General features: G+C 45.8%; 1 protein-coding gene across 4 annotated transcripts; it reads left to right on the top strand.

Annotated features, from left to right (window-relative positions):
• The first annotated feature begins 5,951 nt into the window (after positions 1-5,951).
• Positions 5,952-53,883, top strand: LOC133350745 (bone morphogenetic protein receptor type-1B-like). 4 transcript variants are annotated; one of them, XM_061565462.1, is made up of 12 exons: positions 5,952-6,191; positions 40,492-40,710; positions 41,471-41,639; positions 42,667-42,769; positions 43,318-43,423; positions 44,122-44,218; positions 44,746-44,884; positions 45,159-45,351; positions 46,168-46,465; positions 46,830-47,005; positions 47,405-47,535; positions 48,167-53,883. In XM_061565462.1, the coding sequence occupies exons 2-12, from the start codon at positions 40,641-40,643 to the stop codon at positions 48,290-48,292; spliced, it is 1,608 nt and encodes a 535-aa protein (XP_061421446.1). In that variant the 5' UTR covers positions 5,952-6,191; positions 40,492-40,640; the 3' UTR covers positions 48,293-53,883. The 4 variants fall into 4 exon arrangements, with proteins under 4 accessions (XP_061421446.1, XP_061421448.1, XP_061421445.1 ...); XM_061565464.1 differs by having other exon boundaries at positions 5,952-6,338; positions 44,752-44,884; XM_061565461.1 differs by having other exon boundaries at positions 5,952-6,338.
• The last annotated feature ends 7,065 nt before the right edge of the window (positions 53,884-60,948 follow it).

The raw sequence follows: 60,948 nt of genomic DNA, 5'->3' as shown, positions 1-60,948 counted from the left end.
CTCCAATGTGTGCACTTACTATTATAGGGTCGGTAGATAATAAAATTATAGCGATTATACAGTATTTTTGTCGCGTGGGGGGGGGGGGTAGCGGCCCAGCCCCTAGTCTCAGCCGGGTGGCCCATCTAGGCGAGGCCGGAGGCTCTGCACGGTACTAGGCCTCCACACCCCACACGTGTCAGGAGAAGACTTTTTGTGCTATAAATTTGATATACCCAGCGTTGCCCGGGGAGGAAATACATTTAAAATCTTCTGAAAACTTTAAAATATTACATACCAATGAAAATACAACTGTGTAATTACTTTTAAACCCGACGCGCCAAGAATCGATTTTCTGAATCGCGCAGAGGAATCGATGGTTGTTGTATTCATTTAAAATATGTTGATTATAGAGTCGATATAAACTGCTACGAATGGGAAATATCCGGCGTTGACCGGGGCCAAAATATTATTTAAAACTCCTGAAAACTTTCAAACATAACATACCAATGGAAATAAAACTCTGTAATTAAACATGTAGCCCAAGCGCGAAAATAAACGATTCTTTGCTATCGTTGCGAAGGATTCAAGGGTTGTAGATTACTTTAAAATCGCCCTATTCCCTTTTTAACAAACTGCGTGTCGCAGACACACATTCACACATTTTGCTTTTACATTTAACATACAAAACGTCCGCATGTACTGCTGTCATCATAGACACAAATATATACACCCTCACCACTCTCCCTCACCACTCTCCCTCACTCACCCTATGTGATGATGGTGAGTGGTGAGGGTGAGTGGTGAGAGAGTGGTGAGGGAGAGTGGTGAGTAGTGGTGGTGAGGGTGAGTAGTGAGGGTGAGTGAGTGGTGAGGGTGAGTGGTGAGGGTGAGTGGTGACGGTGAGTGGTGAGGGAGAGTGGTGAGGGAGAGGGGTGAGGGTGAGTGTTGAGGGTGAATGGTGAGGGTGAGTGGTGAGGGTGAGTGGTGAGGTTGATTGGTGAGGTTAAGTGGTGAGGGTGAGTGGGGAGGGTGAGTGCTGAGGGTGTGGTGAGAGTGAGTGGTGAGGATGATTGGTGAGGGTGAGCGTGAGTGTTGAGGGAGAAGGGTGAGTGGTGAGGGTGAGTGGTGAGGGTGAGTGGTGAGAGAGTGGTGAGGGAGAGTGGTGAGTTTGAGTAGTGGTGGTGAGGGTGAGTGGTGAGGGTGAGTGGTGAGGGTGAGTGAGGGTGAGTGGTAAGGGTGAGTGGTGAAGGTTAGTGGTGAGGGTGAGTGGTCAGGGTGAGTGGTGAGGGTGAGTGCTGAGGGTGAGCGGTGAGCGGTGAGGGTGAGTGGTTGTTGTGACGGTGAGTGGCAGTTGTCAGTGGTGATGGGTGAGTGGTGAGTGGTGAGCGTGAGTGGTGAGGGTGAGTGCTGAGTGCTGAGTGGTGAGGGTGAGTGGTGAGAGAGTCGTTAGTTTTGAGGGTGAGTGGTGATGTTGAGTGGTGAGGGTTAGTGGAGAGTGGTGAGTGCTGATTGGTCAGTGGTGATTGGTCAGGATGAATGGTCAGTAGTGAGGGTGAGGTTGAGTGGTGAGGTTGAGTGGTGAGGGTGAGTGGTGAGGGTGAGTGGTGAGGCTGAATGGTGAGGGTGAATGGTGAGAGTGAGTGGTGAGTGGTGAGGGAGAGTGGTGAGGGTGAGTGGTGATGGTGAGGGGTGAGTGGTGAGGGTGAGTGGTGAGGGTGAGTGATGACGAAGAGTGGTGAGGTTGAGTGGTGAGTAGTAAGGGTGAGTGGTGATGGTGAGGGTTAGTGGTGAGGGTGAGTGGTCAGTGGTGAGGGGTCAGGGTTAGTGGTGAGGGTGAGTGGTGAGGGGTGAGTGGTGAGTGGTGAGGGTGAGTGGTGAGTGGTGACGGTGAGTGGTGAGGGAGAGTGGTGAGGGAGAGGGGTGAGGATGAGTGTTGAGGGTGAATGGTGAGGGTGAGTGGTGAGGGTGAATGGTGAGGTTGAGTGGTGAGGTTAAGTGGTGAGGGTGAGTGGGGAGGGTGAGTGCTGAGGGTGTGGTGAGAGTGAGTGGTGAGGGTGAGTGGTGAGGGTGAGTGGTTAGGATTTATGATGATGGTGAGTGCTGAGGGTCAGTGTTGATGTTGAGGGTGAGTGGTGAGGGTGTGTGGTGAATAGTAAGGGTGAGTGGTGAGAGTGAGTGGTGAGGGTAAGGGTGAGTGGTGAGTGGTCAGTGGTGAGGTTGAGTGGTGAGTAGGAAGGGTGAGTGGTGAGGGTGAGTGGTGGGTGGTGAGGGTGAGTGGTGAGGGTTAGTGGAGAGTGGTGAGTGGTGATTGGTCAGTGGTGATTGGTCAGGATGAATGGTGAGTAGTGAGGGTGAGGTTGAGTGGTGAGGTTGAGTGGTGAGGGTGAGTGGTGAGGGTGAGTGGTGGTTGTGACGGAGAGTGGTGAGTGGTGAGGGTGAGTGGTGAGGGTGAGTGGTGAGGCTGAATGGTGAGGGTGAATGGTGCCAGTGAGTGGTGAGTGGTGAGGGAGAGTAGTGAGGGTGAGTGGTGATGGTGAGGGGTGCGTGGTGAGGGTGAGTGGTGAGGGTGAGTGGTGAGGGGTGAGTGGTGAGGGTGAGTGATGACGAAGAGTGGTGAGGTTGAGTGGTGAGTAGTAAGGGTGAGTGGTGATGGTGAGGGTTAGTGGTGAGGGTGAGTGGTCAATGGTGAGCGGTCAGGGTTAGTGGTGAGGGTGAGTGGTGATGGTGAGGGGTGAGTGGTGAGTGGTGAGTGCTGACGGTGAGTGGTGAGGGAGAGTGGTGAGGGAGAGGGGTGAGGGTGAGTGTTGAGGGTGAATGGTGAGGGTGAGTGGTGAGGTTGAGTGGTGAGGTTAAGTGGTGAGGGTGAGTGGGGAGGGTGAGTGCTGAGGGTGTGGTGAGAGTGAGTGGTGAGGGTGAGTGGTTAGGATTTGTGATGATGGTGAGGGTGAGTGTTGATGTTGAGGGTGAGTGGTGAGGGTGTGTGGTGAATAGTAAGGGTGAGTGGTGAGAGTGAGTGGTGAGGGTAAGGGTGAGTGGTGAGTGGTCAGTGGTGAGGTTGAGTGGTGAGCAGGAAGGGTGAGTGGTGAGGGTGAGTGGTGGGTGGTGAGGGGGAGTGGTGAGGTTGAGTGGTGAGGGTTAGTGGAGAGTGGTGAGTGGTGATTGGTCAGTGGTGATTGGTCAGGATGAATGGTGAGTAGTGAGGGTCAGGTTGAGTGGTGAGGTTGAGTGGTGAGGGTGAGTGGTGGTTGTGACGGTGAGTGGTGAGGGTGAGTGGTGAGGCTGAATGGTAAGGGTGAATGGTGAGAGTGAGTGGTGAGTGGTGAGGGAGAGTGGTGAGGGTGAGTGGTGAGGGGTGAGTGGTGAGGGTCAGTGGTGAGGGTGAGTGGTGAGGGGTGAGTGGTGAGGGTGAGTGATGACGAAGAGTGGTGAGGTTGAGTGGTCAGTAGTAAGGGTGAGTGGTGATGGTTAGTGGTGAGGGTGAGTGGTGAGTGGTCAGTGGTGAGGGGTCAGGGTTAGTGGTTTGGGTGAGTTGTGATGGTGAGGGGTGAGTGGTGAGGGTGAGTGGTGACGGTGAGTGGTGAGGGAGAGTGGTGAGGGAGAGGGGTGAGGGTGAGTGTTGAGGGTAAGTGGTGATGGTGAGTGGTGAGGGTGAGTGGTGATGTTGAGGGGTGAGTGGTGACGAACAGTGGTGACGTTGAGTGGTGAGTAGTAAGGGTGAGTCGTGAGGGTGAGGGTTAGTGGTGAGGGTTAGTGGTGAGGGTGAGTGGTTAGGGTTTATGGTGATGGTGAGTGGTGAGGATGAGTGGTGAGGGTCAGTGGTGAGGGTGAGTAGTGAATGGTGAGGGTAGGTGGTGATGGTGAGTAGTGAGGGTGAGTGGTTAGGGGTGAGTTGTGCGGATGAGTGGTGAGGGTGAGGGGCAGTGGTGAAGGTGAGTAGTGAAGGTGAGTAGTAAGTAGTGAGGATGAGTGGTGAGTGGTGAGGGTGATTAGTGAGGGTGAGTGGTGAGGGTGATTAGTGTGTAGTGAGGGTGAGTGGAGAGAGTGAGTGGTGAGCGTGAGTGGTGAGGGTGAGTGGTGGTGGTGAGGGTGAGTGGTAAGCGTGAGTGGTGAGGCAGAGGGTGAGTGGTCAGGGTGAGTGGTGAGGCTGAATGGTCAGGGTGAATGGTGAGAGTGGTGAGTGGTGAGGCTGAATGGTCAGGGTGAATGGTGCGAGTGAGTGGTGAGGGTTAGTGGTGAGAGTGAGTGGTGAGGGTGTGTGGTGATTGGTGAGTGGTGAGGGTGAGTGGTGAGGGTGAGGGAGATCCGTGAGGGAGATTGGTGAGTGGTGAGTTGTGATGGTGAATGGTGAGGGTGAGTAGTGAGTGGGAGTGGTGACGATGAGTGGTGAGGGTGAGTTGTGAGTGGTGAAAGGTATTGTCAAAGCCCACCGGGCTTTGACAATACCTTAGTATCTGTGTATATATGTAAGGGTAGTAAGAAATATATTTTTCACCCGGGCAACGCCGGGTACTTCTGCTAGTATTAAATAAATAAATAATTTTGATAAATAACTAAAGAGAAATCGCACTAAATCGATAATCGGTCCGATTTAAAGTTTAGAGACGAAAAATCGGAAATGCCTAAGTTTACCGCGGGGCCGGGGGCGTGCCCACCTGCAAAATTTAATCTCGCCGAACCCCACGGTCCGAGAGCTAAATCCCCCAGTAGGGAGCGTACGCAGACGGACGGACAGACAAACAGACAAAAAATGAATTATATAGGTTAGATTGAACTCTAATGACCTGGTTCCAGTGCGATGCAAGAATGGTTTATCGGGCATTACAGATTCTCGCTCTTGCCTCAGTAGCTCCATTGTGGATATACTCTGTTGAAGTGGGTAACGTCTTTGCCTAATCCCTGGCCAGCTGGCACACCACGTAATATGTGCATTAAAACGAATCCACTGCTGGATAAGGGGCTTGCCACACCGTGCAGGCTGTGGGGCTCTCGGGGGTTATTTGAACCTCATGGCGGGACCCTGGGGTCCCGAATAAACTGAAGTAAAAAATGTATTTATTTTTATTTTTTTGGCACAGATCGTTCTGTTGTCACGTCATGTCCAAGGACGAATGCGCAGACGAAACACAACTTTGATTAGCGTATCGTGTCGAGTTCGTCAAGAGGAATAGATCGCCGTTATCATTTGCCTTCGACAGACATAAAATGACGTCGCAACGTGGTTTATGTGAGAGAACCGGGGGCTTATGTGACCTCGGGTTTCCGCCACGACGTTCTTTTGAACGTTCTTCACCACGCCGCTCAGTGCGCGTTGAAGCCAGGGGAGGCATAGACGTGGGGGCAAAGGAGTACAGTAGAACAATGTTGTTGTTGTTGTTTTTCTTCTGCACTGCACATAACGTCGCACAACTCCACAGCCGCCTATGACAACCCGGGGCGCGTTGTGTCCGCACGCCCAAGCGCTATCCAGGATCAGCCCCGTTCAGTCCGAGACGTGGACTTCTTTCGCACCGTACGTAGCCACCGACCGTGCTAATCGGGAGGTGCGGGGGTAGTTTAGTCACAGGCTGGTCCATTCGTAGCTTCGCTGAATATATTTTGATTTGGTTCTTTCAAAAAAAGTCACGTAGGTAAAATAAAAGAAATTAAATCACGACGTTTCGGGCGCAACACAAATGCCCGTCACGCAGATAGCATATTCTTAGCAATCACGACGGAAATATCAATGATGCGGAGAACGATTCAAGGGTTTTACGGCAATACAGGCGGTCCTAACCTGCACTATTCATATGATTCATGATAATTTTCGTAAATAATCGATTAGGCGCACGACTTTTGTGACGCTCCCGACTCGGCGACCCCATTACGACTAACGAATGACGTCATGTCGCGCCATGTACCTCGGTGCAGCCTCGCGACTGGTGACATGACGTCTCGGGCTCTTAGAGCGTCACGCACAAGCGTAGCGACGTCATCGCGGCGCAGAGCCGCGGACTCGATCGAAACGAACAAATTGAAGGGACGCGGATTTACATTTGCCACGTCGCCCAATTATCCTTTAACGTCCATAAACACGGCACCTCGTGTGTTCTCGGCTATCACTTCGACAACTCGATGCATTCCAGTAACTTTCGGCGCTTCATCCTGGCGGCGACACAAACGAGAACGTGATGCGTCGAAACGGCTGATTTGCATACGGAGGGCGCAGTGTGGTGAGTGGGTGATCGCAGAGGCCCATGTGGCAGGAGAGAGAGAAGAGAGGGGGGAGGTAGCGTTCGACGTGAGTCTCGGGCCCTGCCCTTCTGTGGAGGTTCCTCAAAATCCCCGTCCCCTCGATGTTCGTGTCCGCGCCGTCGTAGGTAAGTCCTGGCGGTGGTCAGGTCGAGATTGTCCCCTGTGCGAGCCTCAGACGCCTCCTCTCTCTCTGGCTGTCGTGTTTCTCTCGCTCTGTGTAGTTGATGTGCGCTGCACGCACGATAGTGGTGGACGGAGATGAGAGTCAAACACAGTACTGGCGGTTCATTGCCCCTCGGGGGTGTTGGACGTGGGGACGGGGGGGGGGTCCGTGGCGTGATTGCCCTTAAATAACATTAACAATGTTGGCCTAGGAGTGGAGGTAATGGTGAGAGGGTTTGGGTGTTGCTGTTTGTGTCAGGGTTATGGCTGGGGTTCGTGTTGTGGCGAAATCCACGAATTCCAGTGATTGGGTTCGTTACGATTAAAGCCAAATGATGTTCGGATTACGGTTAAGTTATTGGTATGGTCAAGCCTTTGATACTAGAGATGCAGTTAAGGTTAGTGCTGTGGGTAAAGGTGAGTTTTATACTCGAAGCCAGGTCACGTTCGCGTCTTGTTCAGGGATAGAATCAGGGCTAAGTATTGTATAAGTTTCAAGTTATAGTTAGGGTTATTAGTACATCTTTAGAGCTAGAGACAGTGGTAATGTTTGTGGTTACTCAAACCAGTAGGGCTGCTGCTGTTAGTGTTTGGTTAATGCCAGGTAATGGTTCGACTGAGGCTTAGGGTTGGTGGTGCGTCTGTAATACAGCCGTGATGTTAGAGCTGTGTGTCGTTTTATGCTCGTATGTAAACCCAATATTCGTGTGTATCCACGTGGGTCACATACGCACGCTAATACCGGTACGTGGGATTGTATACACCGCATCATTCAAGAACAGGCACGGCTTATACTGTACAGCAATATATATTCAGAATACAGGACATATACACTGCTACCAAACCACTCATGCACAAATGTATGCAGTAATCCTCACATTAACATGCTAATTTCTCACGTTAACATCACTAGCCCCGGTCACTTCTTGATAACCCTTGAGCGACACCCATTTCACACCTTTTTAAAACAGTCTGCCTCAGCAGCAGGCCACGCTTTCCCACCTGATTATGGATGCTTGTGTTGCGCCCGAAACGTCGTGATTTATTTTATTTTATACCTACCGAAAGAACCAAAGAGTATGGATTCCTGCAGTCACGAAAGCTTGTATGCAGTAGTTTCTAAAGGGCATTGTTTAATGATCGTTGTACACGTGTTGGTACGTGTTTATCTGCACGTACAATAGCGCATGTAAGAATACCTGTGCAATGTGTTAGATGTGCAGTCGTTTTCATATCAATGCAGTCTGTGTGGGTCACATGGAGCGACAGCTGAGTTGGTAGCCACGTGTCTGGCTCACCTTGCAGAAACATCGTGCTGGGGCCGTGGTCTAACAACAAATATCTGCTGCTCAAATCGACTACCCAGTCTCCTATTTATTTTACAAAGTTGCCGAGCACAGGCTCAAAACGCCAAGCGGTCACCAACAAAACACAGACAGCGCCTGCCGAAAGTTGTCCTGGATAAAGAGTCAACGCTTGGGTTGAGCAGGGTTATTCCGAGCTTGAGAAAAGAGACGATGAGGAGGAGGGAATTCGAAAATGAAACGGCGCGAGAGAAGAAGCGAAGAGAGAAGTGCTGTTGTGACTTCAGGTGGAGTGGTTGGACCGGCATTGCGGCTCTTAAAATGTAGATTTTTTTTATTTTTTACCGAATTCTAAAAACATTACCGAAAGAACCAAGAATATGAATCTCTGCAGTCACGAAAGCTTTAAATCGAAATGTATACAGCATTGTATGTAGAACTTATTTCGCACCGTGCGTATCCAACCGTACTAATACTCAAAATGCATATGCACTGCTACTGTAACACGGGATATACTACCTAAATACTCATGAACACATTTAATCCAGTACTTTATAAAGTGCTTGTTTGATGGCCTCTGTGTACGGTGTTGGTCTGTGTTTGAGACGAAACGGTGCCTGGTAGATCCGAGTCCTCAACATGGGTGGAGGAATAATACATCGGTGAAGTTAATGGGGCGGTATATATCCATGGTAGTAGCGATATAAAAGTGATAAGTAGGTAGCTAACCACGAGTGAGCGAGTGAATTAATTAGTGCTGGATCATCGATAAATCTGACTGCTTTAGGGAATCAATGAAGTGTATCATTACAGTGAGTGAGACGGGAACTCAGTGCTCCGCATCAGATATGAAAACAGTATTCAGCCGAATTTTTGCTTTCTATTGCAGTAATGATTGTTTTCAACCAGCCAGTCACAGTACATTGTGGCAAGATGATCGGATCGTTGTGGTGCTTTGCAGAACGGGTGGTTAGATTGACAAGTTCTGTGCAAGTCGGGTAAACTAGACAATGTCTGCCTACTTACCCTACCCTGGAAAATTGTTGGTCAGGATGTAATCTTTAACTTGGTCATTAATTGTGCATTTGCGCATTATTCTGAGTGCTTTGCAAATATTTCTGCTGCTGTATTATGTTTTTTTGCCTGATGTGTATGATGTATGAAATTCCTATGTTTACGTTTTATTTTACGTAACGTACTGCCTTTACTATCATAAAGATTCATTCAAAGGGACTGGCCAAGCATACCAATGAAAGTGTTGAGTCTAATTTGGGCCGTGTTTGATAATATATTGTTATGACATGGATTGTGAATGGTATACAGTATAAGACAGACCATCCCTTTTCGTTTTCTGTTCAATGTGCAGAGCGGCGCTATGAAGGTAGAATTGTCCAGGTTTTTTAATGAGCAAAACTGCACAAGACAAACACGTTATATACTTTTTCTCTGCAGCCATTTTAACTCAGAATCATATTTTTTATTTAGACTGGAAGAATCTGATGAACTATGAAGCTCCGTTTCACAAATGTCCAATAGGGGTGGATCAGCAAGTTAGCACAACAAACAATAGGAGTGCAAAATCGAGGAAAGGTATGCGAATCACGAAAAATAAAGTATAAAAGTATACATTTTGATTTAAAGCTTTCGTGACTGCAGGGATTCATATTCTTGGTTCTTTCGGTTTTATTATTTCCCTTCTACGTGACTTTATCGAAAGAACCAAGAATATTAAAGTATAGTTGTCTATGTTAATGAAACTCTCACTTTTTGCCCCGGCCACTTAATCATGTACCTTGTGCTGCTCATTTTGTGCAGAATGAGCTTAACATTTGAATATGTATGGGTGTTAAATATCCATCAGAGACAGGAGAATACGATTGTGCTGTGCCATAAACGGTGGACACACTGGCCATGTGAGACATCTCGTGAGCTGCGGTTGGCTAGAAAACATATACCGTGCAGTGTTTGAGAAACCATTTGAGGGCTCCATGGTATGGACTATCTTGAGAATCTGCTCTTCAAGAGCACCCATTAACAAAGCGGTTGGGGCCTCCGTGTTTGATCTTGCCGGCATTGCATTGTCACTTCTGTTTATATCGTCCATGGAAAGTACTGTCCCTGGCCCATGTTTGTGGTAAAGATCCCCCGTTTCAACGTTTGGACTTTTGGGACAAGGGCTGTTGGAAATTGCCTATTAACGCCAGTACTACACACGAGGGAGTGCTGTGGCCATCACCACTCCTAGCTGGCTTAGTTTCACCAGAGCTGATGTTTACACTTTTAACTAGGTACTTTTTTTGGGCTGAGTGGTCCTCAGGGAATCCCAAGACGAGTTCTGATGGCACTTGCCTTGGCTGGCTGCCATGGATGGGAATCAAACATCGGGTTGCTGGATCCGTTGTGCAGTGCAGTAACCACTGGACCACTGCCTCCTAACAGAAGGCAGGCATGGTCACGTTACTAACGTTGGCTCTTTAAGAGCAATGTAACATTACATCAATTCCTTTATTCAAACGGATTCAAATGTTCGTGATACATCATACTGTGTGTAGAATAGGTTATAACTTCTGACGTTAATATATTTTAATGTCACGTTTAGGCTTTTGGAGCAAATACTACTGTACAAGTGAGGTTATAAAAGAAGGAATAGTACAAACGCGTAGATAAAGCATGACAAAAATGATAGATTTTTTACATGGAATCTCGGCATCGGTTTGTGACAATTCATTGAGTTGGTGGTGCTGAATCGACGCATGGCTACTGTTGATGCTGGCGTGGTCACTGAAGGGCACGCCGGCGTATTTTTGTTCAATTTTCTGTGGTTTACCTCATCGAGGCTCGTCATTGTTGAGTGCGTCGTCGGCTGTATCGCTTGTGATTTGTTTGTGATGCTCTGGTTTTGCAGGGGAGCCTTAAGGAATTTCCACTGAACCCCAAGAAGCCCCAGTGAACGATTGATTGTGGCGTCTGTGCCCTGCAGTAATGGGCTTCGTGTCTCGTGTTACATCAAGACCCCCCCCCCCCACACGGCCGCATTGCACCACTGTACCCCTGGCATTTCGGCATTTGCCGCAACCCGCCAGCCGGCGGCTTGCTGGGGCCCAGAAAATGCCTCACCCACTTTGCTGTGTGGGAATAATTTGCTGGGACAAACGTGGCAACTGTTTTCCCCGTTCAAAACAATATCCGAAATGGGTAAATGGAGAGGTGGTTACCGCACGATAGTAGTGCTTTTGTCATCGAAACGCGTTGTTGTGCTTAAGTTTAACACAATCTGCATAGTTACATTAAACATCTTTGGATATACAAATCCTGAAGTCGTACATTCAGTGGTCTTCCTTATCATTTTTAAATGATAACTGCACCGGTTTATAGCCTTTGAGAAGGCCCCATCTGGGCTGCGTTGAATGGAATTGAATCCTTGTTTTTTTATTTGATAAGAGCACAGTGCAGAGGTCCTTATGTGTAAACAGTACCAGATTTGATCCTCTGTGTTTGGCTGGTGCCACGCAGTTACACACTGGAGGCCTGGTTAAGACCTGAGCGTGACGTGTGATAAACTCGGCATGTAAACACCCAGGGCCCCCCCGCTATGTTTTGTGTTCAAGCGATACCACACGGAAGAGGTGGCAGTGTGCTTTGCCGCTTTTTTTTGTCAGTGATGGCCACTTTATGATGTGGTACCTAGACATTCATCAGACCTTTTAAGTGCTTCTGCGGTAGTTTCGAGTTGTTGTTTGACTTTAAGTATGTTTTTGACACTAATTTGGTGGAAACCGATGCTAAGTTCTGCACTTGTTTGTGTTGTGTAAATGGTGAACATTGTGCAGTCCTTAGCACTCTGCCTTGAAACCCAAGTTTACATTAAGCATGGTGGTGTCCGTCACCAATCATGGCTAACATTGCGTGATGTATTCACACCGTTAATGTATGCCTCGTAAAAGAGTGCTTTTGATGGTCTGCTCTTTTGGTGAAAATGTCAGTTTCGCTTCTGTAGTATGCAGTCTTCGGGTACAGTAATTTGAAACTCAATGACAGTGTGAGGTCTTAAGTACCATTAATAACCCGTGTTGTCTTTACTACAGGTTAACGTTGCACAAAGAATTGCAAATCACAATTTTTTTGCAAGATATTTTATGTTTATTTAATTAAAATATTTCATCTGGAATATCCCTTGATATATAACATTTCGTTCACAAGGGTGTCAGTTGCCAAATACATAGCAAACACGTACTGACACTGATTCAATATTTTACATTTTATGGTACAACTATGTCAAATTTAGAAAGCTTCACCAGTTAAGATATATTTATTATAATATAGCAACAAAAGTGAGTGGATTAACAATCGCCTCTGAACTTTCACCTGTAAGGAAAGCCACTTCACATTCGTGTGGAATGGGGTGCTAGCATTGTGATAAGATTGGGGTCCTTTCCCATTGACTGTCCTAAGCAGTTAAGGCCCTCCATGAGGGTAAGGGGGGTAGTGGGGAGAGGGGGCTGTGGAGTAGTGGCACGGTGATAACAGCAGCCCATTGCTCTTTACGCGGTAATTCTCTTGTGCTTGCCCATTACCAGTAGTAATAATTGGCTTCTCTCAGCGATGAGTCTCCAACGTGCAATTAATGCATCACTTAGGCACCAGGGGTTGCATTCTTGGTGGAGGGAAGCAGAACTAAGGCACGCACCTTCAGAAATGTTATTAAACCACAAAAGCAAATGAAGAAAACATTTGTCCTAATATTTGCACATTTTCGTTGCAGGATATAGTACAGTATTTTTAATGTATATTCTTTGGGTCTTTCGGTAAAGTCACATAGATAGGTTCAAAGAAAAGAACAAAAAAATAACAAACTACGACGTTTCGAACACAACACAAGCGATCGTCATCAGGAGGAAAGAGGAAAGCTGCTAAATGCAGACTGTTTTATCGGGTGTAGTCCTAGGGTCATAAACGACGTGGGCCGGGCTAGTGATGTTAATGTGAGAGGTTGGCATGTTAATGGCAGATCGCTGAGCAGCAACGGCGAGCGAGGTGGCTGTGTTAGTGTGGGGAATTTAACCTGTTAATGTAAAATCAAAGAGCCGAAAATAACACCCCAACCATTGGGAAAGAGCCATCTGAGGACCCAATCAAAACCATCACCTTGCCATACATAGCAGGGATCACCAAAAATATCTCCAATATCATGAGCAAACACAAGATCCAGGTTCGAGTTAACACAGTCCATTAAATTTGTGATCTGATCCCATTTGTGAAGGATATGATCCCTGACATGCAATAACCCGGCGTCTACAAACTAAGCTGTGTCTGTGGCAGTAGTTACATTGGGGAAACTAAGCGACATGTCTCGGACCGTGTTCGTGAACATAAGGCAGATCTGAAACACGGTAGGACCAACACCTCGGCCGTGGCTGATAATTGTTTTAGTGCGGCTGGCTCACACGAAATTGATTTCTCTAAGACGAAGGTACGTTGCAACCCCACTGGCTATCAACAAAGATTTGTTCATGAAGCCATCCACATACATATACAGACACAACTTCAATCGAGAAGATGGGTATAAACTGAGCAATCATTGGAAGGACGTTATCAACCAGTTTAAGTCATAACTGGCTGTGATGTTCACATCCTACCACCTTCCGATGTTAGTTGTTATTTTCGGCTCTTTGATTTTACATTAACAGGTTAAAATTTCCACACTAACAGAGCCACCAAGCTCGCCGTGCTCGACGTTGCTGCTCTGCGAACTGCCATTAACATGCTAATTTTTCACATTAACATCACTAGCTCTGCCCACTTCGTGTATGACCCTTGGACTATACACCCTAAAACAGTCTGCATTCAACAGCTTTCCTCCTCTTTCCTCCTGTTGACGATCGCTTGTGTTGTGATCGAAACGTCGTAGTTTTTGTTCTTTTCTTTGAACCTATCTACGTGACTACCGAAAGACCCAAAGAATATGAATTCCTGCAGTCACGAAAGCTTTAAGTCATTATTTTTAATCTGCTAATTATAGAATAACTGTCAAGTCACAGTCACCCTGTCCTACTGAGTTCCTTATGCCACACCAGCCATTGGTTTCGCAGCAGCGGTAAAAGAAAACACCTAATGGATTCTACATTAATCCAGTCTTCGTTCCTATAGAAATGCGATCCATATTGAGTATTTTTGCTGCCATGGTCTATAGCAGGGGTCGGCAACCTACGGCTCCGGAGCCGCATGCGGCTCTTTACGGGCTGCTTCTTGACGATATGTACGTGAGTACGGTATGTACTCAGATGCATTGCGGCTCTTGAAATACTGAATTTTGTACCGAATTGGAAAGAAATGGCTCTTCTTGTTATTTTGGTTGCCGACCCCTGGTATAGAGGAACCATTATTACGCATTTAAAGAACACAAATTGGACCCCATCTTTGATGGTGGACCCAGCGTCATATTCGTATGTTCTTTGTACGTACTTTTAATGTTTTACCAAACCCTCTTGTTGCTATCTTCCTACAAATGGTAGTTCAGAGGGTTAGATGATTTTGTGGAAACATAATGATCTCGTCTTTACCTGTGGCCTTTGCATAATCATAGTCAATTTTGTAATTGTGCGCAAACAAACGTAGGCTTTGCCGTGAAAAATATATTAAATCTGCGACTTGAAATAAGATGTGCCGGAGTGTACGAGCGGTGTGTTTTTTTTCCTTTGACTTCTTCCTGTTCTGTTGGGTTCGATGTTTTCGAGGGGCCAGTATGTATGAGGGAGTGGGGTGTCTGTAACCTTATCTGGCCAGATTCTATGGCCTAGACGTTCTGCTGATTTTCTGTCTTGGCGCCTGCTTTGCTAAATCTGTGAGTAATTAGTAAGAAGCCCAAGTCATTCTGCTCAGCTGTGCTGGAATGTGTGTGCAGTTAGAAACCAAGGTGCGCAGTTTTAAAGAGTAAATGCAGCCCCATTTCCTTCTGACAGACTACGTACTTTTAATGCGTTTTGCTTAAATTGTAGGTAATTTTTTTTACAACTAGATTCGTTTACCAATTGTTAGCAAAGTAAAACAATCGCTTGATTGTGCTAAGAATGGGCCAGCGGTTCGTTGCGTTGCGTATGTGCCGTTGTGAGGCTTTCGCTGGGTTTTCTTGATGTGTTCAGGATGCGTGTCGGCTGGCATGTCTTCCACTAAATCAGACAGCACCCAACGTGTTTAATATCAGCATCATTGTTTTTTCCACATTAATGGCAAAACACATATATACCGCCTGAAAGCGGAGTTTCAGTTTTTTTTTATAGAGAAACTATTTTATTTTTTGGAGAAAAATGCTCTTTGTAAAGAAACGATATCCATGGAATGCTTCGATAATGGCAGCTGTGGATCTGCTTGAAGGCTTTTGTTGGGAACAAAATGACCAAAGTCGTGTTTAAACATTTTAGTAAATCACTGAGTAATGTAACATAATAATTTCAAGGTGACATATTCATATGGTTAACCCTCATTAATAAAGAAAACGCAATAACAGAACATTGAGCATGAATGTTTGTGGAGAGTGACTTGTGAATCGGACATCATTTCCCCTTCATAAAATTAAACACACGTATGTTGACTTTATAATTCATAACTGTAGTGGTTATTCTTCTATAGGAAACCTCTACTCATACAATACTATGGTTTTAATGAATAACTTTTACTACTATTATCTGTTAACAATTTCACAGGCCTTGGATATTTATTTTTAATGGTGCATTATATTCAATACTGTCTTCACATTACATTGCCCGTAATGTACTACGTATGTAAACAACGTGTCTTCACGCCATCATTCTTATGAAACAACATTTGTAAAACTTCAGAAACCACGTCATGTGACCACTCCATGCACTTTAATTATTTCTCAGAGCAAGGCTGGCTGTTGGTTTAATTATTAATGGACGTGTTCTGTTCAATTATTTATTCTACATGGTTTTTGTTACTCTCCCTCAGCTGAAGGTTTTAATTGACCTCCTTAGACTCTTATTGTTGTGTTTCAGTTTTATGCATTTGTGATCCACTAGCTTTGGGCACTTTTTCAACAATGATTACGCGTGTATGTGTGTGTGTGTGGGGTGTGTGTGCCCTCCATTGTGGAAGTAAGTGTTGTTTTTGTTGCTGGCTAACACACTGCCAAGGCTTCACTTTCCACCTTGTCCAGCTCCTCAGGTCGTGAAATTTACTCTCCATAACCAGGCGCTCGTTCGTTGACGTTGGGACTGCTTCATTTTTCAGACACTCCGAAATATGCGTTATGCACGCCACCGCCGTTATGTTACCGTTTTCCATAGCACCGCAGTGATTTGATTTTAAATACGTGTTTGCGTCAAGTTTTCCCTTCTTGATTCTTTGTTGTGGACACCAGGACGTATTATGGACATCTGCCGACATGGGCATGTGTGTGTGTGAAATGGCGGTTTTGCTTCCCGGCAGTTTCTCTCCCCCCCCCCACTCTTCCAGCCATCGTGACCTCACCGCTTGGGCGTGTGCACACACACACACATGTTTGCACTTTTTGGTGAATTTCACCGCCCCACTCACAAAACACCACGTTTATTTTCCCCCTTGCATGGGCCTGGGAGTTGAGAGGTGGGTGGGGGGTGGCAATGAAAAAGCCATCCTTGCGTTCAACACAGATTTCAAAATGATTAATGCACAGATAACGCAGCCCTTTTACCCCGTGCTTATAAAACATTCCACCGTTGGGTACAGGAGACGTTTATATTTTTGGCCAGCATGTTTGGCTTTTGCTTTTTTGGCTCTGATATTTAGGAAAAAAATGTTCACAAATATTTTTGTTTAATTACGTGTGGATAAGGCCATATTTGGTGTCTCTGGAGCTTGTGTGGTGTCAAGTTCACAGTTTCTATATCTTATTCTGGTGTGCATGCTGGGTTATGGGGTTTTGAACGTGATACGGTGACTAGTTGAACATCCTGTCCAGTGTTAATCATGACACTGCAATGCATCACACTTTCGGATGCGCTTCTGTGGCCGTCTGGAATGAATAAGCCACTGGAGCTATGCACTTTAAAATCTAGATTGAAAACTCTTTTTTTAACTGCTTGTGTTTAGTTTGTTGTCCTTCCACTGTACCTCTGATTAGCATGTTTGGCTACGTAAGGTGCGAAAGAAGTTTAACATACATATTATTTCTTATTTACCGTTTAAGAGTTTACATTCATTCCATCCTTGAGGAGCCAATTCCTGCCTTTGTGTTTCCCAGAATTTTGGCTCGGTGAGCTTTCAGTGTTAGAGGCCGGACAGTCGCAAATAAGCGTTTGCGCTTCACGTTTGCCTGCATGTCGGTGAACGTGCTTGAATCACAACGCCGTCTCAGTCAACTCCCGGAAGCCAAGTGTGTGCTCCAGTTTTGTTTACCGTGACAATATAGAGAGACTGTATGAGGGAGAGAGGATAACAACCGTTATTGGCTATGCCCTCCTTTATGGAAAGAGGCATGCAATGGCCACGGTAATATGAAGTGGGTTTTGGCAGGGACACATTGATACAAGGGGATGATGGCCAATGGATATGGGTAGAACGATGCATTAATTAATTGGTCAATATAGATTCTTAAGCTCGTGATACTTGTATTAAATCACTTGAATGAAAATCAATGGTTTTTTTACGTGTATTTTGTACGTATTGGGTTCATGTGAATCCTATAGCCACCAGAGCTTCTACCGTTCTTAGAACTGTTAAAAAAGTTGCTTCTGGATCGAATCATGACCCTGAATCACGACAATTAATCGAATTTATGTGGGAGGAACACAAATGGTTCCCACCCCAAACAAAGGGAGAGCATGACCACCACCACAGAGAAAGCAGTTCATGTGCATGAGCGAGATGTATTGTGGCACCGCAGGTACTATGGAGAGATAGAGTGACAGCATGGGGAAGCATTCATCCAGCAATAGATCGACCGTGGCTCACGATGATGATGATGCTGTTTTGTTTGAAACTTTCCATGCATGGGGCGTTGGGCGGATGGGCTAAGAATGTACGGGGAGGGCGTTTGAAGAATCTTCTGTTTGCATTCTCTGCGGGCCTATTTCTCTACGTTTTGCAGATTTGGTTGCCTACTGTTTAACACGTGGTCAATTGGGATGGAATGTTGGCTTAAGTAGTATTGCTAGGCACTTGTTAGAATTTCCTAAGCATCGCCAAAAATATGAAAAAAACAGTTATTGGTAATTTGATAGAGAAAGAAAAATATCAAGTTTGTAAACAGCTTATCCCCTGGGCCTTCCTAAGGCCCCATTTTAGCGTCTAATCATAGTTGTTGTGCCCCGAAAATGCATTCTCTGTTAAGTGAAGAGTGCAAAGACGCCAAAAGAGACGCGTGGAATTTGGAGCGTACGGTCGTGATGCAGTCAGGGTCTGCATGTATATTATGGTTTGTTGTTTTGTAGTTCCAGAGGATACAAAAAATGTCTATCCATGAATTAAATCCGATAGAGGTCTATCCAACAAAAGTATGCTGTTAAAATCCAGCGGAAGAGATTAATCGGATGCTATGCATGTAATTTACACGTTATTTCATCAATGAAAAACGGATTATTATGCTCATGATGCATCTATTAAATTATTATTGTGTAAAATGAATTACATTTTAACGGTTTGCTGAAGTAAAATTGACGATAATGATTTCAACAAAACTGCAAAACAGAACAAAGGAGAAACAATACAAAGAAGATGCTCAAATGTAATAATATATTATTTGAATAAAGAACTTAGCTGGGTGGGAGAGGGAGTAGAATAACGTTGTTACATTGGTATTTAAATACACAGCAGAAATGTGTGCACATCTATAGGTAATTCCTCTGACATGGCACCCATCGTTTTATCCTCGTCATCTGCACACGGGGAAACCCAGCGACAGCTGTCAAACTGCAGTGTTGGCATGCAGCTCGCCGTGAGAGAGCACCACCGAGATTGGTTTTGCTCGTTTTCTGCAGGGGTTACAGTGGTGGTTAGATGGGTTGCAGTGCTCTCGGTAACGGTGTCAAATTTGGGTTGAAGGTACAAACTCCAGACTTGCCGTCCGGTGGGGATCCTTGCAACAATCCCACACCTGTTTACGCACAAGACATCGGCGTGCCCCTGTCGGCTTGGCAGGCTTCCCGGCCGCCTTGGCTGCAAACCGCGCCGTGCCGACGGAGGGGAGGGCGCATTGGCGGCGAGATGGGGGTGGGGGGAGTCATCGAGAGAGGCCGGGGAGTGCAGGGGAAGTTGTACAAGTCGAACCGGCGTTCCAAACGATAAACCGGGGCCTCATTCAGGATGTGCGGTCGTCTTCCGGTGCTTGACAGTTTCTCTCCCGAGTTTCCCCACAACAATCGCCGCGGGCCACTTTGTGGCTTATGGGTGCGCGGCATGGGCCGCTCTCGTGATTCGTCCGTGCCTCCTGCGTGCTGAGCTCTTGAGAGTTATTCCATTGTTATTTTTCGTTATTTTCTTTGAACCTATCTACGTGACTTTACCGAAAGACCCAAAGAATATCAATTCCACGTCTTGCTCAGCAGATGAGCATTCAACTGCAGTTTCTCTTAAATGGTGAGTCTCAACATTACTGTTTTTTAGTACATCACTTCTTAACGGTACTTTATGGTAAAGAAAGAATAACAAAATGCTCATACAAATTAAGGTGTCTTGACTCTGTGCAGAGGTGGATGATAGTGTGATTATTGGAGTTTAAACAGTGGCCTCGCTTTCAGTGTAACAGACTTGAGTGTGCGCCAGTCTGAGGCTCTGCTTGGTTGGCCTGGGAATGGTTGTGCCGGCTGTGGTGTAGGGGTTACTTGGAGTTAGGAATCTGACAGTGCAACCTGCACCATCAATCAGATGGAGCTGTCAAGTAGGGTTTGAAGTGCCAGCGAACAGCTTTACAAATACAGTACATGTACGCTTCAGTCCTAATATAATAAAAAAAATAGATATAAATACCTTATCATATATCCAGGACAGTCTCCAAACTCTAAATAATATTTCTGTACTGGTATGTTTGATGAATTCCATTAAAAGTATTTAATGTGTCGGAAGTAACCTAAATACCTGGAAATACAATCCATATAGGTACACAACAGTGCAATGATATCATTTTGGTGTACCCAGGCAGCCTCCCTTTGAAGTAATAACCAGGCTCAAACATGCTTCGCATTCGAGACCTTATGAGATCTGGCACATTCTGGTTGGTTTGGTCAAAGGCGATGGGGGGTGGAGATGCTCGAGTCTCTATGGTAAAGTATGTCTTGATGTTGAACTTCTTTTCCACCGTATGTAGCCAACCATGCTCATCGAAGTTGTGCCGGTAGGACAACAAACTAAACACAAAAAGCAGTTCTAAAGAAATGAGTTTTCAATCTAGATGATTTAAAAGTGCATAGGCATGCTAATAGCAGAAGGCAGAGTATTCCAGACGGCCACAGAAGTGCATCAAACGCGCGATGCAGTGGCCGTCTTTGTTCGATGTCCAGCCAAAAGCCGCTACGAGGATGACCAGAGTTCGCGTGATGGTTTCTGCTCCTTGAGGAGATCAGAGAGGTATTGTGGTTCATTTGTGGCAAGCACTTTGTAAGGAGTGCAGGCTTTTAATATATTTGTTCAGCAACCGGAAGCCAATGCAACCCAGCGAGCACTGGACGGACACGGTCGGATCTTGCAGTACCTGTTACGACACGTGCCAACGAATGTTATACATGCTACATCTTGGTCATGTTTTTTCCAGACGTCCCTTCGAGTTGTGAGCTGCAATAATCGAGCCTTGTCGATACTATGCTACTACACCACCATGTTGGCTATGTCACGACTTAATATTGTTCAAATGTGTCCTAGCGCCTTGATATGAAAATTGCAGGACCTGAATATATTTTGCACGTGGTGATGAAATGAAATAGTCTGGTCGAGTATGGTGGCAAGGCTATTTTAGATGAGTAGAAAACTGATTCCTGGAGTCTGTGACTGCCACACCTGATCCTCCCACAAATGTTTTCGCCTGAACCCGAGTGCCAGCCAGCAGAACAATCCGAATTTTCCTGGATTAAGTAGCTGCTTGTTTCATGCAAACCACACCTGCACCGCTCGCATGCAATCTTCCAGGTGACCGAGGCTCTTCATATCTAACTATGACTTCACTGTGGTGTACAATTGTGTATCATCAGCATATTGATGAAACTTGATGTCATGTGATGATATGAGACTGGTACTGTGATTATATAAATATTTAAGCAACTCATCAAAGTGAAGAGGCATTTTATTATCCTAGACAGCGGGCTGTCTCAGAAGTAATGGCTCCATTTTTGTTCAAACTTTCTATTGAAAGAATATATAGAATATTAGATATTTATGGGAATGGCATAATGTAGCTATATATATTTTTCGATGCACTTGCACAAACGCTTGGGCCACAGCTAGCAATCGATCATGGTAAATATAATCGGTATCGCACAACTATCTGTGAACAGTATCGTGTACAGCAGCGGCATTTTCAAAGGTTCCCCATGTAGAACTACCTTCAGAGGGCTGCCAAATGTGGCAGCCCATCACAGTCCACCGAGACAGCAATGGCCTCTGATGTTCGCGGTCTGGTATTGTCGCAATGCAGAAATTCTGCCACATGAATGTGTGGACACATTGTCTAAATTATTTTCAAGTCTACTTCTGCATGTTTAACATTTAATGATTAAGCAATACAAGTGAATGACAAAACACAAGTTATTACCTTTAGGATAATGCTTATATTTTGAGTGCAGTGATCCTCTGCTGAAAAAAGTGGTAGTAATATTATCAACCCATAAGTGATGATGGGCTGAGTGAACCCCCAACCAGGATTTGAACTCGCAATCTTCCGACTGAGCCATTTGCTCTCCCTCTGAGCCACCTAGCCGGATGCTGTACAAACTATTTTACCTCTTACCGCATTACTGTTAATGTTAGATTGTATCATAAGGTCCTGTGTTTGGAAATATATAATTTCTCTTAACTGCAAGTTCACCTAGGTATGGACATTCTCTGCTGCATGCTCCACTGAGTATATCCGGCCCGTTATATTGAGGTCACGACCCCGGAAAGCCTCTTGTTATATTGGCCGCAGAGTCATAAATGACAGTTGTTGTGGAGCAATAGATTAACAATTGGTTCTTTCAGGACACTGATGCTGTGTTTCCACATTGCCCAACAGTGATAACATTGTTGAACCGAGCAAGTGTGTCATCACCTTAACCTTGCTTTATAATCAAGTGAAAGCCTATCGAGGCAAAGTATCTCCTTTTGAAGGGGAGAACTGAGCACATTTTCAAGTTACAGGTTAGAGGAGCAGGGTGTACCAAACAGGGATAAAAGTGTGTTTACAATACAATATCATAGCGTAAAATTTGCATTGGGAAACGTTAATCTCTCCAGGCTGAGCCAGTGGTGGAATTTCCACCTTCCTATTGCGGTGACATTTCTCTCCATAAAACCACCGCTTGTTGCCCATCAAATGGTGAAGTCTCATTTTCACGATTCCAAATAAATGGCGAGTTTATAATAGCAACATATCTTGATTCTGTATCTATTTTGAATACTTTATTTTTGTTCAACATAGTTCCTCATTATGGGCTCGTTTGGGTCACACATGATATATGAAATAAACAGCACTTGATCATAGTTTAGTTTTGTTTATAGCCACTCTGGCAGAGAGGTCCACATTTTAGTAACTCCATATGTGCCTAATCTGTTTCAAAGGCTCCCAGCGCCCCTTTGTACTCGTGAAAACACCATCAGTAGTGTGGGTTTACCTCTCTGCAGCCCGCCCGTTTTTACGCTCTGCTGGGCCTAATTACCCCTGGGGGTGTGTGCTGTGGACAAATAATCCTTTCTGCACACTGGCCTCTCCACCAACACCACCCATTCTGCTTACTTACCCCTCATTCAGACCAGCCTTTTTTTGTTTTTACTTTGCTTATTTACTCAAGAAAGCCTCAATAAGTCACAAGACTCTTTCAGGAGGATCTTGGCAAGTTTGTTGCAGTCCAGGGCGACGATCACTCCTTGTTTTCCAATTAAGACGTTTGCAAATATATTTCCGAATATGGTAATTTGGAACCGTCGACTCCGTTACACAGTTGGCCTACTCTTTGTATGATGTCACAGGATATTTAACTTACTCTGAAGGAGCTAGCGTGTTTTTAATGGTAAATACAATTGCATTGTTAGCGTGCGGCCTGCAGGGTTCGAACCACCAACTTATGAAACAAGTGGCGAAGAAGCCACTACCGCTCGGCCATGTCACCGCTCCCCCCAAGGCTTCAGGCCTTGTGCCTCTTCTTGGCCAATGACGAGTTACCTCTCCGTGACCGCTTTCCACAGTTCTAACGTCTTCACCCTCCCATCTCGCTTTTCCTTTTCGTGTGCATCCTCACACTCTCCGTAAAAAAATTAAAGATGTTGGGTTACATCTTGACTTAAAGCTTTGCGTGATTGCAGGAATACATATTGTACGGGTCTTTCGGTAAAGCCAGGTGAAGACGATTGCTTTTCTTGCGTCGTAGTTTTGTGTTGAGATCGAAACGTCGTAGAATTTGTTATTTTTTGTTATTTTCATTGAACCTTATATTATTGGTTCTTTCGGTAAAGTCACGTAGATAGAAACTAAAATAAAAATAACACATAATATAATACAAAATGTAAAATAAAAAAATAAAAAACCACGACGTTTCGATCGCAACACAAGCGGTCTTCATCAGGCTTGATGAAGACCGCAACGGGCTTTACCGTAAGACCCGTAGAATGTGTTGGGTTACATCTCACGCGCAAATTAAAATTGCATTCAGCATGCGGTTTCGCGCGGGGTATTGCGTCACTGCTCATTACTTAGCTCCCATCTTATTCTTGGGTCTTTCGGTAAAGTCACGTAGATAGGTTCAAAGAAAATAACCAAAAATAACACAACTACGACGTTTCAATCGCAACACAACCTTGTGTTGCGATTAAAACGTCATAGTTTTGTGTTATTCTTTGAACCTTATATTATTGGTTCTTTCGGTAAAGTCACGTAGATAGAAAATAAAAATAACACGTAATAAAATAAAGTAAATTAAATACTAAAATAAAAAACCACGACTTTTTGATCGCAACACAAGCGGTCTTATCAGGCGTGGTGAAGACTGCTACATGACTTTACCGAAATACCCAAGAATATGGCTTCCTGCAGTCACGAAAGCTTTAAGTCAACTCCCATCTTGTTGCTCTATCATAATTGTTCTTTTACATTGTTTTGAATGTTTATTTTCTGTTAATCTGAATTATTCTCACAGCATCAGGACACACCTTTGTATTTAGATGTTATATAAATAGTGTTACCCCTCTTACCCAATACTTTTTATCAGAATCGATCTGCACAAAAATATTATGTATGTGGCTATTATTCATATTATCCTAGCCTTTGTATGGATGCTAGGAATAAAAAAAGAGTAATTTCCATGGACAAACACATACAAGGATGGATCTGCCCCATAGCACACTCCTCTCCCACATCACATGAGGGGCGTCGAACGACAGTATATGATAATGCCCTACCACGAGCACCACCACTCCCTATTTCCACACACTCGCCTCTAAGCTTGAGGTGGGCAGTGGTGATGCAAGTGGATAAATAATTCACTGGTGTCTCAAGGTGCCGCGCGGGACCCGTATTGGCGGCAGGCAGGCGGGCGGGTGGGCGAGCGAGCGAGCAAGAGGGCGAGCGCAATGATGTCGACCCTCATCGATCCATGCTTGTGGCGAGGTGGAGCCTTTTGGATCCATGAATATTGAAAACCCTCACAGTTGGTAAAGTCCAGGGGCCTATGGGAAATAGGCGACTGGGGGAACCACGTCGTGATTTTTGTTATTATTTTTCTTCTATCTACGTGACTTTACCGAAATACCCAAAGAGTATTAATGTGTACTGTACAGTGCAACAAAAGGGATGGGCAGCTGATCAGCTCAGCAGCGCCGCCGCCCTGCGAAATTTGTAACAATGGCATAACGCAATACAATGATGGCATGCTGTAATGCAATGACGTAATAACTACATTATGTGATTTCCTTAACACCGTGCGCTTTCCCTAAAGATACACAACACCAAGAAGTACCTCGCGTCTCGCGAGGCACTTCAAATCACAGGCATAGGTCCCAGCGTGAATCCAATAATACAAAGAGAAATTGACACGAATGAGAAAAAAAGGGGTTCATAATAGCAAAGGACATTGTAATGAATAGAACATGGTACATTGCATCATATGTGTATGCAAACTCCTGGGACACTGTTTTATTTAGATACTATTTAAATTAATATTCGATTGTACTGATAAATAGTAGAGAGTTTAAAGTGTTATAAATGCACATTGCTTTGAAAAATGAATGCCATGAACATGTATCTTAGCTTACCTTCGGAATAGAGTATAATTTAATAAAATAAATCGTATACTACTATAGTTTGTATATTTAGTGAAAATTAACTCACGTACTGTTATGATTAATTGTTACTGTTGCCGACTCAAACTTTCTGTGTCCATAATAGCTTTTGTGCATTCTTCAGCATCATCATTATCAACCATGATCACTCCACTCTTAGATGAAGGCCATATACCACACAGTCCTGCGATCTCACAATCATCGCCCTCCTTTGCACGAGCTGATATCATCACGCCATCGCCTCTGCATGTCCTCTCATGCACTTTCCCTCCGTTGGCTGCCATTCCGTCACCAGGCCTGTTCGTCACGTGTCGGTCTGTCTACTTGCTTGCTCATCCATTCCATTAACCTAAACATAAACATTTGATGAAAAATTTCTTAAATCGTATATGAGTGCTTTTACATGCTCATGCGATGCTTTATGTCGAGAGAATATTTCGGTACTGTACTTGCATAAGATGCCTCAAAAGCAATGTGTGAACTATGCAGATATCCATAGCGATATGTTGTTTTTTTTACTGCTGTTTGGGTGAATAATGTTTTTTTTGTTCTGTAATAGAGAGGAATACACCTGCTGGTCATTGTTTTCCCTGCTCACTTGGCTTTCCTCGGGGTTAGTCTGGCCGTGCGTGTTCATGCCCTCCTCTAATGCAACTGCATGCACTTTGGTAAATATAGGCAGTTGCAAGGACCCAATGAATTGTGGACAGACTACTTGTGCTTAATATGCTGTAGGTCAAATTCCAGTGGTGGGCATATTCGCATCCAGTGCTCCATTTGTTAATTAAATAAATATCAAATGCTGCTCTGTTTGGCACTTAGCCAGAGAGTGAATTGAGGTGGGCCCCAGAATGCAGCGGGTCAGCTTATCGTTGCCCTGCTCGAAGCTTTGAATCGCACTTTGCGCGGCGCTTTGTCATCCACGGGTATCTGAACACTGCACATGCCTCGTCTTGAGCAGAGACCACACTTTCGAACGACAGATTAAATACCTTTAATGGGATTTATTGTTTGTTTTGATGAAAGTTACTGTATTGAAACATGTTACATGAAAATTTGCCACAGGCTACATACACCTACTGTTTTATTGAACTTGCGCAACGCTTGGCTTCTGCACCCCTGTGGTTTGTGTAAGCGTCTTTTTAAAGTTCTCTCTCTTTATCCCAAAATTGGCCAATGATTACACCGGGGCCCTATGTAGACGTTAGTCACCGCAGTAGTACGTTGGCACGGTCCATCGTGGTGAAATTAGTAGTTTTGGTGCCAGCGTTGTGATGCACGTACGCATGGCCACGTGACATTCTCCTGAGTACGTTTGACACTTGGCATCAGATTATTTTCCCATTCATATTTTCAAACTCCAAAAAACTATTGTTTGAAACTTAAACAAACATGATTATTAACATATTCTTAGGTTTTTTCTGGTAAAGTCACGTAGGTAAAAACATTAAAAAGTAAAATAAAATAAAAATCACGACGTTTCGGAGGCAACACAAGCTTCCGTCTTCAGGTGGTACCGTCACAGCCACGACAGCTCTATCAAGTAAATGAGAGATTGCAGCAGCTACCACTCCGTTTATATAATGGTTGGAGAAGGTGGTGGGGCAAGGGCCGCATACTTTTTATTAATATGGTAAGGTGAGGCTTAAGACTAAGAATAGACTGCATAACAAAGGCTGAGCCTTTGTTATGGAGAGGTGCGGTTTGTGACTCAACCTGTGACAGGGAGACCACCACTAAACATGGTAAAACAGTAATGGTTGTCTGTCAAATAAGATTGCCAAATAAGTGTAGTTAAATCTTTTTTGCATGGTTAATCACATCTTTCCAATGATTACTCAGTTTGTAACCGTCATCACGGAAATTAATAAAAAGTATGCGGCCCTTGCCCCACCACCTTCTCCAACCATTATATAAACGGAGTGGTAGCTCCTGCAATCTCTCATTTACTTCATACAGCTGTCGTGGCTGTGACGGTACCACCTGAAGACGGAAGCTTGTGTTGCCTCCGAAACGTCATGATTTTTATTTTATTTTACTTTTTAATGTTTTTACCTACGTGACTTTACCGAAAAAACCTAACAATATGAATCATTGCAGTCACGAAAGCTTCAAATCTAGAAATGATTATTAACATTCTACCAAGAGATCATTTAATTGTGGAAATTATAAAAACGTATTTTTAAGTTATTTCATTGTTAGCATGTTCACTTTGCAAGATGAATTTTTTACATGCATGCATGCCAGCTGTGTATACAAGTTTCATTCATAGTTGTACCTTAGGCTGGCTTTGTGTTGTTAAACATTGACATGCAAATCCATTGATTTACAAGATTCCAATACCCTTTCAATGAAACAAGCCCATTCAGCAAGAATGGAGCACTTAGTGATAATTTCATGAGTAATCAATCCGATCGTTACCCATTCAGTAAATAGGGTTGGAATTTTAAATTAAAGCAATGTCATGTGACTGCTGATTACCAGTGCTGGGTGTTAGGACATGGGTGGCATTGAGTTGACCATGCTATATACCTGCTACAACATTCGTTTCATAAGCCCATATATTTACTAGCATGTAGGACCTTTCAGCAACACACTTGGTGAAAATTGCCCCCAAAATGTGTTTGTTTGACCAGCTTAGGTGAGTGCATCCTTTGACTTTACCATGGGCCTCCGTGGCCAGGATTTAATCTTCAGAATCTTAACAATCCGGTGACCTGGGTGGCTTATATGGGCTCATACTAATGCCTGTGTCGGAGCACTGAGGCAGCACTGCTACGATCCTGTAGACCTCCACCCAACTGCCTGAGATAAAACCCTACATTCTCAAGTTTAGTGCATTTGATACTCCCAGCCTGGTTGGCTTTCACCTAATTTGGTTTTATCGCAGTGCTAAGGGCTTAATGTATTTTTTTATTTCGAGGTGCACCTTAAGCTACCAACTAAGCAAGTATAAATAAAGGAATTGTAGCAATAGAGACAAACGAACAGACAACCAGGAAGTATTTTTATGGCATAGCTTCAAAGGTAATTTCTTAAATGTGATATGATTAAGCAAATTATTCGGTGATACTACGATGTCCATGGTGAACAAGCACAAATACAAAATATACGTGAAGCTCAAATGAGTAACACTGATGTAATGCTGTATTGGCTCTACGTTTTTCCATAGCAAACAAACCAGACAAAAATCACTAAATATTTTTTGGCATTTATGGGATGGAAACGTACGGATAAAGTTATAACGGGGGTTATTATGTATGTCATTAGAGGTCAGTGTCAAATATGCTCCGATGACACAGTGTTTTGAACCAACAACTGTTTTGAGGTCTTAGCCAGGATTCGTTAATTACAAAAGTTTGAAAGGAGCCAGGAAAGAGCTATTTCACATTGGCTGATTTCTTGAGTGCTGTGCCACCAGTGCTTTGACCTTTTCCTTGGCTGAGCATTATAGGATTTTTCCACCAACTAAACTCTCCTCAAAATATTCCCCTGACTTTGTGCATACTGAGTTGTGGGCCAGATAATTCCTTTTGGGATATTTTGGTTGTTGTTGTAAACCAATAATATTTACCACCAAAATGATCGCATTTGTTGTCTTGGATCTTGATTCTCTCAAACGGTCACTTATTCCAGTAACTTATTTTTTCCATGAAGACTTTAATTTGATGCTGCGTAATGACCCCCCCCCCATCCCGTGTTCTCATGCTGATAACACTGTTATTGTGCGCGCGAGACAGATGACAAATGTGCGTCGCCCGTTGTGTTTAGAGTCAGGCTACAGTGGCCTCGCTGGAGCCACGCAGCACGCAGTTCGCTGGTGTCTGCATTGCCCTCCCTCCTTGAACCAAACTCCCCAAACCGGCCCGACTGCGTTTCTGCGGAAGGAAATAATTGATATCTCAACGCCAGGAAGTCTTTGTGCTTGAGACGGCTCTCATGTAGCCAGGCGCGTTCGACGCTACTGTACATTTTGCTTGCGCAGTCATGGCCCCGAAAGGGCTGCCAAATGACCCGTCTTGTGTTTGAGCCCTGATGGAGAATGGACTTGGAGGCCACCAGAGTACGAGGCCTGAGACTCGTGAGAATGGAATACGCAACCAAAACGCTGCCAGCCGCCTGGGCTCTGTGTTCTCGGTTTTTTGATGACCGTTTTGAGCTTATTTTAATGAGAATAATTACTTTAAAGTTATAGTGGAGAATTCAATTGCAGCATTCTCATGACATCACTGACAAGCCACTCTAATAAATAATTCCAATGATGTCACTTCGTGCAGGGATGATGCGGTGGTAACACTAGTGCCTCACAGCAACAAAGTTCGTACTTGGGCACTTTTATTCGTGGAGTTTGTATGTTCTCCCTCTGTTTTGCATGAGTTTCTTCCAGATTCTCCAGTTTTCTCCCACAGCTAAGGGAACGATACTATGTAACTGGTATTTTCCAAAACATCGCAATGCTGAAAAATGTACCTGCCAATTACTCAATTGGAATTACACGCAGCAGCAACATCAACATCGCCCCTCAGTGCAAAACACTTATCAGGACCCTCATGAACAATGAGCAATATTTTCTCATTGACGTAACTGAACTTTGTTAGCTTGAGACACAACCTAGGTATGATCTACAAGATAAGAGCTAATTCTTCTTATTGAGTCTTTAAAAAGAACACACACACATATTCAGGCTTTATGACTCATTAAAGTGTGCTATTGCCAAGATGTAAATTAGTCAGTCAACGTATCATTACTGTGAGAAATTGTCATAGGAAATTATGGGACGTGTAATGTGTGGTGTAAATGTCCAGACGTACGTCCATTTGCTACATTCCGTACTCGGTGTAATGTGAGGTATCCCTCATATGACATCTATCAGTTAATAATCTAAAGACGGGAGCAGCACCCGTTTAATGAGGAAAGCAGCAACAACAACAAAAACCATGGGGCGATTTTAAAACTTCTAGCTGGTAATGCTGATAACAAACAAAAAACGCAGATTCGTACTCCGTATGATTTGATAAGAGCATTGTACGATCATAGTGGGGAGCCCCTTTTTACTTTTTATTCAATAACAAAACACCTCGGGTAGGAATAAGAACATTCTAGGAAAGCGAGTCAGCCCATCCGCCTGTCGCTGGTGCCCGATGGACCCCGGGCGGCAGTGGCGGTGGCGTTGGGTTTGAATTGAAGTGGCCGGGGGGGGGGATATCCGGGGCTTTGCGTTCACTCGGCAGCACCGTTGTGTGGCTGTCAGCTGGCTCTCTCCATGCCGACGATGAGATAAACATTTTTCGTCCTTTGTTTCCCTCCGCTCGTGGTTATTGGGTTTTTTCTTTCATGGATTCCTAGACGTCGCGAGGCATGTAACGGCGCATTTGGCAATTCAAACATCTTCTCGTGCCACTGATACACGTACAGTGAGGGAAAAAAGTATTTGATCCCCTGCTGATTTTGTACGTTTGCCCACTGACAAAGAAATGATCAGTCTATAATTTTAATGGTAGGTTTATTTGAACAGTGAGAGACAGGATAACAACACAATTCAGAATAACGCATGTCAAAAATGTTATAAATTTATTTGCATATTAATGAGGGAAATAAGTATTTGACCCCCTCTCAATCACAAAGATTTCTGGCTCCCAGGTGTCTTTTATACAGGTAACGAGTTGAGATTAGGAGCACACTCTTAAAGGGAGTGCTCCTAATCTCAGCTTGTTACCTGTATAAAAGACCAAAGAGCTCTCCAAGGATGTCAGGGACAAGATTGTAGACCTACATAAGGCTGGAATGGGCTACAAGACCATCGCCAAGCAGCTTGGTGAGACGGTGACAACAGTTGGTGCGATTATTCGCTAATGGAAGAAACACAAAAGAACTGTCAATCTCCCTCGGCCTGGGGCTCCATGCAAGATCTCACCTCGTGGAGTTGCAATGATCATGAGAACGGTGAGGAATCAGCCCAGAACTACACGGGATGATCTTGTCAATGATCTCAAGGCAGCTGGGACCATAGTCACCAAGAAAACAGTTGGCAACACACTACGCCGTGAAGGACTGAAATCCTGCAGCGCCCGCAAGGTCCCCCTGCTCAAGAAAGCACATATACATGCCCGTCTGAAGTTTGCCAATGAACATCTGAATGATTCAGAGGACAACTGGGTGAAAGTGTTGTGGTCAGATGATTCAACTAGCCGTGTTTGGAGGAGGAATGCTGCCTATGACCCCAAGAACACCATCCCCACCGTCAAACATGGAGGTGGAAACATGTTTTGGGGGTGTTTTTGTGCTAAGGGGATAGGACAACTTCACCGCATCAAAGGGACGATGGACGGGGCCATGTATCGTCAAATCTTGGGTGAGAACCTCCTTCCCTCAGCCAGGGCATTGAAAATGGGTCGTGGATGGGTATTCCAGCATGACAATGACCCAAAACACACGGCCAAGGCAACAAAGGAGTGTCTCAAGAAGAAGCACATTAAGGTCCTGGAGTGGCCTAGCCAGTCTCCACACCTTAATCCCATAGAAAATCTGTGGAGGGAGCTGAAGGGTTCGAGTTGCCAAACGTCAGCCTCGAAACCTTAATGACTTGGAGAAGATCTGCAAAGAGGAGTGGGACAAAATCCCTCCTGAGATGTGTGCAAACCTGGTGGCCAACTACAAGAAATGTCTGACCTCTGTGATTGCCAACAAGGGTTTTGCCACCAAGTACTAAGTCATGTTTTGCAGAGGGGTCAAATACTTATTTCCCTCATTAAAATGCAAATCAATTTATAACATTTTTGACATGCGTTTTTCTGGATTTTTTTGTTATTCAGTCTCTCACTGTTCAAATAAACCTACCATTAAAATTATAGACTGATCATTTCTTTGTCAGTGGGCAAACGTACAAAATCAGCAGGGGATCAAATACTTTTTTCCTTCACTGTATCGACGAGTGCGTATGATAATTGGTTTAATTGCAATGTTTTTGAACAAGTATGCTAATATTAAATTGAGGATAACTGAGTGGATAAAACTGTAGAAGCGATGAAGATTTAATAAGATGCATTACAAACAAGATGGTAGCAACACAAAAAGATTTTCTTTAATAAAATTGTCACACTCTAAATTGTGAGAATGTGTTTAATCGCTGGGTTGTAGGATGTTATCGTGCCGAGTATCTGTCATATCTCAAGTGCACTATTTCCACACATACGTCGCTTTTGTCACAGTTTTTTGTTTTGTTTGATTTTTGTTGATTCTTTGCTCACTCACTTGCTCACACTGTTGTTTCTATGTTGCCTTTTTTTGTGTTTGCCCGCCAAGCATGAGAAGGGATTCTTGACAAACCAAGCAAGCGAAGAATGTTGACCTGTAATGGAAGGAGGTTTTGCCAGGATAGGTGGGGTGTGGCGTTAGTTGCAGGAATGGCTGCACAGGAAGAAGGGGGGGCCCACGTGGGCGTGCGGGGACGCAGGTTGGGGGGAGGGGTCGTGCAAGCGCGCACACGGCCTCGTGAGCTGCAGGAGGAGGTAATTGATTGAGGCACGATTGGTGCGGTGGGGGGGAAGAGGTTGGCTGCGCATAGGGTTGGGGGAGGGAGGCGGGCGGGCTGGACCGTGGAACAATAGTGGTGGTGCCGGTGTGTCTGGAGCCTGCTTTTGGAGGGGGAAAGGAAAGGCGGGGTTGGTGGTGGGGGGAGAGAGAGGTGGTGGCATTGGGAGGGGGTGCGCATGGGATTGCACACAGACATGAGTAGGAATGCGCATGCAATATATATAAATAATGGAGCCATGAATTGAAACAAAATCCTCGCTGAAATTGTTGAGTTTCCTTTTTTCCAGTCGGCAGCGTATTGAAGATGGGGAAGGGAAAACATTTCCGCAATACAGCTGAACTGCTAACCTTCCCTTTGCTGTCTCCCGTCTAAGCAAAAGTGCACAAGCGTCGGCAAATTCATTTGATCCCCTGCAGAGTGGCGTTCACACCGTTGGATTGTTCTCTGCTCGTAAGGAATTATAATAAGTTTTCCATAATAATTTCCCGTAAAGGCTCGACACAAACGTCACTTGTTTAAAACATTTTTTTTAAACATAACTGATAACAATTATTTTTTAAAGTGTTATGTTTATTTTTATTCAATGAATCATTTAACTTCATTCAACTATACAATTGCCTTTGTTCGAATGCACGTTAAAACTGTTCCAACCCCTTTGATCACATTTCACCATGTCCGGTGACCTTAGATTGTCATTTAACACAAATTTAGTAAATAAATCGCTTCTCGTATTTTATGCAACCAGCCGCCCAAACTGAATGAGCCAAGCTGCACTTTTGCCGCCCTTGTTTACCCAGGAAAGCCTCACCAAGTCGCCAGACTTTTTCACCAGGTTCCGACTAAGTTTTCACAGTAGGGGACGATTTTTCTCCCGTGTGTAATTCCAAAAATGTAAATAATTAAAATCATCCACACCTACACACATCTGTGCTTGGACAGAAATAAGGCCTGGTGGCTTTGCGCTCGGCACAAGTTTACACGGTGACATTTTTGCAGTAAAGGACAGCAAGTGGACTTTGACGGATTCTTTGTAACCCTTTCCCCCGTCCGTCCCCCTGCACGGCCCCTCCTGGTTTCTGACAAGTTAATCCAGCGTCGTCGCTCGTCCAACGGCGTGAAACGTCTCGAGAGCGGTGGCGTCGAGCGGTCGGTGGTGGGGCGAAGTGGGGGGGTGGTGGGGGGGGCAGCACGGTCGCCAGCAGCCAGACAGCGCGTTTGTCTCTTCCTCTCCTCCTTCGCAGAGAATATAAGTTGTTGTGGAATGTCTCTGAGCTGGAGCCACATTCGTCTGGCTTGACAGGTTGGCAGATTACGACTGGGCAAGCCACGCCACGCTTGCGTGAACATCTTTGCTGCACATTTTGTGCTTGAGAGCCGGCGCGCGCGTCTGTGCGCGCGCACACAACATGTTTTCATTCTTTTAATGTTTTAGACGTGTTTCATAAACATGCTTTGAAATTGATATTCGTGCTTTTGTTGGTTAATAAACAGAACGCCTATACACTTTGTGATGAGGCGTGAGTGACTTTTAGTGTGCTCGGTAGGAATGTCTGCTGCTTTAAAGTTTTATATTTCACGTGGTAAACAGAGCATGAATGTGACCGGGAGAGGGTAACTGTAGATATTTGTATGCCCCTTTCATGCTTGTCTGCTTGCTTAAAGAATTTTATTTTCTGTGTGCCCATATACTCTGATACAGCTGTGCTGTTTGGTCGATGGCAATTATTGCAATTTCCTGCTTTTCATTGTTTTGGTAATGATTAAAGATCACTAACTTCCATTGAATGGGGTAAAAAAACAGAAGGCAGATAACGGGTCTTGTAAATCTTTGCAACAAATCGGTATAACACTGTTTGCCTTGAAATTAAGCTAATTTGGCTGTGATTGAGATAATTGCACAATTTGCATGTATGATTGAATCTTTTTTTGTTTTCTTAATATCATATTTGAAATGATGTTTGACCAAACCGCATGATCGCAAACATTTTGTGCATTTGTAATATGTTTGCCCCCCTGTTACAAAAAACTGGTAACTGTTGTGAAGTATTTTCCCTGAGTGTGTACCCACACTCAATGTGCGGTGATGGTTTAATTGCAGGTGCTGGCGCCAGATTTTGTTTGCCATTCATTTCAGAGCTTATTAGTAGTTCATTGTGGAATATTGCTGCCTCATGTCCACTGGAAATTCTGTATTCCTATAGCAAGGATCAATTGTTTGACTTGGATTCCCATGCAATTGATTGTAGTATTTATAATAATAATTATGGGCATTAACCAGGAAAGCCTCACTGGTATGTTTGGCCAATTCCATGTGGGAAGTAGCTGGAGCACTCGGAGGAAACCCACACGTACCAGAGTACAACACATACCGAAGCCCAACACGGTTATATTCCACCCATCGTTGTCATGCCATCTCCTGGCCACAGCCTTCAATTCACCTCCTGTATGGGAATGATCGTTCAGTCAATTGGTAGCCCTGGCCAGGATGTGCACCCATGTTTTCAGGATTGGCAGCCCACCTTCCTTTAGCAAATGAGCGATGTCACAGCTACGGCCCTTGCCTTCGGTTGTATAATAGGCACTTTTTGTGTTTAGTTTGTTGTCCTTCCCCTGAACCACCGAATCGCACAGTCGGCTACGTACGGCACGAAATAAGTTTAATAAACATGCGTACATGTAATGGACCTGCCACCGGCGTGTATTGGTAAGCACACTGGACTTGCAAACCAGAGTTTTCCGGTTCCATTCCATCTCATGGCAAGGTAGTTGAAACAATAGCTAAGTTTCTCAAATTTCCCCACCCACTGTCCACGCAGAGTAAAAAAATGGGTACGCCACAGTCAATCGGCAGATTGCGTGTGGTGGGGTAGAATGTGGACACACCGACCTCTTCCAGGACATCTGATTAATCCTCGAAGAGTAGGCCAAATACCCTCTAAAATTCGGTGGTAGTGGCACATCCCTGTAATCCAGCACCGTGGAGGCAAGGGCTGGTGGATCGCACAAGTGTTATGAAACTCTCATGCCATGGGCGTCAAGAAGGGTGCCTTACCCTGGCTTGCCACGTTATGGGATAGTGTTGCCCCCACGAGCATGTGGGTTTTCTCCGCGTACTCCAATTTTCTCCCACGTCTATAAACATTCATTAAATTGGCTTACGACATCTTAAATGTATATGCACCTCCATGTGTTGCGGATTGTACAGCGTTGCGAGATACACGTGCATGTAAAACACTTAATCGTTATTTTTTTAAGCAACAGCAATGTAAGGCCACAAGAATACAAGAGGCCTGGGGTCAACCTGCTTTATCCTCCAAGTATTGGAAGGTGTTTGGTTTAGTGATGCTGACGTGTAAAGGGATATGCTTTTAGGCATTTATTTAAAAACTGATCAGGCAGATAAGGAGTGCAGTAATTAAGCTGGCCCAGTGGAAAGGAGAGTGGCTCCGTAACGCGATTATGTTGTAGGTGCCGAGTGTAACGTTAGCCAGCATTGGCGCCCATCACCGTGGGTTAGGTAGTGGATTGTGAAGGGAGGCACAGTGTTTAAATGTCTATTGGTACTGAGTTAGCGTAAAATGACTTGCGACCACAAGGTAATCACATTTATACTTTTAATTTAGTAATTGTAATGCAAAGTCTTAACTTTATATTAGATGCCTGTTGTACGTTCTTGCTTTATGTATGCATATACACGTGTGGAATGTCGGGATGTGCTCTCCATTCCCGGATTAATCTCAAAATCGGCTCTCGATATGAAATCTTGGGCGATCCGATTTTTTCTTCTTCAGATTATTCGCAAAAGGGTAAATCTAATCGGCTTCTTTCTCACCAGAATGGTGTTGCATGGCATTGATTGACATCACTCCTTTAACATGTGAAATTCAGAATTAAATAATCCTGAAAAGTTCCGAATATGATGTGATGTGTAGTGTGAGTGCACTGTGATACATCATACCATAGTGGGTTTGATTACTGGTCATACACAACACCAGTACGTGCGTGGTATCTAAAATGGAAGTGGTTATCACCGAGCTTGACTGATCCTGAAATGAGTATCCTGTATTACAGTACAGCCAGAATTGAGGAATTGAAAGCCTTATTGTAGCATTCCATCCTTAATAGGTGCTTGTCAACGGCACTTTCCCTCAGTCTGTACAGCCAAGTACACAGTACCGTCCAGTGTTTATTTTTTCACAAGCCCATAGCTGATGATTTTTCACTGTAGGTCTGTGTTTGCCAGTTTCTCAAGTGGAATTAAAATTGCCAACATTTTCCAAGGTGCAGCGGTGCTGTGCTGAAGAAACGTCGTGACACCGGTTGATTTTTGATGTTTTTGTATGGGGGGGGGGGAGGGGGGTTATGATACATCCAAGTTACTGTGGTCGCACATGGACTGGGAGATCTGCATTTGTGTTTCGACTACATATATTTCCTTTTCCTTTTGAAAGGACTAAATTAAATTTCGATTTAAATCTTTCGTGACTGCAGGGATTCAGATTCTTGGTTCTTTCGGTAAAGTCACGTAGAAGGGAAGTAATAAAATAATAAAAATATAACAATAAAATTCTCACGACGTTTCAATTGCAACACAAGCAATCATCAGGTGTGAAAACCACAGCAAGAAAATAGTCGTGAGAATTTAATTGGTTTATTTTTATTATTTTATTATTTCCCTTCTACGTGACTTTACCGAAAGAACCAAGAATAGGACTAAATTATATTAAATTGTAAAGACTTTTGGTTGAGTAGTTTATCAAATTTTGCGAGCGAGCATGTGTGTATATAGTACTGAATATGCTGCGTGTATATTGCATATGAGGCACATGCCTCCGAATCAGCACTTTAGGGGCAAACTGGTGGCTCTAAAAGCTCTGTCTAATGTTTACGTCCACCGTGGCTATAACCTTTCTGTATGGAACTTGGAGTGTGTTCTCTTCGCGTCTGCCTGGGTTCCTTTTAGTACTTCAGCTTCTTCCCATTCATGGAATTGGTCAAAGGGGAGTGTTGTCCTAAAAATGAGTTTCGAGACTCGGTGTTTTGGCTTTCTCCTGGATAAATAATTGACGTTATTATTACATTGGTTTATGTGCGTCATTGTAAAGATGATAATGAGCATATACTTTCTTTGGGTGCTTCTGGTATTAAGCTGCGACCACTTCTCTACCAAATTGAGTCGTTATTGCTGGGCCGGTGCTCATTTACATTCCTTTTCCGCAGGAAACATTGGTTACAGCTAAATGACGCCCGTTGTGTGCCGTTTAGCTAGATTTCTCAGCTTCCTCCCAGGATTGCGGGGTCAGATTTGCTCGCCCAATTACGTAAGGCCGTTTCAAGTTTTAATAGCAGCGCTCTAACGGTCTGCGTTTTGGCGCCTGCCTTGTTACTCACGGCTAGCTGGTCCGGCGGTCTGTACATACACAAACCAGCCAGACCTTTTAACTGATTAGGAAGCCTGCCCATGTTCGGCACGCACATATATTTTTTTCTTTTCATTATGATGCACAGAGCACACCGCCTTTTACTGCAGGCCTAGGGTTGGGGGGGGGGTAGTTGGGGTCGGGAGGGTGGAGGGGAGCTAAAATAACCAAACTTGCCATGCAAGCAAAACCCACGCTTGCAGTACGTGACCAATTATTGTGTTCTCTGGATTAAAATTGTATTCAACAATTGCTGAGATTGTTGGTGAAAGGATGTTGCTTTTATCGTTCAATAAGGAACAGTTTCCTAAAAATCACAATCTATAATTTTTTCATTGAATTTTCGGTTTACAGTCACAATTGAGTCAGGTTGAGGCGTGGAGGTTTTTTTCAACAGGGCACGTATACACATGTAAAAGGACTTGCACATTACAGATCCTGCAGTACATGCACACAACTCAGATGGAGGCAGCCGTAAAAGAGCGGCAGCGTTTGCATGACGTAACCACTTGTGGTGAACAACACTTGTAGGTGCTCTATCCAATCTGGCTAACTGCCCTGATGGGTGGTCAATGCGCAAAGAACACTGCAGTGCTGTATGATCTGTACATCCTGTAAATTTGCAGCTGTAAAAATAACAGTCGGAATTGTTGCACGAAGTGCACCGCTGCGATCAACCCCCAATAGAATTGCCTTTTTTCACTGTTTAAGCATTAAGGTGTTTTGCTTTTGTAGCAAAATGTGGCACAAAAGCGCCAATAATACGATTCAAAGCCAATTAATCTCTGAACTTCCATGACCGTGGTTGGAGTGCGGTCCAGTTTTGCACACAAGTGGTTTTATCAGGATCTGTTACAACCCTCAAGGACTGATGACGTCCAAGTAGCGGACTGAAGCTTGAACCAAGTGACATTTAGATGGTTTCTGTTTGAGATTAGCCTTCCAAGGCCTGGAAAACAAACCCTCAAAGAGGCGGCAATAATGCTCCTCAAATGACCGTCTAAAGACAATGACATCCTCTAAATAAATTAAGAAACGCATCCAATTGCAGTGCACCTCATGCTGACACCATTAATTGCTGGAAAGTGGCTAGTGATGTTGGTATCCCCATAGGCAAACAATTGAAGTGGAAGCGCCCCTGTGGGGGTCCTGAACGCTGTCCACAGTCGAGACTCAGAATCAATGGGAAGTTGTCAAAATGCTGACAATAAGTTTAGTGTGCTGAATAATTTTTCTCCAGAAAGAACATCCAAGATTTGTCCATGCATGGCAAAGGGTAAGCATCAGGGAGTGTGACCTTGTTGAGACTACAGAAATCTATGTAAAACCGCAGGAAGCCATCAGATTGACAATAAATACTGCGGCGCTCCAAGGACTTGTGGACAAGATAACGTTGTCGGCCTGTAACATCTCGCAATACTGCTTTTGTCACCTTGGCTCTATCACTTGGACTCGTTGTATATGGGTTCTGACGAATGGGCGCCGCATCCCCCGTGTCTTCGTTATGACGCTCCATCAGTGTCATGCGTCCCAGCTCATATGGCCCACCATGCTGGAATATATCACCAAAATCTCTTATTAGAGCTCTCAATTCCTCTTTGATTGACTGATAGCTCCACATTTTGCATTGAAATTACATCCACCCGTGAATAACCTATTTCTCTTGAGGTACTGTCAACTCCACATTAGTGTGGGATTGCCCTCACAGGGTGCAACATACATTGGGCTAACGTAAACCAAGAGTGGTCCTGCTTGTACGGTAGTGGCCGTGTCAGATGTGTTTTTAGAAGTTCCACAAACAGGCATTGATTACTGCGCAGAACCATATCCGCACCTTGCCAGGTAATGATGGTTTGTAGCCACGACTGCTGTAAAAAAAACACAGGTGTGTCAACCCGTGGTGTGCTATTGGAGGAATGGTCAGTTTCTCTAACGAGGGCCTGCACAACAGGTACCTGGTTTTCCAAACGCCCCCTCATTTGCATTTTGTTTTTCCTAGGCTCTTTCAAACAAATTACTCTGACCAATCTGATTCGAGTAGTTCGCCACCTTACAATCAGATTGTGCGCCCTTCGTTGGCTCCCCCGTGATGGCTCGACAATGAGAGTCGAGCGTGCTATTTGAACTCGCAAGCTTTTAGACCCCCCAGTGAGTACTGTGTACATTTATTTCTTCATAGGGTTCACCTCTCGGTGTCCCTTACTAATCCATGTGTGTCACGTCACCTACTTGGTTTTCGCGCATTGCTTATTATGTTTGCATCACAATTGCACTCGCAGGTTGCGCTAAATGCAGGTAGGCGTGCGTTGCATTTTGCGCACTCTGTGGGAAAAATGTTCGTCCACAATTATGAATAATAAACCATTTCTCTCATCTCCTTTCCTCCCCTCTCTCTTACCATGTACAGATACCCAGTGACTGCTTCCCAATAAGAATTGGACGTACAACAACTCAACCGAGAAGCACCACCAGTATTTCCGTCCTGGGCTGCACTTCCGCCGCACAGAGTGTCACTGGGAGCTGCAAGGTTTTTGCTGGAGGTTTGCCGAGGAGAAGATGTGGGTGTGGTGGAGAGCATGGAGCGTGGGAGTCGTCGCGCTGGCCGTGCTGGCGCTGCAAGCCACAGGTGTGCCCCGGAGGCTGATGCGCACAAACGTGTCAGGGAGAACCGGGAGTGGGAAGCCCGCAGGCGACACCAACGCGGGGAAAGTGGGGTCCCTTAAAAACACAGCTCGCTCCGTTGTCTCTATCGTTTATAGCCGCTGGGTAAGCCGGTAGCACATTGTTTAATGCTTACCACTGTGCCCGGTGGATTGTTGAAGTACCCACAGCTGCCCCTTCGTTTATGCAGAGTGTATGTTAATGTATCTCTTAATGGACCAACGAAGGAGATTTTCATTTCCTGGAGTCACGAGCTGTGAAATCAGCTGTACACTGAAATATGAGCAACAGTATTCCCGCGAATTCGCAGCAACCATGAGGTACATGGCTCAGGGTTCAGAGCACTGAGCCGACACAGCTGAGGTCCTGGATTCAAATCTGGGCATCTGCTGTTTATGATTAAACCATAATCTTCAGTGGAGCTCAGCCCAAGTCTGCATGTAATATTACATTTGGTTGGCGTTGGCTAGGACGCGTGTAACGGGTGGCGTGACTCCGGCTTTTGCAGGACGTGTTTAATGGGTGCCGTTGGCTAGGACGTGTGTAATGGGTGGCGTTAGCTAGGACGCGTATAACGGGTAATGTTGGCTAGGGCGTGTACAACGAGTGGCGTGTCTCCAGTATTTGTAGGATGCGTGTAACTTGGTGGCATTGGCTAGGACGTGTGTAATGTGTGGTATTGGCTAGGACGCGTGTAACGGGCGGTGTGTCTCTGGTGGTTGTAGCGGCCGAGCGGCCCGACAGCCTGCTGCTGGGAGCTGGGGCCAAGGGCAAAGCAGATGGCAAGAAAGACGCGGCCGGGACTGACGACGGAGACATCCCAGAGCCGCCCAGGAACCTTCTGTGCTACTGCAGCCAGCACTGCCCTCCGGAAAGTGTCAACAACACCTGCAGGTGAGGAGTGGCACTGGGCACCATGGGCCGTGCGATCCTCACGTCAAACACGCCACAGGCTCCTTTAATTCGCCGATAATGTATCTTTATCGCCAGGTGTATAAATACATGCTTGTACATGATAGGACAGCCGTTTGGCCATCATGCGCCGCTTTGCGTAGCTTCTGTCGGTGGGAGAGGCGATTATTTGGGATGATAAAAAGTTATGTTCAGCTCATGTGCAGCTTCCTTTGACGCTCAGTTCTTTAGGTATGAATCGCTTGGTTACACGAATGAGCATACTGATGTTAGGTATTCAATTATAGATTTCTGAGTCTGAACACCTCGTAAAGTAGGGAACGTACTTACAACGGCCTATAAAACCGGTTATGGTAAGCGTAAAATCTGGTTCTGTGTAGTGGATGATTACATTCATAACACGTGTTTTATATAGACACTTGAAAAGGTACTCGCATGAGTAAAGTGGTTGCCTTGGAGATGAGTTGTCAACTTTACAAACGCCTACACGGGGTCCGGCAGACGGAATAATGTAATGTCAAGGTGAGGTGAGGTCATCTCTGCAAGATACGGGAGCTCTCCTCTCTTATGGATGAGCTCTCTCCACCTACCCCAGTTTCCCACACGTAAAATATTGCAGAATTGTCTAACTGTGTCCACAGTGCCTGAAACTGAGTCTTGAGACTCGGTGAGACTTTCCTGGATAAGTAGAGACATTCATTCCTTCCAAAAATATTTTTTGTGTTTCACGTGTTATGAGCCAAGCCAACGATGTTTTCACCTATATAAATACTTTCCAATAGTAGGCCATTGTGTGCCTGCGTGATGGTCTAAAATTTGCCAAATTTGAAAATTGCCTGCCAATTACTCAATTGGGATTACACAAAGAAAACAGCACCCCTTGACTTGGAAACAACTGCAGACTGTGTCTGTGAAACATATAGCGTCTTCCGTCATGATGGTGCCGCGCTATTAGCACAGCACAAACACCACACGTGCTCAATTATAATCAATTGTGTGCCGACATCAGGGCGAGCGGCTACTGCTTCACGATCGTGGAGGAGGACGACGCCGGGGAGGTGATCACAACGGCCGGGTGCATCCAGCGCGAGGGCTCAGAGTTTCAGTGCCGGGTGAGAGCCTCCTCCTCGTGGCCCCCACGGAACCACGGTGCCATCGCCCACGCAGCAAACGCCCCGTGCCCCAGCACGCAGGGTTCAGCCGATCCGTGTAGACAGTCGCCACGTGATGCTTCACCTATCCTGTGATTCAACGAATTGTAATAATTTGGGACCACAATTCAACAATTCGTTTTTAGTTACAAACAAAATGTGCAATTATATCATTAAATTTCTTTTTTTTACCAAGAATTAGTTTTCCATGTTTTCATTCGGGCCAGCCAACACTGCTCAACCCAGCCTCTGCCCTCCTCCCACTCCCCCGCAGCCTCCAGTATGTGCGTACTGATGTCTTCCTCCTAAACAATCGTCATGCGTCGGTAGGCGCCGAGATGTTAAGATGGCTGCGCCACTCCAAAAATAATGCCACCAAAAAAAATAACATTCAACTAGACCAGGAGGCGTGCCAGGACTTTGAGCCCAAGCCATCATTGTTTTGCGCCTCGATGCCCATTCTGAGCAGCATTTTTAGTGAAGTTTTTTTTGTGGGCCCCATTTGACAGGACTCCCCCAAGTCCCGGTTCCGCAGGACCATCGAGTGCTGCGTGGAGGGCAACTACTGCAACAAGGATCTACGGCCAACGCTGCCTCCACCTGGGGCCTCCATCGGTGGGTGGACATAGCAACATTACCCCTAACTCCTCAACCCACATGCTTGCCACTCGGGCGGTTACAACATTCTTGCATGCCATTTTATTTGCTGAAATGAGCGCACATTGCGAAAGTGAACTAGCCATGATAATAAAACTGACAGTAGTAGAATCTGTATAATCTCCATTCGTGGATTTATTAGCATTGTGCCCACTTGTGTGTGAGTTTGCTCTGGGTTTCCAATTTTCCTTCCACCTACAAAATTATCACTAAAGAATTGGTATCTTGAGACTCAATATTTTCCTGAATAGTTTAAAGGACTGATTATATTGTAACAGTTGTAAAATATGAGTTGTATTCATCTTAAACAGAAGGAAGAAAGAGTTGTACACGTAATCATGTAGTGAATTTATCAGTGCTCATTGGCAAGCGTATTAGTCGGATTTGCATTGGCACGAGCCAAACTATTTTAACTCGCCATGAACGTCACTATATTATTAATTTAGTTTTTTTACGATTACCATCAAATGCTGTAGGCATTCATTGTGTTGCATCTTGGGTTACAATTTCTCTTTTGTTCCCTGCCATTATGATGTTTTCCCTCCTCGTTCTGTTTGTGTTCCCTCCCATTGGGTTCATTGTTTTTTGTGGTGCTGCGCTTGTCGAGAAAATTTCGGGACCCGTTGACCCACGTGCCACCACCGCTGTGCCGTTAGGTTTCCTGGACTCGAGCGTGCACCGCCTGGCCCTCTTCATCTCCGCTGCCATCTGCTTCATCGTCCTTGTCATTGTCATCGTCTTCATGTACTTGCGGTGAGGGCCCCCCACCCCTTCTCTGCTCTCCTTGATTTTGCCTTCACAGCTCAATAGGAGTCAAAATTCATTCATCCTCTCGATTGCCGCGTCATCGAGTTCAGATGGCCTTTTCATTCCGCCTTGTAGCTGCGCCGTACAGCTCTCCACAGTTTGGGACGGCTGTGTGTTGGGAATCTCTGCAGTCACGCGTGGTAAGCACGGCGACCACCAGCGCAGTGCCGAATCAACCGCAGCCACACGTCAGACTCGTAAGCCTTCTCCGAGACAATCTGCCTATTTGTGGCCTGTGTAAAGTTGTAACTTTTTTTTAATGAAGATGCCGGTCTGGTCCGCGTTCTGCCACCGTTGACTTTTGAATGTGATGGAGGCAGTTGCTGAGCGATGGGCACGCGTTGGTCCTTTGCTGTTGTCGCGATCGCTCGGTGGGTTTGCACAATGTCGGCTCATGTGTTTTATTTTTGTTGGCCATTAATAACGCTTGTGCGGTCACGTGCTCTCCTCTGCATGCGTGTGCGTGCGCGCAGATACAGGCGCCAGGAAGCGAGGCGCAGAGGACAGAAGTGGCCGGAGCGCGATGAGCTCATCATACCCCGCGGCAACACCCTGGAGGATCTCCTGGAGGAGTGCCAGAGTTCTGGCAGCGGCTCTGGGCTCCCCCTACTGGTATCTACTTCGGCTTCACACGCAAAGATACCCACTTGTAACATGACACACAACTCCAACGAATTAAAAGTCTGCCCATCCCATCAGGCATTTGTTTCCTGCCCTTCATGCATTTTCCTCTTGTGATGGGCTACCTCGTCATTTAGAGAATGTGTTGGATTTGTCTGTTTTGCTTTCCTGTTGAAATGCTTGTTTATTATTGTTATTATGATGATAATTGAGGACGGGTTACTAAATTACGTGCGATTAAAAACCTCCTCGGCTCTCCCCGCAGGTGCAGCGGACGATCGCGAAGCAGATAGCGCTGGTGCGGGAGATTGGGCGTGGGCGCTTTGGCGAGGTGTGGCAGGGCCGCTGGCGTGACGAGACTGTGGCCGTGAAGGTTTTCTTCACCACCGAGGAGGCCATCTGGTTCCGCGAGACGGAGATCTACCAGACGGTGCTCATGCGGCACGAAAACATCCTGGGTAGGCGGCAGAGTCGCGTCACGAGGGCACTCCTCAAGGTCACTCACAAGGCTTTGCTGTAACTACCGAAGCTTCACAATCGTGTGCACCAGCGCAGAACCCTCAGCCTGGGTGTCCAGCAACGGATAATAATTCATGTCCTGTACGGGTAGTACAGGACAGTCAAAATCGAGTTATATAATGTAGTGTGCAGCCCTTTGTTCATTGAAGGCCTCCCCATTCCCACACCTCTGATTAACACGGTTGGCTACGTATAGTGCGAAAGAAGTTCAAGATACATACGTGTTAGTCGTGCAGGATTTTTTTTACCATACTGCATCGCACCGGTCAGTGTAGGTTGGTGAAAGAGAGGGCCAGAACCAGTTAATTTATCACTGACCGTGGATGTGAACTGTGGCAACGCTCGTAGCGCAGTGCGCTCACCACTGTACCACTGCTCCCTCCAGAGTGTTTTATACAACACTAATAATAAGAGTGGCAGGGGTAGCCTTAATGTTCGGTGAGCTAAAATAAGTGAGGTTGAGATGCTATGGAAGTCTGGTGAGAATGGACTGTGGAGAAAAAATCTTCGTAATAGAATAAGAGGGGAAAATAAAGACAGGGCTATAAACAACAGAGGTTGGATTGTGCCAAGGAGAATTTCAAAAAAGGTGGCATGAGATACAAACACATGAGGGGGATCTTTTCGCAGTCATGGAAGATCCTGACAAAATAAATGGACCCTAGGTAAAGCGAATGTGTGGAAAAATTTAAATACAGTGCAAATGTTAAGGTGCAAGATATGAGGGTTTGACCGGTGTTGGGTCCATCACGCAGGCTTCATCGCAGCCGACATCAAGGGCACCGGTTCGTGGACGCAGCTGCTGCTGGTGACGGAGTACCATGAGAGCGGATCGCTGCGCGAGTATCTGCGCTCCTCCACCGTGGACGGCCGCGGTGCCCTTCGACTCGCCTACTCGGCCGCCTCGGGGCTGTGCCACCTGCACACCGAGATCCACGGCACGCGCGGGAAGCCAGGCATCGCGCACCGGGACCTGAGCTCACGCAGCCTGCTGGTGAAACGCGGAGGCACCTGCGTCATCGCCGGACTTGGCCTCGCGGCCAAGTACAACAGGTGGGTGCGCTCCGAGGCGGTGGCCGCTAGCTCCAAATTCTCGTGAGGGCCGTGCCGTAGCTGTCAACCTTGAGAGGCGCTCGCAAACAGCATTTTCCTAAACAATCCACGCGGCAATATGGGGGGTCCTTTGTGTTAACTTGTTATTCGTGTGTTGAGCGTGCTACGGGTGATTGTGGTAGTGCTGGTGATTGGTATAGATTGTGGTGGTGGCGGCTATGGTGGTCAAGGTAATGGTGATTACTGAAGTGCTCATGGCGGTAATTGCTGCCGTAGGTATGTATGTTAATCTTCTTTCTCACCGTACGAAGCCCAACGTGCTAATCAGGGGAAATTGCTGCTGTTGGCCTCATGCTCCTCGCAGTGAAACGAACGACGTGGACCTGCCGCCGACACCGCGGTTGGGCCTGCCCCGGTACTGCGCCCCCGAGGTGCTGGACGAGCGACTGCACAAGCCCAACTTCCAGGCCTACCTCATGGCCGACATGTACAGCATGGGGCTCGTCCTGTGGGAGGTGGCGCGCCGCTGCGTGTGCTCTGGTGCGTACTGCCAGCTGTCACAGACCTCAGGTGTGCCGGTTTGTGCATTCGTGGGGAACGGTAGTGTAGCGGTTCGCATGCTGTGAACCCGGTGGCCCAAGTTCGATTCCCGCTCACAGCCAACACCAGTGACAGTTATCTGAACCAATCCTGGGCCTACCCTAGGTCGACTCAGCCTCAAATGGGTACCTGGTGCAATGTGTAAATATTGCCAATGCAGAGACAAAGGCCAGGTGTGGTGTTGGATACCCACCCCTCTTTTTCCTGTGCCGGCCTTCAATAGTGCTCACTAACAGCACTTGCCCCAACAGTCTGATAAGGCTATACGGGGGATCTTCGTCTTTTTGTGCTGATGGTACTGACCCGGCTGGTGCCGTCACATGTCGTCACTCCGTGCAGGCACGGTGGAGGAGTATCAGCCTCCCTTCCACGACATCACCTCGGCAGAGCCTTCATACCAGGAGATGCGGGATGCCGTGTGCGTGAAAAGGTTGCGCCCCCTGCTGCCCAACCGCTGGAACTCTGATGAGGTGACTCCTCCGCAACCTGTGTCTCATAAACCTTCGCTTACACACATAAACATGCCCCGTGTCCATGGCCACTGGGATGCATGCTGCACCAGCCAGTGGCTTGAACTAGGTTCACTAGCTCAGCCCACGTTTCCATAGCAGCCCTACCAGGCCGACCTGACACCAAGCAGGCTTGGGAAATGGGCTTGGGAACACACTTTGTCTTGGATGCTCCACGTTTTTTTTTTAACCTGGGTCATCTTGCACCAATCTTAACATCACAGGGTCACCACAGAAATTGGATGCTTCATCCGTGACATGACATCACTCGCATTCTTTAACCTCAGAATTGTTGTAGTGTTACGTACAAGAGAATACATTTACAAACAATCTGACAAAAGTCTTGCCCAACCCCCAAGCACAGTTAAAACCTGGAGTTGGAGCACTGAGCTAGGATCGATCCCCGGTTCTCATGCGGGCAGCCACCTGTGATAAATCTGGGTCCTCAACTGTAGCAAGTCGCGATGGTCTCAGTCCGATGACCAATGGGTTTTACAAATCACCTAACATCACCGTGCAGCGCTGCAACGTGCCAGGTGACTGAGCCATGCTACCTGTCCATCTCCCCCCCTCCCCTCCCGCACGCGTGCAGGTCTTGCGGACGCTGGCGAAGGTGATGGCCGAGTGCTGGGCCCACAATCCGTCGTCGCGGCTCACCGCCCTACGCGTCAAGAAGACCCTCGCAAAGATGGCGGAGGCGCAGGATGTCAAGATCTGACGGGCCGCCTCCTCTGCGCATGCCGAGGAAACAAAAACAATATTAACCTGATTAACTTTTAAAAGCTATAACAAAGCTACAAGATTTTTTTCCCTTGGTTTTAATATTTAAATATCTAATAGTTGGCATTTTCTGCACGATCTCAAGTGGAGGGCAAAAGACATTTTACGTTGAAGCATTTTTTCCCATCAGCAAAATGTTGCCGTTGAAGCCCCGCTGCCCATTGTGCGTGGTCCAGTCGGTACATATCTGCGAGTTGATCATGTGACGCAGCACTGACACACAGTGCGGTGAAATAACATTTGCTTTTGCTCGGCTCTGCATTTGTCCACTGCTGGATGTTCAAGGAAAACTGTGCTTTTTTTTATGAAGTTCTGCCTCTGCAAGTTCCTTTGCGATAAAAACCAAAAACCCAACAGTTGAGAGATAGCACGAAGACGGTGAAGATGGATGAATCCCAAAGTGGTGCCTGCCTTTCAGTTGGTTTCAGTGTCATCTTTGGTGGCATGACTTCCGCCGCCGATTCAAGTCATAGCCGTGCTGGAGAGGTTACTACGTGCAACTCGGTTGTGCTGGTGTGTTCGCAGTTTCGTTCCGGTGGATTATTGTTTCGGGCACTAGTGGAAACACCTTGGGCTACAGGCCTGTATGGTGACTGAATGATTTATTCCCGTTTTCTTTTTTGTAGCCTTTAGATTGTTCTACAATGCCTCGCTGTTTATTAACTTCCTCCGTAATCACTGCAAAAGCCTGCAAACTTCCGAAAGAAGAAACATGAATCATTGGAAAGTCATTCAAAAGTTGTACTCCGTGACACCGAGTGAACCCCGAACTCATTCTGGGTTTTGTTTAATTCTTCCACAGCACTGTAAACGGTCAACTGTTTTTATCGTCATTGCATCGAACGAAAACTCCCTTCTGAAAACTGGAAATGGACCTTATACTTGAATTACATTTTCCTGGTCATGCGTTTTAAGGCCATTACAGACGTCAACATAGAGCTCGGGTTTTGTTTCAACACCTTCAAGCCGAGTAGCCGCGTTTCGTATTTCCTGCCAGGAGTTTGGCGATGACAGCTTCGTGTTTGGTCTGTCATGTGGAAAACGTCATTTGACATAACTTGTGAGGTGGCATTCGGTGAAAAAAAATTGCTGCAGTGTTTTTGTTTTTTATTGAATTTTTTTTTCCATTAGTGAAAAAAACACGTTTGCTTTCAACATGGAACACTTGCCCTGGAATTGTTGTTAGTCGATGTGAGAGCTCAAATGGTGCTTGGCAGTGGGATTGTTCCAGCAGCTGTTGTCGGTTTACTGGCCTTTAGTGAGGCTGATTGACCTCTCCAAAATAGTTTTTTTTGGGTTAGATCGCATCAATATAAATGTGTTGTTAAACCCACCACCACCCAAACACAGTCGTTACTAGTTCAGCACACAGTAACGAATTGGCACGTTTTGCTTACATGACAAACCTTACTAATTGGCTGTGCCGGGTGGTGGCGGGTTTAAAGACACATTTATGCGATCTCACCCAAAAACCTCTATTATAGATACTAATTTTGGTCGCGAAAGCCTGTGTTAAACCGAGTGACCTCTGTGTGTGCACCAGGTAGCAGCCCGCTTCGGTGGCAATGTAAACTAAGCGGGTGCACTCCCTCTCCTTTTCAACCTTCAGCACGAAATAGCAATTTGTGTTCGAGGCCACAGACATTTAAATGATTCTGTGAACTGTTGAACTTTGCATTTGAGTTAATTTCGTTTGTTTCAAACATGATCCCGTTTTGTCGGTTGCTCAGCTATTTTACCAGCTCGATCCGTGGTGCGTGAGCAGAGCAACAACAAAACAACAAGTGCATCGATATTGCAGAGAACGAGTTACAGGGTTCCTTCAGGAATATTGCACAACTAACACAGGGGGTATTTAACGGTCGTAAACAAAACACATGAAAATATTTTAAAAATCGGAGCAAGAGGGCGCCAGAAAAAAGTAGGTGCAAGTAGCAAAGTTTGAGCAAAATGGCATTTTAATAGGAATAATTAGGCACTTGTGAGGCGACAGGAGGGAGTTTGAGGAACCGAGTGGTTACTTATGTAATTGGTGGGTTTGTTCTAAGAGGACCTTTATGATGAAAACAGCCCATTGATGGTCTCTCCGGGTATCCAGGGGGAAGAGATTTGCGTGAATGTACAGGTTGCAGTGATGAGTTGTATAGGGCGCGTCGAGAGCAAAACGGAGATCGGAGTGACATGTATGGATGTTGAACTTCTTCGGCATCGTACGTAGCCAAGCGTGCTAATCGGATGTGTGGATGTAATGGAGTGAGACGTTTTAATGTAGATTCAGAAGCTCTGCAGTAATAGTGTGTGCAACACAGTACCAACGCACCAGCGCTTAGCACCGTTCTTGCCAAACGATTCACCTTGGACTGGATTGTGAAACAAATGTGTGTCGTGGTCTCTTGTTATTTCAGATTGTTATTGTGCTAACTACCCTGTTTGTGTGTGTATGTACGTGTTTCCGCTTTTCTGTTCAACCTGCTTTTGTGAACTTACGTTCGAGTGTAAAATGTTGATGAAATTGTATTGAATTGGCACTTGCTTTGAATAATACATTGTCCTTTGAGCTCCTTTACTCGACCCTTACAAATGTTAACATGCGCACACAGCGAATAACGCGAATACGACTGCGATGTCGAACTCCGCTTACATCCAACCCTTCCTGGAGTTAGTGCAGTGTGTGCGTGCGTATATGTGCCCACATTGTAACTATACTATTCAATTCCGTCAAGTTAAGAAATTATTCAGTATCTGATCACAACGGTCAAGCAGATTCAACGTGGTGTCGTGAGCTTCAGTTTTTCAGGAAATCCCTCAACATTGCCTGGCAACTCGTGCTCAGTGCTCTGAAAGGAAAACCTATCCTGCAGCAAGCACCGTGGTGACATCACCACCCCCCTGCTTTCGATTTCTCTTGCTGGTTTTGTTTTTGCGTCTTTAATTGCTCGAAGCACCCACCACGTGACCACGGTTTAAATTAGGTCCCCGCGGTGGAAAATTGCAAACGAATTCCCAAGTTTACTTTCACATGCAACACGCAATGGTACTCTACGCTATTAAAGCTAATACGATTGTAAGACGGGAATGAGAGCGAAACGGGAATGAGAGCGAAACGGAAATGCTTACCTTGGCCCCCTGCTCCTGTAGCCCCATGCATGCGCGGGGGGACAAACGCAGAGTCGGTTACCGGCTCCGGGAGCGCCGCGGGGGCCTTCACTCCCCCGCGTTCGTCTGCCAGGCATGAATGAGAGCGCACCACGTGGTGTTGTATCATGTACATAGGACTTGTATTATTTTATATAGAGTTTGTATATTTTTTCACTATTGGTTTATAGTTCGTATAACAGTTTGCGTAGCTGCATTTCCAAAGACCGAGGTGGGAGGGGAGGGAGGGAGGAATTTAATAGTTGAAAAAAAGCACGTTGGCCATTTGTAAAGCAAACCTTTCAGTGACATCTGATTTGATGTACTATTAAGCGGTGCACACGTAGGCATGTTTTCGCCGAGTGTTTTATACCAATCGTGTCTTGGGATATTCTCAAACTTGAATCCTAAGTCTCATCCTGGTCACGTTTCTTGGTTATCAATATTTATCAAATCGGACGTGAACATGCCCAAATGCATTAATGCCACCACACCTCGTATCACTTCTGCCAGATCCTTTAGCTCTTTCAAATCCAACATTTGACCGCAGATATCTGTTCTTCCAGTATCCTGCTGAAGGAGTTTTCCCTTGGTGTGTACCACAATGTTTGCTGGGTAGAGATTTTGCTGGGTACGTTTAGTACTATGCATATTGCCTTATATGCAAATTAGGCAACTGCACTCTGCACGCTCCTGATGATGAGGAAAATGATTTGGATATGTGGGTCATGGGGAGGCACGAAGAGGGACTTTGAGAGTCACAAAAGTACATTTGCTGAAAAAGGAGTGACTAATATGATATAATTGTCCAGTGTGTGTGTGTATACAGCAGAAGAGAAAGTAATTTCAGAACGGCTGACTGATTTTATATCTGAATACAGACCTTGTTATTATATTCAGCATTGTATTGTGTTCTTTAAAATAAAGCATGAAGCATTGGCGTTGCTAGCTCATGCTGAGAAAAGTGCATACCGTTTATTGAAAAAATATATACTATCTTACAAAAGCATAACGTTGTCCATGATGAGCATTAATCCGGCAGCTCTGGTGCAGCCACTGGGTGTCAGAGTACAAATCCGTTATTGCCTATAAAAGTCGTAAAGTTCCGACTGTATATTTGCAGGCACAGTGCTCTCCTTTGTCACGGTTGTATTGTGAGGGGTGGTCTTATTGGGATATACTGCACCAGCACTGTGTGACGTGCGCTTGTTTTGAGTGACCAGCCACGTGGATAACCAAACATCTGATGAGATTTGAGGCGGGGCCTGCAGGCTGATGCTCTTTTTGGCTAAAATGTTCTGGTGTCTCCATAAATGACACACATCACCGAGGGAGGGCATTGTGTTGTGCTCATTTTGTCAAGATGTGGCATCTAGCCCCGAGTCTATGAATGTATCTGTCCATTAACATTGGGCACCCAACAAATCACTCTGCTTCTACAAACTTGCATTGATGGCTGATCATTTTAAATGCCTTGAGCAGCAGGGCATCGGGTCTGAACCACGTGCCAATGCAGTGCCTGTACGTGGGTCCTGAACAAAGCCCAGTGTCAAAAGCTTCTGAATCTCAAAATCGAATTTGCTTACATTTCAGACGTTTCAACTATCCCTGGAAATGATTGTTGCATGCGAGCTGACGCTAATGAGATCAACAAAAAAGAAATACAGCTGAATAAGTTGATTTGCTGTGGTTATTATGGGTGTGTTCATCTGGAGGTGTGGTGATCTCTGGATAAGTGATGTCAACGTACTATTGCTTGAATATTAACCCAACACGTCAAAACGTCATCTCTCGCTCCACCAGTCAGCCCTTACTGTTATCCATTATCGGTCGTGTCTGACGTTACATTAATTTACCTGATGCAGTTTTGCTTTGATGAATAGTGGGTGATCATGTGACGATGACTGTACTGCAGTGGAGCGGAGTGAACCCCCATCTGTTATCCCCCTTTCAACTACAGCTCCACACTTTCCACTTGGCTGCCTTCGGATCTTTAATTCAATGCCTTTTTATGCTGCCTCAAGTATCAAGTAAATGTTTTAACATGCACCATTAACGGACGTATATATAAACGATATATCCCCCCCCCCTCTTATAAATATGTGAACACATAAAAGCAACACGTTACGTTGGGCCCATACTGTAATTACTCTGCTGTATGAATAGTATTGGAATATGTTATACGCCGTGTAAAATGCGATGTACAGTTCCGTGCTCACGTTGCTCATGAATCTCCGTGTGTGTGAAGCCCGTACTGCTGGTGCCCGCTTGCCTTGGCATCATTTACACCCCACGTGTGAGTCGCCTGCAGACTGTTATTTGACATTACCCTTAATTTTTGTTTAGTTTTTTTTAAAAGGATACTGTAATAATAATAAATGTTTGCTCATTTTCTTTTGACCCCCCCACGTGTATCTATTATCTGCTGATGAGAAGTGATAGAGAGGAGTAAGAATAATGAGGGTACTGCATTAGGATGTTTGCCATTAACGAGTGCTTGGCGAATTGGAAGAAACCAGAGTACCCGGAGAGACTGCCAAATATGAGAGGATGAAACTCAAAGATCCGCACACAAATTAAGGAATTCCTGTACTTGCTTTTGCTGGCCAGCTCACAGCCGAGGCAAAACCACTTGGTATTTCCATTCTCTCGTCTGAGTACTAACCAAGTGCAAGCCGGCTTAACCTCCCGGAGGGAACGAAATCTGACACATTTTGGGTGATTCTTTTACATACGTGTGTCAGTCCGCTTGTGAATGATGACGTTCATTTGCCACGATCGGTCACGGAGGTTGTTCGACCATACTACACCGCGCTGGTCAAGCCCAGGACCACCAGTTGAATTGTTGCAAGCGGCGCAATGTGTGCTGTGAGCCACCGACTGTGGACACCGCCAGCAGCGGCCGCCTTAAACAGTACAGACAGTCGTCGACTTACGAACACCCGCACTTACGAACCAGCTTCCATGACGTTTTTTTACGTTTACTTAAAACGCGAGCTCTCGCTTGCAAACTGAACCATGTCACTATTTTGTTCAGCTGAGCGATCCTCAGCGAGATGTAAATTAGTCAGCCTCGTGCTGGGCGTGAGTCTTCGTGTGTGCAGATTACTGTATTCCTACTTACGAACCGTTCTACCTACGAACGGGTCTTAGGAACGAATTGTGTTCGTCAGTCGAGGACTGCCAGAATTGAATTGCGGGGGGAGCAGCGCCACCGCGAGGACCCCGCGGTGGCGCTGCTCCGCTGCCACCTGCTGGGCGCTTTGAATGAGCGACGCGGCTGGGGTCGCGCCTCTCGAGTGGCCACCACGGGGGGAGGCAAGCGCACGGATTGATTGATCGTGGTTGTGACGGAAGCAAGCGCAGCGATGTCCAGTTCAGATCAGCACCGACGCAGTGTTCTAGTTTACAGTCCTGAGCCGCTGGTGGAAAGTCCACATTCCTACGGCGAGCTGAGCAACAAACAACATGGATTTAGAGTCACAAGCCATTCTAAACAGTTGTCATTTTACCATTCTCAATCGACCGTTGTATGATGGCCCTTTTTAATTGTAAACATATCCAGTAAGGGTTGTTGTTGAAATTGAGACTCACCGCTGATGTTAGCCGTGGCCGATAATCGAGCTCGCAACCGCGTGCGGTCAACCATTGCACCATCGGACCACCGGAGTGACGGCGCCAAAGAGGACCGTACAACTTGATCCTCCCCCACCTCTCGCCAATGCTGACGCTGTCGCAGCAACGTGCGGATCTGCCGATGACCGCCAGGTGGCAAGCGGATACCTCACTCGCAGCTTCGCGTGGGCTCTCGGAGAAGCCCCCCAAAACCGATCCACGCGAAGCAATTGGCAACATGAAATATGTCTTCCTGTTCGTGGATGAATTTTTGAAAAAAAAATTCTCAGCTGTCTTTCTGTGGTTTAGTTTGTTGTCCTTCCCCGCAACCTCCGATTAGCACGATTGGCTACGTACGGTGCGAAAGAAGTTCAGCATACATCTCGGAAGCTCAGCAGGCCTGAGCCTGGATAGCGCTTGGATGTAAGAACACAACGCACCCCGGGTTGTCATAGGCGGCTGTGGAGTTGCTACGTTATGTGCAGTGCATAAAACAACAACATTGTTCTACTGTACTCCTTTGCTCCCACGTCTTTGTCTCCCCTGGCTTCAACGCGCACTGAGCAGAGTGGTGAAGAACGGTAAAATAACCCCCGAGATCCTCACAACTCGCACGGTGTGGAGAGGCCCTCATCCACCAGTGGATTCGTTTAATGCACATTACGTTTTGTGTCAGCTGGCCAGGGATTAGGCGAAGACGTTGCCCACCTCCGATGAGCACGGTTGGCTAAGTACGGTGCGAAAGAAGTTCAAAATACTGTACATACATTACCGACAGCATCCGGCGGCATGTGTGCAAGCCGGTCTGACTGCCGAAGAGGCGTGGAAAGGTAAAACCGGGCGAAAGTTTGCCTGCCTCGACGGACATCACTGGACATTTTTGGCCCCATGAATTCCAGCCTGGCGACCACTTCCAGTAGGGGGAGCAGTGACATCAGCCACGATTGCTCATGAATTGGCTCTGGCTACCTGCCCCCTCCCCTCCTTGGGCTCTTTGGCTGTCCCCTTTGGTGGCAACCGTTTTTTTTAAACTTAAATCTTAAAACATAATTGATAGGGTATGGGTCGCTATGGAATGCCTTGTTGACAAGAAAATGTACAACAGCCAAACTGTATTGTTAAAGACTAAGGGAGGAAAACACTAAATAGACGCAGTGTATTCCATCACCTATGTTGTTCATTTAAGTCAGAATGTGTGTTGTCATCTGCTGTATACCTGCTACTATGTTTGTGTACAAGTGGCTTTGCGTGGTGATGCGGCTCGAACTATTTTGGTCAAAGACAAAAACTAAGCAAATGGCTCTTCTTCTTTGAAAGGTTGCCGTCCCCCGGGCTACGGTATTGAGATGACTTTTACAACCGGGTAGGAGCGCTTTGAAAGTAGAAGGCTCCTTATCGAATACCCGGGAAGACTCGGGCTTAAGTAAATTACAGCGGCTCGGAAAATGGCAGTTTGTAAACCAAACAAAAAAAATGTGAAATTTTCCAAAAATATAAAATTATTAATTTAAATTAAATTAACAAGCATTGAAAAACGTATTAAACTTAAACGTATGTTTGCCCGTAATGTTTATTACTTTCTAAACCTCATTGTGTGCAGTTAACATAGGACGTTAAAGCCCATACGCTTAGCAAACACTTTCTTTACTGAAGAAAGATCCAGGGAGCACAGCGACAGTCCCTCCTCCAAGCGACGTGTCGTGCTGCTGCTGCTTCTCTGTTCGTCGAGAGGGCACTTGGCACTCACGCGCCTTTGCCCATTGGGGAAATATATTCCTCTTTAATTCGAACCCTGTGATGACCACACATCACCTCGTGTGCCGTTCCGGCCTTCATAGGTGCCCACGAACAGCACTTGTCCCAACAGTCTTTTAGATCAATACGGGGGATCTTTCTCTTGATTTATTTTACGAAATACACCTTAAAAGTACCCTAAAGAGTCACCGCCTATATGTATACATTGTATATGTAAGGCACATTACGGGTAGGGGCGTGTCACTTACAGGAGACCCACACAATTATTGGAACTTTAAACACATTAAACGCGTAAAAACATGAAGGCGGTGGCTTGAGCAAGGCCTTCGTCCAGCAGTAGATTGACCATGGCTGCCGCTGATGACGACAAAAACATTAAAGCGGACACCGACGTGAGGGCCATTCCCATGCGTGGCGGGGGCCCCCGTGGGCCCGCTGCGCGTGGCGCCGGGGGTCAGGCGCCCTCGTGGCGGCAGTGGCGACGGCTGCTGCGGGGCCATCCCCAATGTCGTCGTCGTGGCGCCCATCATCCGACTGAGCCTCGCTCCAATTAAAACCGCGGGAGTTTTAAGTTGCTATGTCGGTGTGTGCGCGTGTGCGTGCTCGCTAACAGCACTTGCCCCAACAGTCTGTTAAGGCTCTGCTTGGGGCAGGATCTTTGTGTATACGTGCGTTCGTATTGTCTGGGAGCGGTAGTGTAGCGTGAGCGCGCTGCGCTACGAACCTGGCGACCCGAGTTCGATTCTCGCTCACGGCCAACACCGGTCCTGGCCTACCCATAAGTCGTCTCATCCTCAAATGAGTACCTGGTGCGATGAGTAAACATCGCCATTGGGAACGTGGTGTTGGCCACCCACCCCCTCGTGTGCCCTTCCGGTCTTCATAGGTGCCCGCTAACAGCACTTTCTCCAACAATCTGTTAGATCAATACGGGAGATCTTTCTCTTTTGCGTCCGTATCCCTGCATGGTACATGTGGTACGTTTCAGATATTAAATGTACATTTTAGCGCGACCTAACGGAGGTTTTCAGAGCACGTTAATTTTCGTTTCAGTGGATTTGTCGCTAACAGCGCATAGACACGAGTCTGGATTAACACAGTAGGGCTTTCCGCTTGCAAGCCTTAACGAACAATGATTTACATCACACATTGGAAACTAAGCATATTGAAGCCTGCTTAGTTCACTGGATGTGAGACTACTTACGTATGTATGTAGAGTATATGATGTTGCACTTATTTCGCTGTGATGTGGCCAGGACGTGACAGTACAGCAATTGATGATGATTAAATATCGTTTGTACGGACATTATGGGTGTTACCCCCCTCGTATGAGTGGGATAAACCTGACACCCCGGTTTCCTCCTACTTGTCTGTACACACACTTATTTGTGCAATTTTGGAAACTTCCAAATACAACTCGATGATTGTGTAAAGAAGATAACTTTTGTTGCCAAAAAACGTAACATTTAATCAATTGCTGCGCATTTATAAAAACAAAAAACAAATGTTTGCCGTGTTTGTTTTTGAAGATCACGTGGACGCCGGGATGGTCATTGAGAATTGTCACTGCATGCTAAATAAGTCGTGCAATTTGATCCATTGGGTCAAGTTTCAAAGTGAGAGGCTCACTTAACGGACAGAGATTTTCCAAATTGTAAGAATGAACTTTGATGTTACTTCCAAATCGTAAGCATTGTACATTTTAAATTCTGTTCTTTTTTATAAATCAGTCTTTAAGAATGCAAATTAGTGTAAAGACCGTCGCTTAAATAAAGTGTCAAGACACTTCACATGGGAGGCAATAGCAGTGTTCGATAGTGGCGTCACATGTTCTTGTGACTTGCAAACACGATTGCAACAACATCAATGCTTATTAGTTTAACAATTCACGGTGAGGACTGAGAGGAGCCGTGACTTTAAGTTCGTGCGACATTATTTTCTTAAACGTATTTCTCAGATGTGGTACTGAGTGACCATAACAGCAATTCAATCAACATCCTAATCATTATCGCTCCAATTCGCCCAAGTCAGTTTACAATAATAACTTGTATTGATAATAGCTTACTGTTGTTACGTGAAACGTAGCACCTACGAGATAGGCTTGCTGCTACAAGGACGAAATTCACTCATGGTTTCAATTGATTTAAAATCACACGAGGACTCAATAAGATAACATCTCTTTGTCAAGGGAGATGGTGTCCAGGGATACTGATGATGGTGACGACGACGACGATCATGATGATGCATACATATGACCCGTGATTATTACTGAAGCTGTACAGACTCAGCCTCGGATAATGATGATGATGCTGATGATGATCACGACTGGGGCTATGTGCATGTGGCCCAGTTATAGCTCGTCAGCTGTGGCACGGTTTCCTAGATGCAGGCACGCGGAGAATTCACCTCGGCGCCCGCCACGCGGTTCCGTGCCGAGCGTCAGGCGCGGACACGAGAACGTGCGGCGCGGAGTGGCGGGAGGGCTCTCGGCTCCCCCCACCCCCACCGATCGCCTCCTCTCCCTGCGACCCTAACACCAGCACCCCCACGCCCCTGCCATCTCTCTACCCCCACCCCCTGCTATGTCCTGTCGTTCATCTCCACCCCCCTCCGACGTTCTACCCCCCACCCCATCCTTCCAAGGTCCACACGCGTGAGCACTCATCCCAGCCCCCTCTCCCAGGCGTGTCTCCACGAGAGACTGGGTGGATATGTGTGTGTGCGCATCTACGGAGGGGAGCGGTGGGGAAGCGGGTAGCGCTACGCTGCGCTACGAACCCGGCGACCGGTGTTTGATTCCCGCTCACGGCCAACACCAGTGACGATTATTTGAACCGGTCCTGGGCCTCCCCTAGCTCGACTCAGTCTCAAATGAGTACCTGGTGGGGTGTGTAAACATCCCTACTAGGGAGACAAAGGCGGCCGGGCGTGGTTTTGGTCATCCACCCCCTCGTGTGCCGTGCTCGCTAACGGCACTTGCCCCAACAGTCTGTTCAGGCTATGCGGAGGATCTTTGACTTTTAATCTTTTTTTATATACGGTAAAGTTGCGGACAACAATGGTGCGTGCCCGTCTTGCACACGTTGTAGAGACGGCACAGGTGACTGCTACATCTGCTGTTGTGCTAATGTTGGGCTATGCTCCTGACATTGCTGATTGCAAGAGCCTCACAGCTGCTGTCGGGCCGTGATCATATCGCACGTCTCCATGACCTGAAACCTTCAAGCTTTGCAAGGGATGGAAGGAGGTTCAGTAGGGGGACTGCTTAATATATAAGAGAAGTTGATTCCAGTGGGAGGGATGCAAGGATGGAGCAGGACCGAAAACGGGATTGGGCACAGGCAGAAGGAGGGACAGACAGAGAGAAAACAAGAGAGAAAAAGATTAGGAACGATGAGGACGAGAGGAGGGGACGGAAGGAGATGAAAGAGGCGATATTAGGTGGGGGCAGGCCAAAGAGATATTTAAAATTTAGCGTCAGGGATTTCAAAAGACAGCGGTGTAGTAAACGGGAAGCCAGTGAAGTTGAAGGAGCACAGGTGGAACGTGAGAATTAAAGGTGAGATTTTAACTAAATTGTGCAGAAGCGTTCTTGTTGGTATATTATTGTTCAAGAACGCAAGAAACAAATATCCGCGACGGAAACAGGTCACGAACGCGTAACATTTCGGGGCGAAAACCCCTCCAAAAGGGCACCTGCTGGAAGCACCTGGGCTCCTCACAGCCCTGCCATGGTATGGATGGCGATCGGAAATAGCATAATTCGAGATATCTGAATTTTAATTTCCCCGAGGAGCAGTGCAGAAGCATTTATTTTGTTTACAAATGATATGCTTTCAGAGAGCAGGTTGTATTGAATATTAGTTCGGCTATAACATATCGCCATACATCTTGACTTAAAGCTTTCGTGACTGCAGGAATTCATCTTCTTTGGGTCTTTCGGTAAAGCCACGTAGATAGAAAAAAATGATCAAAATAATAACAATATCACGACGTTTCGATCGCGACACAAGCAATCGTCTTCAGGTTAAAAAAAATATGGTTGCTTGTTTTGCGATCTTTTCTATCTACGTGGCTTTACCGAAAGAC

Source organism: Lethenteron reissneri, chromosome 34 (genome assembly GCF_015708825.2).
Source record: "Lethenteron reissneri isolate LAM-NWPU_2019-01 chromosome 34, ASM1570882v1, whole genome shotgun sequence".
Lineage (NCBI taxonomy): Eukaryota > Metazoa > Chordata > Hyperoartia > Petromyzontiformes > Petromyzontidae > Lethenteron > Lethenteron reissneri.
The sequence above is the reverse complement of the archived record's forward strand: the minus strand, read 5'-3'. Positions and strand labels throughout refer to the sequence as shown.

Bases quoted from the DNA above. Each gene is read 5' to 3' on its own strand.
- LOC133350745 (XM_061565462.1), top strand. From the start codon at position 40,641: ATGTGGGTGTGGTGGAGAGCATGGAGCGTGGGAGTCGTCGCGCTGGCC. The intron at 41,640-42,666 runs GTGAGGAGTGGC...TGCCGACATCAG, and splicing joins AGTGTCAACAACACCTGCAG to GGCGAGCGGCTACTGCTTCA. The intron at 44,219-44,745 runs GTGAGGGCCCCC...GCGTGCGCGCAG, and splicing joins ATCGTCTTCATGTACTTGCG to ATACAGGCGCCAGGAAGCGA.